Source organism: Tenrec ecaudatus, chromosome 7 (assembly GCF_050624435.1).
Source record: "Tenrec ecaudatus isolate mTenEca1 chromosome 7, mTenEca1.hap1, whole genome shotgun sequence".
Classification (NCBI taxonomy): Eukaryota; Metazoa; Chordata; class Mammalia; order Afrosoricida; family Tenrecidae; genus Tenrec; species Tenrec ecaudatus.
Genome location: NC_134536.1, coordinates 163890005 through 163960607, shown reverse-complemented (window position 1 = coordinate 163960607; position 70603 = coordinate 163890005). Strand labels below are relative to the sequence as shown.

Below are 70603 nucleotides of genomic sequence, written 5' to 3'. Positions count from 1 at the left end.
ATATGTCAGATACAATTGAACTCAGTGTGTTTTCATTTATATGTATGAAAGATGATTGATGATAAGTATAAGTGTGATTTCATCAATGTCTGAAAATTATAGGTGTATATGGCTAAAGAATTGTGTACAGGTGCCAGGTTGGCAAGGATTGAGATAGTTAGTTTGTTGTGCCAGCCTGGTCCATAAACACAAGTGGGATTAATTGAAGGGCAGAGAGATAAATGGCTCGGTGAGCCTCACCTTTCTTGTTTCTCATTCTTTGATCATCAGACCAGTGTGCGGCTGCCTCAATTTAGAGGCTACGCTACCTGTGGGACACCCAGCCGGTGGACTGTGTCGCTGTAAGTTGAGTTCCCTTTAAGCCCACATGATTGGAATGTTCATCTCTGGAACTGGGGACTGACAGTTGGTGACCTGCCTTGCTGTTTGCTGCCTGGGCATATACAGCCCAGCTCTCTCTCTAAAGAGGAGAAACTGGTGGCCCTCAAGACTTAAAGGGCTGCTAGTGTCTCACAACTCTCTCAGGGGAGCGAGTTGCACTGAACCATTTGTACTGCTCTATAATTTAACTGTTTGTTTCTTGTATTATATGTATCTATCTATCTGTATATAATTTAATAGTTCATTTCTTGGGATATATATATATATATATATATATATATATATATATATATATATATATATATATATTAGTGATCTGGTTTTGTCTCTCTACAGAACCCTGTCTAACACAGTAGGTATGAATAGTCACTGTTTCTGATACTCCTCTGTCAACAGTAAATAACTTCCATTTAGCCTCGTCCTTCTTTCTGCAGAAAAGCCATCTCTGGGAATTCCCTCGTGTGGACTTGTTGAACCAGGCCATTATGCCGTCACACTTTCTAATAGTTTTTCAGCCAAGTTCAATTCATCGAGCTTGGTGGAAAACAGATTACCTATAGCCTGGGGGATTTTGAGCAGAAGTTATAAGAAGTTATAAGAAAAGACAGATCCATCAATAGATAGATAGATAGATAGATTGATAGATGGATGAGTGGGTATGTCTGTATTTCCAGCCTTATTTTTCTGATCAAATTGGTGGTGGTAACAATAATGGAATGCCATTTCGAAGTCTCACCTTTGAATTCCTTTTCTATTTATATCCAGAAGATAACCAGAACGTTTTGCTTGAAAAATAAGAATACACAGGGGCTTAGGTGGAGAGCAAATGTTTTGAGAATGATGAGGGCAATGAATGTACACATGTGCTTTACACAACTGATGTGTGTATGGATTGTGATAAGAGTTGTACAAGCCCCTAATAAAATGATTTGAAAACTAAGAATACAAATTTTGAAATCAGCCTTATTCTGTCCCATTTACTACATGCTCTTATGCAGATCAGCTAACTTAGCTTGTTCATTTCCTCATCTCTAAAATTGGAATAATAACACATACGTGATAGTAGTGCCCTGCAGGCGAAAAGAGCCAATTATGAAGTGTGATCATTAGGAAGAGATAATTATCAAAATGCCTGGCAGGTATCACTATTCACATTAGCCAAGGTAGGAACAACCTGAAGGCACATCAGCAGGTGAATGGATAAACAAAATGTGGCATCTACTTAGAACACCTGTGGGAAACAGAAATGGGAAGAGCATGTATGCAGACCGCTTCTCACGTTCACACGTTAAGGCCTCACATGGAGAGAGACCATCATGTTTGTAGGTTGGAGATGTGATCCAGTCACATTCTTTTAAGAAAAAGTTATTCCCCTGGATGTGTCCCCATAATAACTTTAAGGTGCTCTCGCAGGCATGTGACTGCTAACATGAAGGTGGTCTGCCAGAGACAGCAATCAGAACCTACTGTCTGCCCCACCCTAAGTAGGACCCACTCCCTTCTGATAAGGATCATAGCTTGTTCCCCTGGAGAAGACATGTAAGGTCAAGCCTGCTAGCTTGACTGTAGAACCTGCCCGTGTTGTTAAGTGTGTACTTTCCTGTCACACAGATGCCTCTAGTACCCCCACCCTTCCTATTGAGTGTATGCTTCTAGCTCATCCCTCTGCTGCTCCATGTGTACCTCTAATACACCCCCTTCCTGTTATGCATGTGCTTACCATGGCTTGCATGTCCAGATGATATAAGCTCATGAGAGAATACATTATGCTCTTTCTGCTTGGACCTGGTTCCTGATGCCATGGTGGACATGAATGGCACCAAACGTTTGTCTGTCTCTTAATTCTTCTCTTCCACTGCACTACACAACTGTCCCTTAGGACACATCGTGATGGGGCTTGCTCTCATAATGAACTATAAAAAACAAAACAAAACTGCCATCAAGTCAATGCTGATTCGTAGCCACCACCTCCCCACCCCCTTCCACCCCCATGGGTTTCCAAGATTGTAACTGTTTATGGGAGTAGAAAATCCAGTCTTTTAAAAAATTTTTAATAAATCTTTTTATTGGGGCTCATACAACTCTTATCACAATCCATACATCAATTGAGTAAAGCACCCTTATACATTCGTTGCCCTCATCATTCTCAAAATTCGCCTTCCACTTGGGTTCCTGGAATCAGCTCGTTTTCCGTTTTTTCCCTCCCCTCCCCCGCTCCCCTCTTTCCCCTGAACCCTTAATAGTTTATAAATAATTATTCTATCTTATCTTACACTGCCTGGCGTCTCCCCTCACCCACCTTCCCATTGCCCATCTCCCAGCGAGCAGGTTCCCCATAGATCCCCAAGATCGGTTCTCTCTTTCTACACCCCCTTCCCTCCCGGTGTCGCCAGTCACACTGCTGGAAAACCCCGTCTTTCTCCTGAGGAGCTGCTGGTGGTTTCAAACCGGTGACCACATAGATTACTGTCCAATGCTTAGCCACGACACCGCCAGGGCTCCTACAATGGGCGAATAGTCATAAAGCGAACTAAAGTTCTAATACTGGCCCCAGCGTGGGTGATCCTTGGAAACATTATCTGAGCGACGTTGAAAGGACATTCTGTTTGGACCCACGTATATGCAATAGCTGCAACAGGGAAGTACACGGAGAGCAGCCCTTCCTGGTGACTAAAGGGCAAGGGGGGGAGGGAAGAAGAACCCCTGTTTCAGACGACACTAAGCTTCGATGACAGATGATGAAGAAAACTAGGGAACAGATAACGATGGCTGAGCGACACGGTTATGTAATTAATGTCACTGGGCTGCAGGTTCGCAAAAGAAGCCTGGCAGAGCAAGGGCTGCAGGAGCGTCAACTCCCCGTTTCTGTCTTTCTTCTTCTCCCTTAGCTTTCCTGGACTCTTAATCTTGCTCTGAAGTTCAGATTGGATGCCCTTGGTCTCTAGCTCCCAAAGTAACACCAGCTGGCCCCTGCCCCTGGAGCTGCTCTTCGAACCAGTCGCTCACCGCCCCCAGGCTTCTGAGTGGTCCCTCATTCTATAGCTTCTTTTCAGTACGCCCCAGACACCTTGTTGAAATCCTCGTGGGACTCACTCTCAGAGTCCATTTGCAAGACCAAGAGCTAGGATGGAAGAGCAATGAATGGGAATATGGAGGGCGGGCAGGTGTGAAGGGGTTCAAAAGCACCAGGTCGTCGGGTTGGAATCAGATTCTGAACAGAAGGCAGAGAGAGCTTTAAGGAAAGGTTCATGCCCAATCTCAGTACCAGAGCTGACAGAGAACCAGAGGTCCAAACGGACAGTTCCATTTTTAATTGAACACGCACAAAAGTTCATGTTGATGGAGACTTGGGCTTCCTGGTCCCTTGTAACTATAACATTGTGAGAGGTAAAAGTAGACAAGAAAACTTTGACAACTGCTTTTTTTTTTTTTGAGAGAGAGAGAGAGAGAGAGAGAGAGAGAGAGAGAGACTCTCTTTTTTGCAGCCTAGGCAAGAGCACAAGGGAAGAGCGTTCTTGAGGAAATGAATTGTCAGCATCGCTACAAGAGTCAGTTCTAACACACATGCTGCGGGGCGGGAGAAGAGAAGGAAGTTGATCAGGCAGGTAGCTAGTGCTCCATTCTTACCTTAGCAGCAGTGACAGTAGCAACGACTCTCTCAGGTCTGCCAATTGCAACTAGTAGCAGAGAACATTAATAACATTGTTTTTCTTCAGACTAACAGCTGCCAAAAATGCTGACTGCTGGAGAACAAACCGCCTTTTCTCCTCTGTGGGAAACAGAAAGATGTCTCCCAAGTCGTCTCCCCAAATATATGTTAGACTTAGGACACTGCTTGCAGCTCATGGTCAAAGTTACTTCCCTGTAGGCAGTCAGCTGGCAGACTGCTCTCTCATCCCACCACCGGTAGGCCTGCTCCCTGCTGCTAAGGACAGTGGGCTACTTCTCCCTAAAGGTTTGCAGTCATCATTTGGTTCCTGTAGGTGGAGTTCACACCGGACTGGTAATGGTCTCTATCAGTTGGGCCTCCGAACAGGTCAAACCTGCTCAGTGACATCCAAAGTTAGGCTGCCATCCTGGATCTAGGATCCGCCCATATTGCCACATGTGTACCCCTAATCCCTCCTCTTCCTATTGCGTGTATATCCCTGGATTGTCCCCCTCCCATTACTGTATTACCTACAGTACAACCCTTTCCTGTGACGTATGTCTTCACCTGTAATTAGGGGGTTGCATGTCCCCAGAGAATATAAAAGTCTTGGTTAGCATTAAATCTCTCTTTCTCCACGTGGACCATCAAGTGAGGTTGATGTGAGCATTGCTACCATGAAATGTGTCTGATTCCATTATTTCTATCTCTCATGCTGTTTATGACTTTACCATAATCTTTACTTATTATCGCTGTACAATTGTGCCTACCAGACTGGTGATGATGTGTTAGGGGCAGGGTTCCCCTCACACTCCTCCCATCTCCAATAAGATTAGCAATGTTCTCATCTGGCAAAGGCACGGGAGAAATGCTTTATTATCTGTAAATATTTATGTGTTCTACAAAGACACAAAAATACATCCTTGATCTTCACCACTTCGATGAGATCTCATTCAGCGGATTGACCTACTGCAATGCATGATCTGATCTCTTGACTGCTGCTTCCATGAGCACTGACTGTGGATCCAACAAAGACAAAAATCTGTGACAACGTCAACCTTTTCTCCATGTACCATGATGTTACCTATTGGTCCAGTTGTGGGGGATTGGGTCTGCTTGTCCTTGAATTGTAATCCATATCTGCATCGTTTCATTACCGCAAACAGGGCTGCGCCAGCTGCACAACACAGGTTGTTCATGAGCCTTCCTCCCATCCGGATGCCACGCTGTTCTTATGAGCCAGCTTCTCGGGTGGTTTTCGCAGCCTTGAAAGCCTTGCCATGAGTGCTTCAAAAACTAGCAGCATCAGCCACAGTTAGCAGGTTTCAGCAGAGGTTTCAGACTAAGAACAGGCCAGGAAGAAGGAATTGGTGATCCATTCTGAGGACAAGCCACTGAAAATCTTATGAATGGTAGGAAAATATTGTCTGATCCAGTGGCAACAGATGAGCCCCTCAGGATGGAAGACATTCAAAATATGACTGGGCAGGAGACACCTCCTCGAAGTCGAGTCAACCTCAAGCATGAGGCTAGAGAAAACGTTTCAGGATCTTCATCTGCTGAGAGGCTTGACTCAAAATAGGAAGAAGCAGCTGCAGACATCAATTAATAATCAGAACATGGGTTGTATGAAGTATGAGCCTAGGAATATTGGAGTTTGTCAAAAGTGAAACAGAACCCACAAAGATCAATATTCTGGGCCCTCGGGAGCTGAGTCAGGCGATCATGGAATGTACTCTGCCTGGAGAGACAGAGGCAAGAGGAATGGCGCAACATCCATCTTTAAAAAGAACCTTTCAAGATGGATCTTGAAGTACAATGATGTCTATGAGAAGATGGTATCTGTCCACTGTCAAGGAAGTCCAGTCAATTCAACTATTGTTCAAATTTATACACCAACTACAAAAGCTAGTGATGAAGAAACAGAAGAATTCTACCAACATCTGCAGTCAGAATTGATTAAATGTATATATAATCAAGTTGCATTGATAATTATTGGTTATTGGAATGCAGAAGCTGGAAACAAAGAGAAAGGGACAGTAGTTAGAATACATGGCATTGCTGATAGAAATGGAGCTGGGGATCCCATGAAAGAATTTTGCAAGACCAACAACCTGTTCGTAGCAAATGCCTTTTTTTCAACAGTAGATGCAATACACAGATATCAAATTAACTCTATCTGTGGGAAGAGACAATGGAGAAGCTAGGTCAATGTCAGTAGCTAAAATCAGGCTAGTGGCTGACTATGGAGCAGACCATCAATTGCTGAAGTGTAAGTTCAAGTGAAAGCTGAAGAAAATTAAATCAAGTCCACCAGAGTCCACATACGACCTTGACTATCCCACCTGAATTTCAGGAACATCTCAAGACCAGATTTGACACATTGAATCCCTAATGACAAAAGACCTGGTGAGCTGTGGGAGGATGTCAAGATGATCATGCATGAAGAAAGCAAAAGGTCATTAAAAAGTCAGGAAAGAAAGAAAGATCAAAGTGAATGTCAGAAGAGACTCTAAAACTTGCTTGTAATCTTAAGAATAGCTTAAGCAAATGGAAGAAATGATGAAGCAAAAAACAACTCAATAGACATTTTCAAAGGGCACCTTGAGAAGACACAAACATAATAAAATGTGCAAAGATCTAGAGTGAGAAAACCAAATGGAAAGAACATGCTTAGCAGATACTAAACAGAAAGAACTCAAGAGAAAGAGTCACCTTGTGAGTTGCAACATTGAAAGATTCTGTGGGCAAAATATTGAACGATGCAGAAAGCATCCAAAGATGAGAAGAATACAGTCACTGTACCCCAAAGAGCTAGTCAGCATTCCACCATTTCATATGCAAGAACCAATGGTACTGAAGGAAGTTCAAGCTGCACGGAAAGCATTAGTCAAAAACAAGGCTCCAGGAATTGGTGGAGCACCAACCGAAATGTCTCAAGCCGAGAGGCACTGGAAGCAGCTACTTGGCCAACTGACTGAAAGAGATTCATATTTGCACCCATTCCAAAGACAGGTGACCCAACTGACTACACAAATGATAGAACAATGTCATTGCTATCACATGCCAGTAACATTTTGCTTACGACCATCCAACAACGGGTTGCAGTAGGACATTGACAGAGAGGGAGAGGGTCAGGCTGCATCGAGAAGAGCATGTGGAACAAGCCGTATCATTGCTGATGTCAGATGGATCTTGTGTTTGATTGACTATGCCACGGCATTGGACTTTGTAGCTCTCGACAAACTGTGAGTAACCTTGACAGGAACGGTAAGTCCAGCACATTTCATTGTGCTCCCAGGCAAATCTGTACATGAATCAAGAGGTAGTTGTGTGAACAAATCCCGGGAATGCTACATGCTTTAAACCAGGCAAGGTGTGTCAGTCAGGGTTGTATCCTTTCACCCGACTTCTTCAGTCTGTATGCTGAGTGAATCATCAGAGAAGCTGGATGAGCTAGTTAAAGTTGATTGTGCCAACCTGGAAGATAAACCCAGGTGGGGGTTCATTGAAGGGTGGAGGGATAAATGGCTCGGTGAACCTCGCCTTTCGAGTTCTCAGGTCTCTTGCTTTGTGATGGTCCCACCAGGGTGCAGCTGCCTTAGCCAATTCTCTGCATCAGCTGGCAAGACTCACTTCCTGCAAGACATCCCCGAAGAGAAGCCGCATGGACCTACTCCAATGCAGTCCTGGGTGCTGGAGCAGCCGTGTGGAAACCCCTGCCAGCACTGAGATGCTTACACGTTCACTGACTTGGTTTTCCTCCTGCAGGCAGCATCATAGTGTGTGTTTTGTGAGAAGGAGGAGGACTTTGTGGATGGTGTTGGACATATGGGTTAATGTTGGACTTGTGGGCTTGGGCACCACTGGGTGGGGATGTTTTCTTGATGCACACTTGATCTTTATATAAAACTCTCTCTTACATGTGGGTGTCTGTGGATTTGTTTCTCTAAAGTACCCAGACCATCACACTGGATTATATGAAGAAGGCGGGATCAGAATTAGAGGAAGGCTTATTATTAACAACCTGTGATGTGCAGATGACGCAAGCTTGCTTGCTGAAAGTGAGGAGGGCTTGAAGTACTTATTGAGGAAGATGAAGGATTGCAGCCTTCAAAATGGATTAGAATTCAATATGAAGAAGACCACAAATCCTCACAATTGGACCAATAGGTTACGTCATGATAAATGGAGAAAAGTTTAAAGTTGTCCAGGATTTCACTTTACTTTAGATCCACAATCCATGCTCATGGAAGCAGCATTAGGCAAATCTGTTGCCCGAGACCTTAGAGCAGGGGTCCTCAGACTTTTTAAACAGGGGGCCAGTTTACTGTCCCTCAGACCCATTGGAGGGCCGGACTATAGTTTAAAAAACAAAACAAAAAACCATGAGTAAATTCCTATGCACACTGCACGTATCTTATTTTGAAGTAAAAGAACAAGCGGGGCAAAAACACCCGGCCGGCCTGATAAATGTCCTCGGCCATCCTCGGCCGGCCGTTGTTTGAGGACCCCTGCTAGAGCGTAGAAAATCAAGGACGTTAACTTTGCAGACTCAGGTAGACCTGCTCCAAGCCATGGTGTTGTCAGTGGCCTCATATGCATGAGACAAGAAGGAGGAGAAAAACCAGGAAGCCATTGTGAATACCTGACAGAAGGCCAAGCTATAAAGAAACAGACTGAGAAGTGACTGCCAAGTAGGGGACCAGGAGGAAGTGGTGTCAAAGAGACCAGGGTCAGCCAAATCACATGCTTCAGCAACAAAGCGAGTGACATAAGAACTTCAACAGCCTGATACCAAGGGCCCAAGTCCAAAGAAAATGTTTTGAAAATGATGATGGTAACACACGTACAAATGTGCGTGACATGTGGATTGTGTAAAGAGCTGTAAGAGCTCCCAGTAAAATGATTTAAAAAAAAACTCACACAGCTTCATTGTTATGCCACTCTGGGTCATAAAAGTGACCATGTTTCAACAATTAAAAGTATATATACAAGAAACAGTATAGAAAAAGTCAAGAAGAGGGGCGTTAAGAGTCTAGAGATGAGTGGATACAAAACGGTAAGAGTAACGCGATTCAGTAACAGTAACATCGCTACACAAACCCAGTGCCTTTCTATAGTTTTCAACTCACAGCAACCTTATACAGGGTTTCCCAGGCTGTAAGTCAGCCTCATCTGTCTCCCGACCATCGACTGGTGGTTTCCATCTGTCCATCCTGCAGGTCGCTGCCCAATGCCTCGCGTCCACCAGGTGGCGGCAAAGATCCGGTCTGCAGGAGTTTCTCAGAAAACTTCATTCCTTTTTGCAAGCTTCAAGCCTCGCTGGAATTTCAAATTTGTAGGTCTGGCTGCACTACTTGGGTCAATAAACTATCACACTTACAGTACTAGAAAGCTCGGAGCTGGGAACGCTGTAGGAACCAGAGAGATAGACAACTCTGTTCTGCCCGTACTGTGTGGAGATAAAAGAAGACTCTTTAGCGAACCAAGTCCCATCCATTCCCATCTTGGCATCACTTTCAAATCTGCATCTCTTCAGGGACATTGCTACCTCTGCTCCAAACCATTACCCTCACTTGCGATTGGATTGCTTTTGAACTTGTCACTCTGCATCCCTTCCCACCTTCCCCACCGCCCCGGACATGTTGGAGCGAAAAAGGACAAAGTAGATCTGCCCCCTGGCGAGTCCTAAGATGCAAACTTTAGGGTTGGTGAGCGGAGGGAACTGCGGGAGATGCAGATGAATCCTGACCACCCGCACTTAACCACGGAGCTACCGGGGTTCTTGTTCTCACCACAGAGCATTTTCTTGAAATCATGGTCTCCTCTACATTGAAACCCCTCAGAAAACACAGTCAAGTTGACCACAACTCATCGGGACCCTATTGGGCAGGGCCAAACTGGGTTCTTGAGACTGTTTACTCTGTCAGAATAGAAAGCCTCGCCTTTCTCCCTTGGAGTGCCTAATGGTCTCCAACTGCTGACCTTGCAGTTAGCAGCCCAGTGCACAGCTCACTATACCACCAGGGCTCCTACTGGAGTCTAGTGCAGTGTATTTGTGAACCTGAATCCTGTAGCCACATTTGCCTGGATTCAAATCCCAACTCCAGCACTCACCCACTGGTGGGCCTCATTTCTTAAATCTGTTAAATGGGGGTGAGTTAACTGGCAGTTTGGGGCAGTTACTTGGTACATAGTAAGTGCTCAATAAATGTGTATTATTAAAGGATTTACGATCACAATTAAAATTCTTAACATAATCTAAATGATGTTTAACTTGCCACAGAATTTCTAGTCAAAATGGATTCGCTGTTTGTCCCTTTGCCTGTTCCCGGCATATAAACCCTGCGACAGCAACACGCTGTCTCATTCCATGCTGGAGATGGCTAATGTGTTCTTAAAAAGCTGGGTGTAAGGAAATCAGAGTCCATGGGTGCAACTAGTTAACAGACGCAGCTATTAACCCAAATGTTGGAGGGTGGAGTCCAACCGGAAGCTTCCCAAAAGGCCTGGCAAGCTACTTAGGATGAACGAATCCCTGGGAACCCTGTGGGGCCCAGTTCTATTCTCTGACACACATATTGACCCCAGGGCAATTGTTTTGGTCTTTAGTGCTTTTTCCACCAAAAGGGCATAAGAACAAGCAAGCTCGTGTACACCGTTATGTGCCTTTCTACTACCCCTGCATCATCTTCTCTATCACTGTCACCATCTCCTTGCTTACCAAGTCTTAGCTCCAGTTATGTCAAAAGCCCAGAATGACTGGTCCTGGTCACTCAGGGAAGGCTCACTTGCTGGCATGGGTTCTGACCCCTAGCAGCTCTACACGGCAGGGCAAAGACCACCCGTGGGTTTCCAAGAGTTTAAAGTTTTACGGGATTGGTAGCCTCACCTTTGTTCCTTGGAACCTCGTGGTTGGCAGGCAGCTCATGCAACCTTCTAATCAGGGCGGTTCCCAGGGAACCCGCAAGCAGAAAGGGTGAACAGGAGGGGCTGAGGCAAACCACTAGCTGGCTACTCTGGGAGAAAACGAGGCTTTCTACTCCTATGGACTTCACGTCTTGGAAACCCCAAGGGGGCAGTTCTCTCTTAAAACATCACTGAGGCAGAATCAAATAGCTGTCAAAGGGTTATGCACCTTAAAAGGTTTAGAAGTTTAAACTCTTTCCCAAACTCTACCCGTCTGTGACCAACGTTCTCCAAACATACAAAACTTCTCAAGTGCAGCTAGCTCCAGAACTCACTGAATGCCAAATCAAGTCACTAAACTAGCCGTCCCTTCCCACCGGAGTCAAGCTTTCAACTCTGGTGGTACTCTTAATCCTAAGAAATTGCCTGGGCCTTGTCATCTAGCGGGTGTAAAAGCTCACTGCAGTGTTCCTGAAATGGTTTACACCTAGTGGTTATGGCTGCTGACCCCAAGGTCAGCATTTTCAAACCACCAGCCGGACCAGGGAAATCCCGTCTGTCTAGAAACTCGTAGGGGGAGAGCTGATGGCAGTGGGTCAGTGGCACAGTCATATGGGGGGGTTAGAAGTTGAGCACTGTAGTAAATCTTAAACCTGCTTCCAAGTCTTGGGTTCTAATAAAATTTTTAGCCAGTTTTTCTACATCTAAAATCAAATTACAGATCTCCTTTTCTCTTTAGAACTTACTTTCACTAGGGCAGGTGCATTTTTAACCACCAGTAATTACACCATTAGCTAATGGTGAGTTTAGTCTAACATTCCTCTCAAAGTGTCCAAGGATAATCATTTTTCTTTGACTTTAGAAATAAAGCACAATAGAAACAAAAGGTAAGATTGCACTAACTCAGAACTTGAATAATATTTTCTTTATTTACAAGTCAGAATTAACAGACAAGGAAAAAGTCCAAGGGGACCAAATGGGGAGATGACGGTTGAAACCCCAGGGGCCCCAAACGTAGGAGGAAGGGGAAACAAAGTAGAAAACAAAAATTAATGTAAAAAAAAAAAATAAGAGCTCCCCCTTCTCTCCCTATGGAGGCTGGGGGGGGGAAGGGGGCACACACACACACACACATATCTCCACCCCCTAGCCTTACCTAGCTTAAAATAAATTAGAACGACCAATCTCAACACAGGGCAGTGATGGCCTTGGGTAACACCGTTTTAGGGCCCTTTGCCCATTCCCACCCTGTACCCCTGGCCCCACCCATTCCAATGGGGGCTTTATGACCGTGGCGCCCAAGGTCACTCCCACTGTGGCTGGGACTGCAGAATCTTTGTCCATGTTATCTCTCCTTCAGTAACTGTCCCTGCATCCCTCCCGCCGTAGAGCCAGCTCTCCTACAGTGGAGGGTGAGATGAGGAAATGTCACAACCAAGAGGGGGGTCGGGTGGAAGAGGCGAGGCAGGTGATCTAGGGGTCCGGTCCTGCGGAGCCTCCTGCCCCATTCTAGCCTCGCCCGTTAGCCTGAGTCCGAGTCACTGGTGTCTGAAGATGATGATGATGAAGAGGAAGAGCTAGAGTCGGAGCTGGAGCTGGAAGCGCTGAGGCGTGACACAGCTACTTGCTGCGCTGCTGAAGACTCGGTCTTCTCACTCGCTGCAGGGTGAAATTGGAAGATCCTAAGTCAGGGGGCGGGCGGGCAGAGCGTAGGACACGTGCAGTAGCCTCCCGAGAGCACACTACTCACCTTTTTTAGGGGGCTTTTTGGTGGAATTGAGCTGCCCACTGACATCTTGTAACCGCTTTTCCAGCTCCCGCTTCTTCTCCAAAGCCAGCTCTTCCTTCGTCTTGCCCACAGGTCTCTTTATAGCTACAAAACACACCTCATTAAGTTTTAGGCCCTCCAAGTTAGGGTTCTTTGCTGAATACCGCAACAGGTAACCAACAAGTCTGACCATCGAGTACCCAAGCACCCCACCCTTCTCCAAGCCGGCCTGAGACTTATTCGTTGGGACTCAGAAGGGTGTCATCTCACACTTACTGTAGGGCTTCCGAGGTTTCTTTCGCAGGCAGGAGAGGACGTAGCGCTCAAGCTCTCGAAGTGTGGAGGGCTTGAGCGTTTCAAAGTCAATCTCAATCTCTTCTGGGTTTGAGTCGCGCAACGAGGGTTCCCTGGCTTGAATTATGTGCACTACCCGGCCCAGTTTCTCTCCAGGCAATTTGTTGATATCCAGGCTCAGTTGCCGCTTCTCATCGTAACTCATGGGCCTGCTTTCCTCCTCTTCCTCTGAATCAAAGCCAGGAGGTACAACCGGTGGGGCAGTCTTTGTGGCCTTTTTGGGGAGTCTATGAGCAAAAAGAATAGTCAGCTTACTTACTCCGTAAGGCACCTTCCCCCAGCCACAGAATAACTTTAAAAGGCTAGGCAAAGTATGTCCCAATGGCTTATGATGTCTTTAGAGCTTCGCTGGAAGATAGCCACAGCTCATGTGTCACCACATTGCTTGCACACTATAGTGGCAGAGCAGACAGCGCCGAAAAAGGCCCAAGAGCCTAAAAAGCTTGCTCCAACGAAGTGTAAAAAGTGTCCGTCCCGACTATGTGACTATGCAGTCAGCCATTCTCGGCTTCCTGCCCCTTAAGAACTCACTTGGTACCACTCCCGCCAGAAGGTCCAAAGCCTGGGGGTCCCAGTGTAGCGGCACCGCCACTCCCACTTGCTTTCTTGGATTTCTTAGACGGAGGGGGGCGTGGTGCCCTGGGCCCCTTGTCATCTTCATCAACCCCAGCTCGGCCCCGATGCTTATCCGACTTCCGTTTTTTCTTTTTCTCCTTTTTCTCTCTCTTCCGCTTGGGCTTGGATATCGGGCCTTGGGACAAAGCAGCCAGTTGTTCATGTACAGCACGAAGCTAGAAAAATGAAACAGGTGGGGAGAATGATTGTACAGTTAAGATGACTTAGTGAGAAAAAAGGATGGGCCATGCACCTCTTATCCTGTTAACTAAGAGAACAAAAGCTAAATATAAAATACCTGCTCCTGTAGTTCTGCCAATCGATGTGCTCTTTCTTCCTCTGAGTCAGAGCTTTCACTCTCCTCCTCCTCTTCATCCTCCTCCTCCTCCTCTTCCGAGGAAGTCTCACTGCTACTTTCATCACTGGAGGACTCAGAAGACGATCTGGCCAGGCCAGGGGTCAAAGCGGTGGAGATGGATAAAGGTCCAGGCTCCAGGGGCTCATCTGGCATCTTGGCATATCGGAACTCAAATACATCCTATAAACAGAGGCACACTCAGAACCATGTCGGCAGACAAGTGGCCCAATTACTTCCAGCCACCTAACAGCAGAGTTCCAATTCACAATGGCTCACGTTATAAATCCTCCTATGGGAAAGGTCTATACCATCCACCCAAACTCCCAATTTATTCTTCAAATCCGAACCTGGACACTCACCTGTAGCTTTCGTGCCATGGCCACGACATCGTGGTCCGGGGGATTGTACTTATAGCAGTTGGAGAACATAAGCCGCACATCAGCAGCGAACTCCTGTGCGTCCCTGTAATCGCGATTCTCCATCTTCCGCTGCAGAAGGAGGCAGCATCAGAAGCTGCACAGGTAGGGAGACTCACCTTTCCCTGCCAACCCCAGACACCACAAGAGAAGCCCCTTCTTGAGAGCACAAGTGGGATGACCTTAAGGATCTGTGCCCTGGGGTTCAAGTCTGAAGTCAAAGGAATTAGGTGGGTTGAAGAAATATCTATGTCTAGAAAAAGAAACCATTGCTAAGTGATAAAGGAGGTGGGGGTGGCCTCTATCCTCCCACCCCTAAACCCAACACTCCAGTCAGTAGCTCAGCACTGGCTCTGAGAACAAGGAAAATTCACCCCTATTGTTCCTAACCACTAGGAATGAATTCTCAAGAAGCACTTGACCTTCTTGGTCCCGTTAATTTAATAAAAAGACAGCTGATGTCCCTCCAAGGTTAACTAACTGTCTTTGGTTCCAATCACTGCCCGAGTATCCCATCTGCCCCATGCAGTGGGTACCTTGACGGTGCTGAGGTCCATGGGGTGCTTAATGATGTCATGGTAGTCATGCAGGCCAAGAGCAGAAGCGTCCACGGGTTTATAGAAAGGCCAAGCATAGGCAGCATGCTTCTTAGAGAGCAACTCTTTCAAAATGCCATTGCAATGTTTCAACTGTTCCGATAGCTTTCCTTTCTTTGAACTCTGGTGTTGTTGCTGAGAGTCAGGCAGGTCTTTCCGGGGTGGTTTGATGGGGCGGCCACTCTCTCTTCGCATAGGGGGAATCCGTGCTGCCTTAGGCTCCAGAGCCCCAGGAGGGCTGGCAGGAGAACCAGGAGCCAGGATGGCTGTAGGGGTGGGTGTGGTCGTATCTGCTTTCCTTTTCACACCTTTCTTCTGTAGAAGAAAAGGGTGGGAGTCTTTTATTGAAAGTTGTACCTCCCTCAACACTATCACCCAAAAGAAATCCAGGGAACCTTACCTTGGCAAGAGGCAGAGCTGAAGGAACTGCAGGGACAGCAAGGAGTGAAGGCCCAGCGGAGTGCAAAGACTTGAGGAGGGGAGAGGAGATCACTGACGGGTGGGGAATGTTGAGGACAGTGGTAGGTATCTCAGGGGATGGAGTATACAGGGCTGTGTGTGACACAGAAGAGACAGCAGGCACCTGATGGGCACTGGCGATGCTACCCTGCAGTGCTGTGTAAAGAAATAAAAATTAGCCGACACTTTCTCAACGTTTTGTATCCACTGGCAACCCTAACCCCCACTATTCCTACCTGCCAGCTTGGCCCCCTTCTTGTGGCTGTTCTTCGGGATGGTCACCACAAGCTCTTGCTCCTCTTGAGGCATCGATGCCACTTTCTGTAGGAAGATCTTCTCCAGCGTCTGGGCCATCAAGACAATGTCATCAGTGGGCTGTACAAAGGAACAGAAAGGACACAGCTCAGACACCACACTCGGCCACATCTTCCACTTTCCCTCTCCACTCGGTCCCTGAAAATACAACCGGGGGCTAGGGGAACGTAAAATTAGTTCCGAAGTATGGTGGTGTATATAGAAACCTAGAACAGAGGGACACTGATCTTGTTCTAAGCAGGCCTCTAAGGCGCTCTGAACAACAGCTACCATGAAATGTTCGCTTGTAAAACCAGTATTACTTTCCCTCATCTGCTAAGTGACGAGCAACCCACCTTGTTGTAGATGTAACAGTTGGTGAACATGGTATTAAAATCTTGCATACACTCCGAGGCAGCCCAGTAATAGTTGTTTTCAAGTCTCCTCTTAATGGTGCCCATATCCATAGGCTGTTTTATAATCTTGTGATAATCCTAAACAAAGAAACCAGCCAGAGCAAAGTGAATCCCTCTTCTAGGAAAACAGACCCCCACCGCCCCCATTCACTCACACACACAGACACACACCCTTATGTGTTGAAAGGGCATGAGACGCTACAAACACTGCGGCCCCAGGTGAACTACAGGGCATTCAAACCTTCAAGGCTGTTTAATAAACACCAAGCCATATGCCTTTCTCTAATCACCCCACCACCCTGCCCATCTGCTTCTGGTGGGCTTCCCATCCTGTAACATTACCTCTGGGCCTGGCTATCCATGGGCTGCATGAGAGAGAGGAAGAAGCTAAGAATTTTGGCCACCGTGGTTCTCTCCCAACCCGGGGTGGGAATCTGTAAAATGGAGCCAGGGCACAAAAGTTAAGGAGGAACAAGTGGGAGGCAGTGAACTGCCAACACAGTAAACGGATGGCAAGAATTGCAAAAGGGATTTAACAAGTCCTTTCAGATTTTTTTAAATTGCAAAAGATCAAGGACTCAAATCTAAAGGCTAGCTGCCTACATTACATGAGATGGGAACTTCCTAGGGGGCCGCAGCATCTAAACTCGGAACCCACTCCCACCCCCACCTCAACTCTCACACACTCATTTCATGTGCACAACCCTTCCCGCTCCAATGTTTCTACTCACCGGCAGACCCAGTTTGACAGCATCCACCGGCTGCCGGAACGGCCAAGCAAACTGATGCTTCCACAGTGCCTTCATTACCACCTTGTGCAGGTACTGTAGCTGGTTAGTGACCCGTCCCGGCTTCTTGGGATTGGACACCTCGGGAGGTGGTGGGTTGGCTGGGGTCAGTTGCAATGCCGGCACAGAAGCCATTGTGGGGCTCTCAAACCCCTCATACAGCAGAGAGGGCTTCCGAATCCTTTTCCCTGGAGCTGCTGCCTCTGGGCCCAGCCCCAGTAAGCCTGCATTCCCCTCCCCAGGGAGCCTGTGAGAAAAGGAAACAAAGTGAGCATGCGGTCACCCCCCAAAACCAACCAGGAAAACAGCTTGCACTACGCCCAATAAACCAGGCTTTGGACCCACTGAGAAGCGGCCATGTTTATAGTAGTCGCCAGTCAGTGCCCATGCAGGCCCTACCTTTTGAGACTCCACGAGCCCTGGCCCTCTCACCTATCATTTTACTAAACAAAAGCCCCCAAATGGCTCGACAGGACAGGTCTTCTGAGGACTACTGCTCCACAGGGATGGAGCTGAGAAATGAGCCCCGGGCTTCCTCCTCACTAAGGGCGGCTTTGGTGGTTGCCATGGTGGTTGCGCCTCAAGGGAAGGGAATGAAATGAGGAAGAAAGGAAACAAAATAGGGAGTAATTTCCAGAAACGCTGGTGAGACTCCTAATTTCTCTTGCCAGTAGAGATCAGCATCCTGCTCCAGCAAACTCCACAGCGGGAGAACGAGAAAGCGGATGGACCTCAACACAACAAATCCAGACAAGGGAGCATTTGTCAAGACTCCAGAGCTTGGAAACACCCAGCTGCCAGACCCACATCGCTCCCCCTAACTGACACCCTCTCTCCTCTCCCCAGACTGGAAGAGTAAGCGGCTGTCAAGGTCAGGCAGCCAGTCCAGAGCCACCTCCCATGGGGTTGCCACCCCGCTCTCACCCGACACGCGCACCCACAGCCCCTTAGAAACTACCAGCGCTGCAGCGCCCCGGAGGCCCGAGGCCAGTGCACCGGTGTCGGTTTCCCGTGGACACCCCCCCGCAGGTGCTCCTTCCCACCAGGTGTCCAGCATCCGGGGCGCAGAACCCTAGCTTCCAGTCCAAGCTGGAGACAGGAGCCTTCGCTCCTTCCTCGGCCTCCGGCGACCCCGAAGCGCGCACACACCACACCCGGGATCTCGGCCACGAAACAGAAACTGGGCTTGGGCTCACGAGCACCCTACACCCACCACCATGGCAACCGTCCCCTGCCCGTTCCCGTACCGTGGGAGCGAACCACCGGCACTGCCCCCATGCGCCGCACCGGGCCGCCGCCGCGGTGCCCAAACCGCCGCTCAACCCCTCCTCCCCGCGCGGCAACAGTTGCGCCGGCGCGCCCGACTCCGCTCCGGGCGCCCCGAACGCGGCGCCGTCCCCTCCCCCCGCGCGGACTTACTTGTGGGGGGTCACGTTTTGCAGCATCTTGACCGCGGGGAATCGGCGCTGACCTCAGCCGCGGGAAGTCCGGGTGGCCTCGGTTCCCCTCACCGCCGGGTCCAGCATAACCCGGGAGGCGGGGGAGGGCCGTTGCCCTTGACTCTCCAGGCGACAACCTCCCCGCCAAGCTGGCACGAACGCAGACTCCTCCGCAGAGCCTCCGGGAGCTCTCGGTGCGCTCTACAGGCGGCGGCCAGGGAGAAAATGGCGGCGGCCTCAGCTGTGGCGGGCGAGCGCCGGGGGGTACAGGCTCTTCAAAGGCAAGGACGGCCCGCGATCACAAACACCGTCGTCAATACTGCCCGCTGCGGATCTGCTGGGGTCCCCTCTTCCTGCAGGGACCCTCCAGGGAGGCCAAAGTCCCGTTTCGACCGCGGATGGAGGCGGATGAACAGGAAAAGTGGTTTAAGGAGCCGCCGCCTCCATCTTTGAAATCCTCTTGAGGGCGGAGTAGAGGGGGTGGATAGACTCCGAGGATTGGGCGGGGCCCGGAAAAGGGGAGCTTCGGGGGCTTCTATGGGGTCTGTACTGTCCGCCGGGACCGGTCATAGGCCGAGACGAAGGCCATTTCCAAGTGGATGGACGTGGATTGTAATGGCGGCCCCAGACGACTCGAAGGCTCTTGTGTATCAGGCCGAATCCTCCGGCTCGTTCTAGAGGTTGCTCCACTCCAGCGCGAAATGGCGCCGCCGAGCCCCGCGCCAGCCCTTTATATATAGGCGGGTGGGAGGAGCTTCGCCGCTCATGCGCGCCACCGTGCTGGAGAATTCCCCCACCCTCTCTGCGCGCTCCCGCTCGCTCCCGCGCGTGAAGAAACGGAGTCGAAGGGGGAGGGACGTCTCTCCGCGGGAGCCGTTTCTATTGGCTGACTATGCGATGACATCATACACTTCATTTCCGAGGCGTCAGTCACCAGGCCGAAGGCTGCCGCATAGCCCCGGAGGGCAGCGGCTGTCCGCCACATCTGTGAGCCAGCTGGCTGTGCTGCGGTCCGGCAGCTCCAGGGACAGGGCGGCTGGGAGAAAGGCCGGAGCCATCCCGGTGGAGCTTCCAGCACCCTTTCCCCCAACCCCCAGCTCCAACAATGTCTTCCCAGGCGTCCAAGCCCCAGCAGGTCTTGCCATCCGTAGCTTCTCCATTGGCTGCCGAGCAAGTGGACGGGAGGGGCCGCGTGGGCGGGCGCAGCCGGCCGAGGCCCCCAGGGGTGTGGCCGCAGGGCTCCGGCGGGTGGCGGTTCTCGGCGAGCGGCTGCTGCAGTGACGATCTGAAAATGAAGAGGACGACGCCATCTTAGACGCCGCGGCCTGCTCGCCTGACAATTGACCAAGCCGGGCAAAGTCGCGACAACGGCATCTCACGGCCCATTGTTCACAATCGGAAACACAGGCTTGTCATCAGTCCATTAAAATCCTTTCTTCCACTGACCAATCTAAGCAAAACCCCTCCTCCTACTATCTGGGGCACCCAAGGGCCTCTCAGAAATCGCTCTGAACTAGACTACGTCCCCCGAAGCGCGTGGCCTGCCTCCCCCACTCAGACCTGCACACACCTGGCAGACCTGAAACAAAAGCAAAAGTGCCAAACGCCGCCATTCACAAAGCAAAACGACACCCACCTCTCCTCTTCCAGCGTCACTCGAGAGCGTGTGGCTCAGGGCGAGCCCGGCAAACACCGCCCTCCGGGCGATCTCACACCTTTGCGCAGCTCCCTGTCTCCCCCCCCCCGCGCTGAGTTCCTCGGTCGCGGGGGTGGTGAGCCCCCCCACCGGGGTCCGGAGTCCTCCCCACGGAGCGGCCCGTCCACCGGTCAGCGCCAGGGAGGAGGGCGAGCGGAGGCGGCGGCGGCTCGGGCTAACCTCCCCCTCCCCCCTCCCCCGGGCCGTCCGCCTCCGAGGAGGGGCAGGAGCCATTTTGGGCGGTTTCGCCCCCTCCCCCAACCCCCTCCCCTCGCGCCAGCCTGTCATTTAGGTTCCCGCCCGGCCGGGGTCTGGAAAGCCCCTCTAGGAGCCTCCACGCCCACCCCGCTTCCCAACCGAGAGAAGCCTGACGTGGGCAATCGGGAATACAAATTAATTTCATATCTAGGAGATGAAATTAATGTAGGTGGACGCACAAAGGACGCCCCCTCCCCCCCGGGAAGGCCTAGGACCTCGAGCTCCAAGCAGGCCACCCTCCTTTGCAAGTAACCCCCGAGCCCTAACCTCGGCGACTGCGTCTAAAATGGCCGCCGACCTTCGCTCTTCCAGACTCGAGCCGAGTCGGGCACACCCTACGGGGAGAGTCCCTTCCCTTCCCCACCCCCGCGGCAGGTCGCGCCCTGTCCCCGAGAGGGCCCGCGGCCACGCCCGGCGGCGGCCGCCGGGAGGACAATGACACAGCAACTTTGCAGCACCGCCCCTCCCCCCCGGGCGCCCGAATCGGCTTCCCTCCCAGCCGGGGCCCAGCGGTGACGACCGACAGCCACCGGCGAGGACCACCTAGGGAGCGGTGGGGGGAACACTGGGCCTTGGGCAAGGTCCTCATGCTTCGCTCCCCACATTCCGGAAAATCACTACCGGGTCCCTCCTCTCGCATGAGTCACTGGGGAGGCTCCTGCTACAAGGCCATTTGGAAAAGTAACTCTTTCCTCCTTCCCCGCCCCTCCCCCGCCGCACACAAGGAGCGGCCTGTTCAGGAATGGGGTGGGGGGGGAGGGCGGAAGGGGGTGCGCAGAGGCCACCCTGGAAAAAGCGAGACCTTGCAAACTCTGAAACCGTTCCAAGTCCCGCAGCGTGGGCACGCTCGACTCCCCTGCCAGCACCCCCCGGGGGCCTCGCTTCCGCCCTCCCGCGGACCCCACCTCTCAGCCAGTGGGCCTCACCGCGAGGGGCAGCCACGTGCTCAGGTGAGGGCCCGGACGGGGCCCCCCCTCGGGGGGGGGCGCGGAAGGGGGATGGGCAGGAGGCCCACACATTCGATCAACGACTCGGCGTAACCTCCAAAACGCCATGTGACACGAACGCCGCGCGGACACGCTCCTCGCTGCGCCGGGGAGAAAGGGTGTGGGCGCCTGGGTCCCGGCCCGGTTAGCCGGGCCCAGTGTCCTCATGCGCCAGGACTAGTCACCACTCCCATTCCTAAGTCACCCCGCCCGCCGGCCCCCCAAAATGTCCCATCTCACCTGACTCCAGGAACTTGGAACCTCGGGACGAATGGAATGGGGAATGGGGGCCCCCCATGCCCCTTTGCCCTCCAATCGGTATGTAGGCAGGAGGTTGGCCGCCACTCCCCTCCCCCACCTGGAGGAACCCTTCCACTGACACCCCTCCACGATCCCTCCGGTTGAAGGACAACTCTTCCCACGCCGGGCATTCTCCCCTGAACCCCAAGAAGCTCCCTTTTGGACTCCCCCTCTGGCTAAGCACTTACACGGCTAACCAGCCCTTATCCCCGGTTCTCACCTGGATCCTGGGACCTCCAAGGGGGCTTCGCCGTTCCCCTCGGCAGGGTGCGGGGGGGAGGATGTGATCTGGGGCATCACCCCCCCGGAAACTGAAGCAGTGTTGGGGGAGGGGGAAGAGCCCCCAACCCCTCCCTTCACGGCCGGGCGGGGGTGGCAGGAGCCGCGGGGCCGCGCGGCCACGTCAGCAGAACGCGGATTGGCTGGCGCGGGTCACGTGCAGGCGCCCTTCCCCCATTCCGCTTCCGCCCCCCTTGGGCCACAAGGGCCAGTTTTCTTAACGTTCCAGGGGGTCGCTCGAAGGGCCGAGGGGGCCGGGGAACCCAGTCCTATCCAGCCAGGCCCCGGGCGCTCTAACGCCGCTGCTTCGGCGTATCCCCGGCTGCCCACCCCGCCGTCGTCGACTCTGTCCCCCCCACGCACCTCTCGGTACGGGTTCAGCATGGCTGCCGCAGCCCGGGACCACGTCGCGCGCAGGCGCAGAGGTGCGCCGCCGGTGGGGGAAGGGCAGGGCGCGCCGCGGGCCGCGGGGCAGCGCCGTAGTGCGCAGGCGCCGGGGCTGAACCCCTGCTCCCGGGCCGAGCGCGCGCAAAGGGTGGGGCGGAAGGGCGTGTTGCGCACCCATCTCCCGCCCGAGCGACCCTTCCCCCTCCGCGTCGCTTAGCGGCCCTTGGCGGCCTTCCTTGGATTCCTTACTCTGGCGTAAGGTGCGGCTTGGCACGTCCAGGCCGCAGTCTAAGCACAATGCGCACCCGCGGTCGGGGAAGAATGGGGCTTGGGCCTGGCCGTGCGAGGGTTTGGCAGGTGGGGCCCTTCCTCCAGCTGCGGGAGAGGGCGTTTCGCACCCACGAAGTGCTTGCACCACAGCGAGGAGAAGATGCAGATGATAAACGCGACTTTACTCGCGGTTTCTTTGTCTGAGGCAGCTTCACTACCTTTCATTTCCCTTGAACCTACCGGAGACATGAAGCTCCTTCACATGGCTCAGTCCTCGGCCCTCCTCTCCGTCCCAGAAAACTACCAGCTCCCCCATCACTTTTTCTTGCGTATTCAGCTCGTCATTAAGTATTTTTTCCCTAAGGCTTGTCCTCCTATCATAATGAAAATGCCGTGAAATTTTAGGAATTGGCCATATAAAATGACATGCTGAAGCCATTAGCCACCCAAGGCAGCGGTTCTCAACCTGTGGGTCTTGACCCCTTAGGGGGGCTCAAAGGACCCCTGTGGAAGGGTCGCCTGGTTCATAACAGTAGCAAAATGAGTTATGAAATAGCAACGAAAATAATTTGATGGTGGGGCAGTAGGACGGTTGAGAACCACTGACCTAAAGCAATCCTTTTATTTCTACTCTGCCGGCAGAGAAGGACCCCAATGTTCACTCTAGTCTCTAACTCCCCAGGTATCACCTCTCCAAACTACAAGGCTAACTTGGCGGCTGGCCGGCACCCTATCTGTCACCTATAAACCGGGCTCTGCCTAGATGCATCCTCTTGTCAGACCTAGTTAAACAACAACGAAACACCTGTGTTACTCAGACTGCCCTTCACGCTCTGCCCTTTCGTAACTTCCCTTCTAGTGGTTTCCCAACAGAAAAGAAAGGAGAGCAACCTTTTGCGTATAGACTGTATTTGTAGCCCTGGTGCTGTCATGCGCCTCCCCTCCCCGCAGCTCTGTCTGATTTCTGCCACCACTCTCACCATTGAAACCGTCTAGGCAAATGCCTCCACAGGCCTTATTGACAGGATCCACTTCTCACCTCTCACCTTATTTGACCTCTGGGAAGCATTTGACATTGGATGGTGCTCTCGGTGTCATTCTCTATGTCCTTGATTTCTGCCATCACTCTTAACTGTTTTCACTTAGGTTTTCCCACCTACCTTCTTTCCTTCCAGGAGCCCTGGTGGCGGGCTGTGAGTTGGACGGCAACTGCAAGGTTGGTGGTTCAGATCCACCAGCTGCTGTTCAGGAGAAAGATGGTGCTGTCTGTCCTTGTACTGCCCCAGGAACCCAGAGAAAGTTCTTGCCTGCCCTGTGGAGTCTCCCAGTCAGAATTAAGTCAACGGTAGTGAATTTTTCTTCCTCATCACCCTTGTGTGCTTTTCTTCCTGACACACACACACACACACACACACCCTTCCTAAGAGACACACACACACACACCCCACCCCACCCCACCCCCTGCATTCTTACCAAGTGTTGCCTCAATCTGCTACTCCATTTCACCCTTCCACCAGCCCACCCCCCAGGTACTATTACTCAGCTGCTCAGCCTTTAGTTCATACAGCTTACCCGAGGTGAGATTTGCTGCTAAATATTCCTCATCAGATAACCCTCAGACACTGCAACACATTTGAAACTGATGGCATCTGTATGAGTTTTGTTTTGTTTTTAAACACTCGGGATCTGTTTGTCCCGTATTACCCTGACTAATCAACCAATCGCACAGCCTGGAATCTAGGAGTTTATTTTTTTAAATTTGGGTTTTTTCCTCCCACAGCTTTAGGTGGACCTGACTTCATGATTTTAACTCTTAAATATCCATCGAATCACACTAGTCTAGTCTTATGACCTGAGATTTGTCAATAGCTTTCTAAAGTCAGCAGCTCAATCCCACCATCAGCTCCACAGGGGAAGATGTGGTAGTCTGCTTCCATAACGATTTATAGCCGTACAAAATGTGTACGGCCTTGGAATCCCTAGCAGTTCTGCTCTGTCCTATAAGGTTGCTATGATACAGAATCCACCTCAACAGCAGTATATTTAATCCTCAATTGTAGCCATTAGTCACATGTTGCTATTTAAGTGTATATTGATAATAACTAAAATGCTTAATTCTATTTCTCAGTTACTCTACTCACAGGGGGACACTGGAAAAAACAGAACATGTCCATTAGGGAAGAAAGTTCTTCTGGGCAGTCCGACTCTAGACTTTGCTGCCGCAGCCACATTGTTACAACTTCCCAAAACACAACTTTGGCCATCTGCTACTGTTTGAGTAAGGTATGAATTAGTTAGGTTAAAGTTCAAATTCCTCTGTCTGTCTGAAAAGTGGGCTTGTCTCTCCTGTCTCTTGTTTAGCCACTTCTTGCTAGGCTCTTATGATCTAACCATGTGGAGCTATTCTTCCCCACCCACTGCCCTGGGGTCTGTCTGACTCATAGCACAACAACTCTAGAAGACAGAGTAGAACTGCTCCTTCAGGTTTCTGAGGCTGTACATCTTTTCGGGAGCAGACAGCCTCATCTTCCTCTCACTGAGAGGCTGGTGGGTTTTGAACTGCCAGTCTTAGGGTTAGCAACCCAGTGTTTAACCCACAGAGCCACCAGGGCCCTTCAAGTTATTTCCCAGATATTGCATTTAAAAATGTGTTGTACATACACGGTTTGCCCTACTTAGGACCTCCAGTCCCAGTCCCTCTAAACTCAAATACCAATGCCTCTGAAGAGCCTCTTGCTTCCCGTAGTGCGCAGGCTGCCCTTTCTACCTCTTCCAACGACACCTCTCACGGTGAATGGCGTGCACGTGATTACATGTTTCTACGAGGGCTGGTCTGGAAAGTGGAGCCATGTTCTGTTTTTATTTTAACATCTCTAGCTCATGGCACGGCACTTGGTCAATGCAAGGTTCTCACAAGATATTTGTTGGGAGTTGGTGCTTGATTAAATATGGGGGGGGGGCTTCAAAAAGTTCACGGAAAGATGGAATTGAACGATTTTCCCCCCTGGAATTCTTGGTTTCCTCCTTGCCCCCATGTATGACTTTCATATGATTATATAGCCACAGGGGGCACGATGCATAGTAAAGGGGAAGTAATCTGAGTTAGACCAAATCACAGCTCTCAGGTATCCATCCGAGCCATTCCCACCATTGGAATGATGGGAAAAAAGACAGCAGCAGAACAACATAGGCCATTTCCAAGGGAGAGCAGTGCAGTCCAATCTAGCCCGAGGGTAGGCTACGGGGAGGAGAGAGGAGAGGCGAGGCGAGGCAGCGAAGGCTGGAAGATGAATTCAACTGCGGAGGCCAGGTCAGTGTTTCCAGTCCTACTAAGCCTGGACCTAGCAGGAGCCACAGCGAGTTTCTGAGCGCTGAGGGACTTGATCAGAGTTGTGTTATGAGATAGGAACTCCAAGCTTCGTGTCCCCATGTACCCGTTAATAAACATCACACGAAGGCACCAGGCTTTTGCGAGAGACAAAAATGGTGGTTGCTATCATTTTAAGAAATACACATAGGAGGGAGGGAAAAAAAAAAAAGAGGACCTGATGCAAAGGGCTTAAGTGGAGAGCAAATGCTTTGAGAATGATTGGGGCAGGGAATGTATGGATGTGCTTTATACAATTGATGTATGCATATGTATGGATTGTGATAAGAGTTGTATGAGCCCCTAATAAATTGTTAAAAAAAAAACAACAAAAACCATATAAAGTACATTCGGTACTATTGTTTTACATGTGTGAACTCTCCATTCTTAGAACAACTCTACAAGTTAGATCCTCAAATCCCTCCAATGATTCAAATGAAGCAACTGAAACAAGAGACTTCAAAGCATTTGCTTTATAAGTCAAGCTTGTTTTTTTTTTTGTTTTGGTAAGTGACAGCTGGAATGTGATATGAAGCTTGGCAGTCTACCTGTGGATGATATGTTATCCTGGTTGCTAGGGGTAGCAAATAGTTGAGGGGGAAGGAGATTAGGAGAGGAGACTTGGGAGTCATCTTGTGAGGTGATGTTTGAACCAGCCATGAAGGCTGATGAGATTAATAAAAGAGGAAGCATAAAATAGAATTTAGGGTCGAGGGTTGAACTTCAGGTTAAATCCTCCTACAGGAAAAAAATAATTTGGAAGAACACCAAGAGAAGTAGAGCAACTTAATGTGAAGAAAACAACAGAATCCCAGTGCGGGCTTCATGTTTTTCACATGCATGAAATCGGTCCTTCAGCTTTGTTTGCGTGGGCGCCGTGCACGGTTGTTGGCAGTTCACTGAAGCAGAGTCCGAGAGTGGTGGACTTCCCAGCCAACAGAGCCGATGAAGCTGAGTGGTTTGGGGAGAAGGCTGCTTGTAGAGTGGGGTGTCTCTGGACACTGAACGGGGGAAGCTGGGAGCTGTGCTTGCTGACCCTTGGGGGTGGTGCTGAGTGCTTTCAGATTGTGACGGACTTGAGGGGAGGGCCTCTGGCCACTTAATTCAGGGCGATTGGGTTGAATAAGCCAGTTGAGGTTAATAAATGGACATTTATTAGCAACGTCTAAAATAACTGTAACATATCCTGACCAAACAACTGTATCCGGAGCATTTCCCAACTGAATTGTAACCTGTTATCCTCCTTAATAAATCTTTGAATCATGAATATTGTTTTGTGAGTGCCGTGTGGCCAGTGCAATGAATTCCAGAACTCAAGAGTGGAATAAGTAGAAAGTGTTGTATATGACAGAACACAGGTCTAATCATCCCCAGTATTTTAAAGTAGAGCAATGTTGAGATGTCTATGGTAACTATGTGATTAGAAACGATTACATTGATGGTGGTTTCTACTGATAACATTATCACAAAATACTGCTAATGCTACGAAGATTTATTCCTTACATTCTTGACGGAAGGGAAAGCTAAATTTCAGTTAGAGGCTGTTTACAAGAAAGGTTGCTGTACTGTTATTCCATTGGTGATAGCTAGATTTTATGTCAACTTGAGTGGGGCAGGGTTCTCCCATGATATGACCTAACACAGTGTGGCCAACTGCACGCGGGCAGCTTTCTGTGAAGCAGCCAAGCAGTTCAGGTCACAAGCTTAACCTCTCACGAGGGAGGTCTCATTCCGGGTGTGACCTGCGCTTCGTTCAGACTGACAGTGTGCAGACACAGTGCATTCTGCTGGGGTCTGGTCCTGCAGCTCGCTTCCCAACACCAAAGGCCTCCCACAGATCTGTTCTTTGCCTTCACAGGACCTTTTACAGCTCGTTTTTTATAGATTTGTCTATTTATTTGTTTAATGACTCTTTAGTTTCATTGGGCCCTACAAGGGGACTTCAAAAAGTTCATTGGAAAAAAAAAAGGAACTGAAACATAATGGAATTTTCCACAAACTTTTGAACTCCTCTCGAAAGTCTTGTGATTAGAAGTGTCACGTACCCAGCAGACTGCCAGGCACAAAGAGAGTAGTCAATAAATATTTGCTGAATAAATGAACGTATTTGAGTTGGAATTTTCATATTTGGATATTGGGGATAATACATCTCAACCCTGTTGAGTGGATGTGAGGATTACTATGTCACCATAATGTAGTCAAAGCAAAGGATGAAGATGCATATGAAGAGAGACAAATGGGAATGAGGGCCGATGTGGGAGCTTGGTGGTTACACTTGTTCTCTGCAGTAGGAGGCAGCAGGAAGTAGAAAGTGACAGTTGCCAAGGTGTGTGGGAAGTACCTCAAGTAGAGTGGGAAAAGTAGGTACGAAAGGAACCCATTGGGATCCAACCAAAGAATCAGTTGCCCTTGAGTTAATTCTTACTCATGGTAACTAACTCTATGTATAGTTTCGGGATAGAACAATATTCCATATAGTTTTCAGTGGCTGATTGTTTTTAGATTGAAGTGCTGAGCTTTTCTTTCAAGGTTCCTAAGTTAGACTTGAACTTCCAACCTTTTGTTTAGCAGTTGGACACATCAACCATTTGCACCACCCAGGGACTCCGCTGGGTGAAAAGTCTTTACAGAGATACCTTCAGTAGCCCATGGATTCAAGGCGGAGTCACTGCTCGTGAGTCTGAATGGATTCCGGGGATGTGCAAAGCACATTAGTACTCCTTTCCCACGCGACCAGAAGACATGGATGGTACCAGATGATCATCACTGAACTTCTTCAAAGTTAAGTATCTAAAAGGGGGAACCTATCGAATGGAACTTCAAGTTCTTATTGGAACCAGACTGCAGGGTTCAGATGCCACTTTTAGTCCTGGAACCAAAACTACCTACAGAAGTCAGCCTTAAACTTAACAACGATTTAGCTCCTTTAATAGGTAGGTTCACCTCGAGCTTTTCACTCTGAAAGAACGACCTAGATGAGCTGAGCTGGCCAGCAGTAGCTCTAAAATACATAGGAGACTCGTCAGGGCTAGAGAATCTCACCGTGGTGAAACTAGGCGGGTGGAGATGGGGAGAATGGTGACACAAGGTGAAGTGTGTAACCATTGTCAATGACCTGCGCATAAAAATGGTGCAAGGTTTATGCTTTACTGTGTATATTTTTGCCAGAAAGAAAAGAATTGGACACAATCTCTGTGGACCTTGAAGTATGAATGAAGGAACAGCAAAACAGACATATAAACAGAATAGAATAATTCAATAAAATGATAGTAATTGCTTTCTGAGAAATGTGAGATTGCTTGTCAAAGGATAGATAGAAATAGGTAAGTAAATTTAAGTAAGGCCTAGGCCATGAAAGACTATGTTAAAGAAACGAGTTGACAGAGTATCATGCAGAGATTAGATGCAAATGTGTAGGATTAAATACAGATAATAACATATCTCTTTGGCAGCATTGTAGAAGATAAGTTCAGAGATAAGTCAATGATAAGAGAATGGCAGTCACTCAAGAAGAAATGACCAAACCATTGAAGGACTAGGCTAGTGGAAATGGAAAGAAAAGGAGAGAGATTTGAAAGAGAGAATTGGTAGGACTCGGTAAACCATTACATATTAAGGTTTGAGGAATTCAGAGCTGTCTAAATTTACTCATAGTTGTAGCTCAGGTGAGTGAGTAGACAGGCTAGTTATCGGTATTGAATATAGTAGTTGGAACATGCTGGGGAGGGAAAATGATGCGTTTACTTTTTAAACCCTTTAAATCTTTAAATGGGGATGAATTCTAGATAGGGGTTCCTAAATGTATTTGCCTACAGACCGTTGAGTTATAATTAATTATTGAACCATTAACAGTGATTTATAAGATACAAGGTATAAAACACCTATTGTTTTTTAAAAAAATGAAGGCTTAACTTAAAAACTATAGCACACTGCTTCTCATTTAAAACTCCCTTCTCAGACAATTTTTTGAGATGAAGAGAAATGAAAACAGATTAGGTTAAATGAAACGAAGCCATTGTTTTTAATTTTGTGGTTTGTGACCATGGCACTATGATTATGTAAAAGGAAATGTATTGCACTGTGCTCTTTGAGAGAGCTCCTCATGGGAGATCAATTGACAGCAGTGCTTCTAAAGCACAGTTGAGAAACGTGGGACTTGTAGTTAAGTCCCACTAAGAAGGAGCGTTCTGGTCATTCTTCAAAGACATGGCAGTTCAGAGTATATTTCATTAGGGCTATACTTCAAAGGCATCAATTCTTCAATCTTCCTTCTGGATTGTCCAGCTTTTGCAAGCATCTGAGCCAATTGGAAATACCATGGCTTCAGTCAGATGCACCTTAGTCCTTTTCAAGGTGAAATCGTTGCTTTTTCATGCTTCTAATATGTCTTTGCCCAATGAAATGTCATTTGATTTCTTGGCCACCGCTTCTGTGGGCATGATTCGGATCCAAGAAACATGAACTCCTTGACGACGTCAGTCTTTTCTGTTTGTCGTGCTAATTACTGGTTCAGTTGTTTACGTGGAGATGTGATCTGTACTGGAGGTTGCAGCCGTTGATTTTCATTAATAAATGCTTCAAGGGAAGCTGATGGTTCCTGGCTATCAAAAGATATAGCGTCTGGGGTCTTAAAGGCAAACAAGCAGCGTAGAAGCAACAAATCCCACATGGAAGAACACACCAGCCTGTGCGATCATGAGGTGTCGAAGGGATCAGGTATCAGGCATCAGAACAAAAAATCTTACCATAGTGAATGGGGGGGGGGGTACGGAGTGGAGACCCAAAGCCCCTTTGTAGGCCACTGGACATCCCCTTAAAGAAGGGTTTCAGGGAGGAGATGAGCCAGTCAAGATGCGATGTAGCAGCGATGAAAAATACAACTTTCCTCTAGTTCCTAAATGCTTCCTCGCCCCCACCACTATCATGATCCCAATTCTACCTTGCAAGTTTGGCTAGACCAGAGGATGTACACTGGTACAGGGAGGAACTGGAAACACAGGGGATCCAGGACAGATGATCCCTTCAGGACCAGTGGTGTGAGTGGCGATACTGGGGGGGTTGAGGGAGGTGGGTTGGAAAGGGGGTACCTACCGATTACAGGGATTTACATGTGACCTCTCTCTGGGGGACGGACAACAGAGAAGTAGGTGAAGGGAGATGTCGGACAGGTCAAGTTATGACAAAATAATAATTTATAAATTATCAAGGGTTCATGAGGGAGGGGGGAGTGAGGAGGGAGGGGGAAAAGTGAGGAGCTGATGCCAGGGGCTTAAGTGGAGAGCAGATGTTTTGAGAATGATGAGGGCAATGAATGTGCAAATGTGCTTTACGCAATTGATGGATGTATGGATTGTGATAAAGAGTTGTATGAGCCCCTAATAAAATGATTTAAGAAATAAATGCTTCAAGTCCTTTTCACTTTTAGCATGTGAGTTATGTCATCTATATACCACAGGTTGTTAATGAGTCTGCCTCCAATCTTTTAAAAAATCATTTTTGGGGGGCTCTTGCAGCTCTTATAATATTTCATACATCAATTGAATCCAGTATACTTGTACATATGTTGCTATTACCATTTTCTACACATTTGCTTCCTATTTGAGCCCTTGATATCAGCTCCTCTGTTTCCCCTCCCTCCCTCTCTTCATCTGTTCATCCTACAGATTGAATAAATATGGTAAAAGAATAACACCCTGATTTAAAACTATACCACCATCACCCCTTGTTCTGTTCAAATGACTGTCTCTTGGTCTATATACAACTTTCACGTTAGTACAATGAGGTGTTTTAGAGTTTCCATTTTAAAAAATATTCTCCATAATATTTTATGATCCATACAGTTAAATGCCTTTACATAGACAACGAGAGGCAAGTAAGCATCTTTCTGGTTGTGTTAGTCCGGGTAGACTAGAGAAGCAAATCCAGGAAGACTTGCGTGGGTATAAGAAATTGCTTTATATCAAAGAGTAATTGTATATAAAGAAGACATCCCAGCCCAGTCCAGATCAAGTCCATAAGTCCAATATTAGCCCATATGTCCAATACCAGTCTATAAATTCCTCTTCAGACTGATGCAACACATGCAATGATGCTGAATGCAGTAAGATCACAGGCCAGTGGGTAGAAGGTCTTGTGGATCCAGTGGCAGTGGAAGAATCTCAGCACTGGCATGGGTCTCTACGAGGCTCCTGGCATCTGGCTCCATCAGCATAGTTCCATGTGACTTGTCAGCAGGAAGAGGAAACAGAGTGTGTGTTTTCCAGCATCCAGGGAGGAAGACAGGAGTTCCCGGAATCCTCAGGAGAAGACCATGCCTACCCAGAGGCCTCAGTGGCTATGATCTGATTGATAGACTAGACTCCACCCCTTTATTCAAGTTGGCAGGGGATTATGTAACTGCCACACTGGTATTTTCTGCTTTTCACCAAGACCCATCTGGCGTCAGTAATGATATGTCCCCTTCCACAGCCTTTGCTGATTCTGCTTTGAGTTTTTGGCCATCACTTCTTGATGTACTACTGCAATTGTTTTCTAATTAACTTCAGCAAGGTTTTATGTGTGTGATATTAAGGATATGTTTGATAATCTCCACATTCTGTGGTATTACCTTTATTTGGAATAGGCAAAAATATGAATCTTTTCCAGTCAGATAACCAATTATCCTCTAAATTTCTTGGCATACATGAGTGAGCACGTCTAGTGTTATAGTCGTTGATTGAAAATTTTCAACTGGTATTTTGCTAATGCCTGGAGCCTTGTTTTGTACCAATACTTCAGGGAAGCTTGGACTTCTTTCTTCAAGACCACTGGTTCTTGATCATATGTTACCTCATGAAATGGTTGAACAATTCTTTTTGGTACAGTGACTCTATTCTTTCCATCTTCTTTTGATGTTTCCTGCATTGTGTAATATTTTAATCCACAGAATCCTTCAATATTACAGCTCAAGGCTTGAATTTTTTCCTTCAATTCTTTCAGCCTGAGAAATGCCAGGTATGTGGCGCCCGCTTTGTTTTTTAGCTCTAGGCTTTTGTACATTTTGTTATAATACTTTGTTCTCCTCAGGCACCCTTTGAAATATTCCGTTCAGTTCTTTGACTTCACCATCTCTTCCATTCACTTTCACTACTCTACTTTCAAAAGCAACTTCCAGAGTCTCTTCTGGCATCCATTTTGGTTTTTCCTTCCTTCCTTCCTTCCTTCCTTCCTTCCTTCCTTCCTTCCTTCCTTCCTCCCTCCCTCCCTCCCTCCCTCCCTTCCTTCCTTCCTTCCTTCCTTCCTTCCTTCCTTCCTTCTTTTCTGTCTTTCCAATGACCTTTTGCTTTGCTCTTGTATGATGTCTTTGATGTCATCCTGGTCAAGGGTCAAGGGTCTTCTGGTCAAGGGTCATTAGTGTTCAATGTGTCAAATATAACCTTGAGATGGCTTCAAAATTCATGTGGGATTTATTCAAGGCTGTACTTTGGCTCACTTGGGCTGCTTAATTTTCTTTAGCTTCAATTTGAGTTTTCAGATGAGCAATTAATGAGCTGTTCCTCTTGGACCCCTGGTCTTGTTCTGACTGATGATATTGAGCTTCTCTATCTTCTTTTTCTACTCCATCTGGTGAAGTCCATGTGTATAAACTCAAAAAAAGTCATACTCACTGCCATGAAGCTGAATCTGGCTCACAGTGACCCCCATCGGTCAGAGTGGCTGGTGAGTTCCAATTGCTGGCTTTTTGGTCAGAAACCCAGCAAGTAAACCTCCACCAGAGATCCTCATGTGTCCCATTGAATTACTGCCATTGAGTCAAGGCTAACTTAGAGTGATCCTATAGGGCAGGGTAGAAATGCCTCTGTGAGTTTCCAAGACTGTAACTCTTTATGGGGGTAGAAAACCCCTTGTTTCTCCCAAGGAGTGACTGTGGTTTCAAACTCCTGACCTTGTTGTTAGCAGCCCATCCCCTAACTACTATGCCACCAAAGCTCTCCTCCTATATAGTCAGTCAGTGATTACTACTATTATTTTTAATCATTTTAGTGGGGGCTCATATAGCTCATCACAATTCATACATCTATCCATTGTGTCAAGCACATTTGTACATATGTTGCCATCATCATTTAAAATAATCGTTTTATTAGGGGCTCATACAACTCTTATCACAGTCCATACATACGTCAATTGTGTAAAGCATCTTTGTACATTCATTGCCCTCATCATTCTCAAAACATTTGCTCTCCACTTAGCCCCTGGCATCAGCTCCTCACTTTTCCTCCTTGCTCCCTGCTCTCCTCTCCCTCATGAGCCCTTGATAATTTATAAATTATTATTTTGTCATGTCTTACACTGTCCGACATCTCCCTTCACCCATTTTTCTATTGTCTGCCCCCAGGGAGGAGGTTATATATAGATCCTTGTAATTTGTTCCCCCCTTTCTACCCCACTCTCCCTGTACCCTCCCGGTATTGCCACTCTCACCACTGGTCCTTAAGGGATCATCTGTCCTGGATTCCCTGTGTTTCCAGTTCCTATCTGTACCAGTGTACATCCTCTGGTCTAGCCAGATTTATAAGGTAGAATTGGGATCATGATAGTGGTGGGGAGGAAGCATTTAGGAACTAGAAGAAAGTTGTATGTTTCATTGTTGCTACTCTGCACCATGACTGTCTTGTCTCCTCCCCCTGACCATTCTGTAAGGGCATGTCCAGTTGCCCACAGATATATCTTGGGGCCCCCACGCTGCACTATCCCTCATTTATAATGATAGGATTTTTTGTTCTGATGCCTGATACCTGATCCCTTTGACACCTCATGATTACACAGGCTGGTGTGCTTCTTCCATGTGGGCTTTGTTGCTTATGAGCTAAGATGGCCGCTTGTTTACCTTCAAGCTTTTAAGACCCCAGGTACTATATCGTTTGATAGCTGGGCACCATCAGCTTTCTTCATTTTCTTTCTACTTGAGCCCTTGGTATCAGTTCATTTCCCCCTCCCCTGCCCTCCCTCCCTCATAAACCCTTGATAATTTTAAATTTTTTCCCATTGACTTACATTGACTGATGTCTCACTTCACCCACTTTTCTATTGTCTGACCCCCGGGGAAGGGGTTAAATGTAGATCATTGTGATTGGTTTCCCCTTTCTCCTCCCACCTTCCCCTTACCCTCCTGGTATCCTGAGGGGTTTATCTGTCCTGGATTCCACGTGTGTCCAGCTCTTATCTGTACCAGTGTACATGTTCTGGACTAGTCAGAATCGGAAGGTAGAACTGAGGCCATGATATTGGGGGTTGAGGAAGCATTAAAGAAGTAGAGGTATGTTGTATGTTTCATCAGTGCTATACTGTACCCTGACTGGCTCATGTCTTCCTTGTGACCCTTTTGTGAGGGGATGTCCAATTGTCTACAGATGGGCTTTGGGTCTCCACTCTGCCCACCCACCCCCTCATTCACATTGATATGTTTTTTTGTTCCGGGTCTTTGATATCTGATATCTGATCCCATTGACACCTCATGATCACACAGGCTGGTATGCTTCTTCCATGTGGGCTGTGTTGCTTCTCAGCTAGATGGCAGCTTGTTTATCATCAAGCCTTTAAGACCCCAGACGCTATACCTTTTGATAGGTGGGCACCATCAGCTTTCTTCATTACATTTGCATATGCACCTATTTTGTGTTCAGCGATCATGTCAGGAAGCTGAACATCACAGAATGCCGAATTATTAGAACAAATTGTTCTTGCGCTGAGGGAGTGCTTGAATAGAGACCCAAATGTCTGTCTTAATACTTAACATATAAATATATGTACATAGATTCATTTCCCTATCGTTATATATTTACATATGTACATGCCTATATTTAGAACTCTATAAATGTCCTCTGTCTCCTAATTCTTTCCTCTGTTTTCTTTTACTAACCTCTTGTCCCACTATCATGTTCAATGTTCATTCGGGTTTCAGTAATTCCTCTCGGCTGCATTGCCCTCGATCAAGGCCCACCAGGCATCCTATACCCTCCTCGCCATCAATTTTAGATCACTTGTTCCCTTGTCCCTGGGTTGGTAGTCAGTGATTATTTGTTGAAAATGATGTTTCCAATTAATAAATCTCGGGTCTTGCAAAATCCTATTATGCATTCTATGATGTCATTTCTCTTCACGAGGCCAGATTTCGCAACAACCGATCCTTTTTTGTTTCTAACTTTCGCATTCCAATCACTGTCATTATCAATATGTCTTGACCGCATGTTTGAACAATTTCAAACTGTGGAGGTTGGATCAGATCTTTAACATCTTCATCTTTGACATGAGTGGATTGGTGTGGACATTTAAATAAGATTTGTACTAAATGATCTTCTCTGCGAGCGTTTGACAATTATCCTATCATCGAGAGCATTACAATTCAGAGTAGATTTTTAAATGATGACCTGTTTTTTTAAAAAGCCTTTTTATTGTGATTTGAGTGAAAGTTTTCAGAGCAAATTGGTTTTCCATTAAATACTTAATGCACTTTTTGTTTGTAGTCCCCATAATGTAACAGCCGTCTCCCCACTTCCTTCCTGTGTTTACATTTTCCTTTGTCTTTTCCTACGCTTTCCTGCCTTCTGAGCATTATCCCTGGGCAAAGCTACCCTTTGATCTTGTGTGGTTGATTGTTCTAAAGCGTGTGCTCCTTCCTGGTATTATATCATTCACATTTTAAGTTTGACTATTGTTTGGCTGAAAGCTGAGGAACAGGAGCGAGTTTAGTTCCAGACTCGCAGGGTGATCAAGGACCGCAGCCTTGGAGTTCAGGAGAGATCTTGAAATATTCTTTTTGATGATGATGTTAGATATACCTCATTCCTTGGCTCCACGCGAGAAAGAATTCACACTCAAGTCTGGTTTGTGATCCAAGTGAGTTTATAGAGAATAGTAGCAGTTTCAGGTTGTACAGTAAATAGAACACAAGCCAGTCAGAGTCCTGCAGCCTGACTGTGCTACATTGTATCACAGCACAGCCACTGGGAGAGAGCTAGCCCAGAGCAAAATTTCTGGCCTTTTCAGGGGCCCTGTTAAGAGGCATGGTCGACCCCATTGGCTGAATCAAATTCCCCTGGCTTGGATGGGCCAACCCAGGTATAATGCCCACCTAGGTGTACCATCCCTTCCTGGCCGGAAGCTCGAACCTGTGAGCATGCGTAATGGACGTCCCAGTCCCTATGCTAGCTACCTAACATTCCCCCCCTGAAGAGATATGGACCCAAATCTTTGGAGGTACTGGTAGATGACATTTCTAGCTATTTCCTGCTGACAAAAGGGTCCCCGGAGTGGGGCTTTGGGTCCATGCCCTTCCTACTCTGTTGGAAGGGGTTGTCCATTCAAGGCCCAGGATGGATAAGGTCGAGGTGGTCCAGGAGTTGGTGGCCCTGGTGCTGGAACACTTGGTTCAGAGGCCATGGTAACCTGAGAATTTTTGGGAAAACAAACAAACAAACAAACAGACAAACAGGTTAACAGTTTAAGTGAGACAAGGGTAAGATTGTGAGGTGGCAGTGCCCTTGAAGTTAGGTTAGTGTCACAGGAAATAAATTAAAAAATCCTAGAATTAACATGAGTGTTTGTTCACTGTAAACACAGGAACGGGGGTAAAGGCATTCACAATTTCCCCTAGGAGGCTATAGTGTGGCCCTACTGGGTGCAGTGGGATCACTGCTTCATTTATTATCCTGAGGTCTTGGACCAGCCGATAAGACCCATCTTTCTTTTTAACTGGTAATATTGGAGGAGTATACTGAGATACTGTGGCCAATTACAAAGGGAGCTAACAGGGACCAAAAGTCCATGTTGGAGGAACCTACTAATAAGGGATTGTAGCCCTTTGGTGGCTTCAGATTTCAAAGGATACTGTCGCTGATGGGGAGACTGGGTAGGATCTTTTAGGAAAATCTTTACAGGGGTAGCATACTTAGCTTTGCTGGGGACTCTTGTGTCCCAAACTTCAGGAGTTATGGCTTGTTCCCACAGTTCCTGTGGAGGGATCTGTGGCTCCTCCACTGTGAGGGACATTTGGAAAGCTGCAGAGGGATGGGGATGAGGCCTGATGACTATGCAGGTGTGTAACTTGGACAGTCTTTCTCGGCCTAGGAGAGGAGCTGGACATTCAGGGATTCCTAGGAAGCTATGAGAAGAATGTAAGTTATCCCACAGGCACCTGAGAGGCTCAGTAAAATGTTTAACTACAGGTTTTCCTGACACTCCCGGGATGGAGCAGGTGGGGGGGGGGGGCGGTACCGGGAGTCCAGGGAAGGAAATAAGGACAGAAAAGGTGACCCCAGTATCTGAAAGGAAATTCACTGACTTTCCTGCGACTTCGATGCTCACCCTAGGCTCCAGACCAGTAACAGCTCTCTCTTGCTGCTGGGCTGTCTGGACCGGGCGCCTTCAATCCTCCTCCTCTGTTACCAGCTGCACGTTGGCCCGTGGGTGCCTCTCCTCCAGGTTTTTGGCCTTAGGACCGAGGCCAGCCCAGTGCAATGGAAACATGTGGCGTCTGAGAAGGCTTATTCTCATTAGGGCAGTTCTTAGCCCAGTGACCCAGTTGCTGTCAAATGTAGGACTTGGTACCTGGTTCAAAGGTCAGAGAAACCTGGGAAGTTTCGACAGAGATCAGTTATTAAGTGCAGCCAATAACTGGGCATGCCTAATAGTCTTCCTTCTCTCCTTCTCCCAGGCTCGAGCCTTCCCTTCCTGCTCCCCATTGTAAAAGGCCGTAGTAGCACAAGCACCCACCTCCTCTAGGGTAGCTCCTTCAGGTTTCTGCACTAGTTTTTGGAGCTTTTGTGAATGTGCAGTAGAGCCTGTGTGAGAAACTTGTCCCTGATTAAGACTTGCCCCTCAAATGATTCTATATCTATGGCAGTACGATTCTTCAGGGCCTCCTTTAGCCACTCTAGAAAGCTTACAGGAGACTCCGTAGGTCCCTGGTGAATTGTTGTCACCTTGGCATAATTAATGGTCTTTTGCCTGCCTGACCAGTCCATTTGTGATGCACACCAGGAAATGTTCCCGTGCCCACTTGTCCTGAGGCTCACTGTGATTCCAAGCAGGGTCTATTAAAGGTACAGCAGTCTCCCCTATGGGGTAATTACCGTTCATCACATGTAACTCCTCTGCGAACTTCCTAGCACCTTTGAGCACTCGCTCTTTCTCAAAGTCTGTCCTAGCCTGTCCCAGTATGACCTTCCAGGTTAGCTCACAGGCTAGGGTGCGGTGCTGGACGTGTTCTATGTACTGTTCGGGTTTGTTAGAATAACTTCCGAAGTCATTTTTAATTTGCTTGAGTTCAATTAGAGTAAAAGGCTTGTAAATTGCCTGGGGACCAAATCCCCTGCTGCCTCTACTACAGGTAGAATACTCAGGGCTGTTTCAGGGTTGGCGCAATAGTTGCCCCTAAGTCCAGGGTCCCTCAGGGGGTCCTGGGTGCACTGGGAATAAAGATCTTTGTTTTTCCTCAAAAGGAAGAATGCTCTAACATATGGGATCTCCACCCACTTCCCCAGTGTTCCACAGAAATGTTCAGGGTTGGAAGAGAAAGTGCACCATTCTCTGGCCATGATTCTCCGTTCTCTAAAAGATATTGTGGTTAAATAGAGTTACAAAATAAAATCATTTTGTCCAGCCTCTCCGGATCAAATCTATCCCAATTGGACAGGATATGTCCGAGGGGGAAATTCCTGGGTATGGAGCTGGTAAGTCCCACCTAGAAAACACACAACGCGGTTATTGAGAGTTTGATGCCTCAAGGTCAGTAACCGCAGTTTCCGCGCACGCCTCTAGGGTACTATGAATCTGGGGCTCAGGCAGATGCTCCCGCCCGAGGGAGCGGCTCAAAGACCAGTCTGACGTTAGGTCCGACGGTTTTCTAGACCACAAGCTAGGAGGGCCACTGCTTGGTGTGGCCCCATGGACTTCAAAGACACCTGCCGGCAGGAGCAGACCCTCAGATCTCTGAAGGGAAGGGACGTCTATCCAGAAGCTGGAGGAACCTTTAGGGAAATTGGAATTTCTAGCTAGAACATGGTGGTGGTGGAGCTGTGTATTAAGAGCTGTCCCAAAAAGTGCCGGAAGCGGCATCACTGGAAGGTGAAAGTTTACAGTCACTCGGGCTCGGCTTCCAAACGCCTTTGGCCTAGGCCTGGGCAACAGAAAACCAGCTGGTAGCAAGGAACAAACCCACACTGGTAGAACACTAAAGCAGCTGGTTTGTAAAACCTGGAGAAAGCCAAAGGGAATGGAGGGGACAAGGGAAACATTTGGCTCCTGGGACTAGGCAGGGCTAACTCCTGGACCTAAGCAATCAGCTACCTGGGCACCACCCCTCCACGTGGTTGGAGCGGTGAGCGCCATCGTGGCCAGGGTCATGTGCTCTGTTGCCCTGCAGCCCAAATGACGAACACCCGCACCATCCTGCCAGGGAACAGAGAGTCACGTGGTTGGGAAAGTGGCAGCCACAGCTTGCAGCCTAGCCGAAAGCCAGCACGGGGCCAGCCACCAGAGCCAGAACCCTGCAGAACACAACAGGGTTTAGACGGGCACATCCAGCCTTCCAGCTGGCCAGAGCACAAAGCAGACCACTGAGAATGGGAAAGGCTTTGGGAATCGAAATCCTCCCATCCCGCAGGCAACAGCATCCCAGAAATCCAGACTGGGGAAGGCATGCAAGTTCCCGGGAAGGCAGGCACAGAGAGGCAGACGTAGATACCCGAACACCAGCAAGAATTGGTGAAAAGACAGCCACAAAAGGATGGGGCTGTGGCAATACATTATGAGTGTCCCCATGAATCGGTTCGGGGAGCTATCTGCCTCCATGGTGTTTTGCGGGAGTAGTTCAGCCTGGCTTCCTTTCCAGCTACTCACTGTCTTACATATATCCGAGTCACATGGCACCAAATTATGTTAGATCTCTCAGGGGAGAGATATACCTCAGTCCTTGGCTCCACCCACGAAAGAATTCACACTCAAGTCTGGTTTGTGATCCAAGTGAGTTCATAGAGAATAGTAGCAGTTTCAGGTGGTACAGTAAACGGAACACAAGCCAGTCAGAGTCCTGCAGCCTGACTGTGCTACATTGTATCACAGCACAGATACTGGGAAAGAGCTAGCCCAGAGCAAAAATCTCTGGCCTTTTCAGGGGCCCCGTTGGGAGGCGTGGTTGACAATACTGGTCGACCCCATTGGCTGAATCAAATTCTCCTGGCTTAGATGGGCCAAACCAGGTGTAACGCCCACCTAGGTGTACCATCCCTTCCTGGCCAGAAGTTCGAACCTGTGAGCATGCGTAACGGACGCCCCAGTCCTTATGCTAGGTACCCAACAATGACTGCACCTCCACTTCTTTATGATTTGTCATTCCCAGCACAGATGATGGTCCAGTTCAAAACCGCCAACACTTTGATTCTAATCCCTGGAATCTTTATGAATTCCATTGCATTTTTAAAAGTTTTATGACATATAATCCACATATCATACAATTCAGTAGTTCAAGCATATCAAGAAGAATTGTACAATCATTAGCACAACTTTAGAACATTTTCTTTTTATGGTTAAATCGCCTTTAAAAGGACCTGTGTAATCACAATCAGCTCTAGTGCTTCCTCCCCACTCCTGCATTTATTGTTTCCTCCAGAAATCCCTTCACCCTCACGAGGTAGTACCGATGAAGAGCACAGCTTCCCCCAGATCCTGGATGCTTCCTCCCCCCAACTACCATGATCCGAATTCTACCTTGCAGGACTGGATGGGGCAGAGGCTGTACACTGGTACATATGAGGGCTGGAGGCACAGGGAATCCAGGGTGGATGATAACTTCAGGACCAAGGGTGTGAGGGGCGATGCTGGGAGAGTGTAGGGTGAGTGGGTTGGAAAGGGGGAACTGATTACAAGGATCCACATGTGACCTCCTCCCTGGGAGAGGGACGGCAGAGAAGGGGGGGAAGGGAGACTCCAGATAGAGCAAGATATGACAAAATAACGATGTATAAATTACAAAGGGCACATGAGGGAGGGGGGAGCGGGGAAGGAGGGGGAAAAAAAAGAGGACCTGATGCAAAGGGCTTAAGTGGAGAGCAAATGCTTTGAGAATGATTGGGGCAGGGAATGTATGGATGTGCTTTATACAATTGATGTATGTATATGTATGGACTGTGATAAGAGTTGTATGAGTCCCTAATAAAACGTTTAAAACAAACAAACAAAAAAAATCCCTTCACCCTCGTTCTCTTCCACCCTCCACCCCTACATCCCCTATAAACCCTGCCAGGAGTTATGATCTCTGTGCATCTGCTGCTTCACACACTGGAAAGAAAACCCAACAGAAACAATAAAAAACAAAAATGAAATGGTAAGGATAAAATAATAAAAACATAAAGATGAAAATAACGAGTAAGACCACCATCAATATTTAAAGAAGCAGGCGTGACATTTTTGCCATGGAACAAGCAAGAGATACTTGCACCTAGAACAAATTCAGGTTGGGTCAAGGGGGAGGTCAACTGACCAAGTATCAAGTTCCATCCAGCATAATCAAAATTACAGTGATCTCTGTTTGATAGTACGGCTTGCCTATGGCTAGAGGGGATCGGCCAGCAGCTCAGTCTGACTAGATATGTTACGTTTCTCTCTTCGGCCTAAATCTCATCCTCGGTCCTTGGCTCCACGCGAGAAAGATTTCACGCCGAAGCCGGGCTCGTGATCCAAGTGAATTTAATGAAAGTTCAAAGAAGCATCAGGTTTTACGCAGCACCCATAGGATTCCTTTGACCATGCGGCCTGGCAGAGACTGCTCCGGGACACGCAAGGATCTCTCTCCTCCCACGAAGACCACCAGACCGCCCAAGCAAGACAAGACAGAAGACCAAGAGCCCAAGAGCCCCTCTCCCTTCAGGTTCCTGCCTTTTAAGGGTTTCCAGGGGATGTGTGGCGAACGACCCCAGGTCGATCCCATTGGCTGAATTGCAATCACCCGGCCCAGGTGGGCTGCTCCAGGTGTAACGCCCATCTGGGCCCACCCATGAGAAAATCCAGCTTTTGTCCTTTGTTGGCTCTCCTGGGCATGCGTAAATGGACTTCCCAATTCCCTAGGCTAAGCTACCTAACAGATACTCTTCAGATGAGTTTTGAACTCCCACTGTCCTCCAAAGCCTTCTACAAATTGGGTGTTCATAATTTTTTTTTCCTCCCCCACCCCCCAAAGGTGTTCATAATTTTACCTCTGCTACTTTCCCCTTCATCATATTTGAATTTTGTTATTGTTATCTTTGGATCACATAAGCTGATATGCTTCTTCTATGCGGACTTACTTGACTCCTCACTTAGATGGCTTCTTGTTTGAATATAAGCCTTTAAGACCCCAGACACTATTCTGCTTGATAGCCGGGCACCATCTGCTTTCTGCACTTGATCTTAGCCAAAAGGCCGAGAAGCGATCCCATCTGCTGTTTTCACCACACTTTGTATCCTTATCTTCACTGATCATTTCATGCAGGTGAGTATTGAGGCCGGCCATGTGATCAGAACGAACTGTTCTTGATTGGAGCCGGAGTTAAGTAGAAGCCCAGAATCCATCCGCTTGTCCCTGGGATATGCACGACTCAGGTTTACTTTGGCGTTTGCATTGTGAACAAAATCAAAACCCCATAAGACCACTTACCCCAACAAGAGCAACAAACCAACCAGCAAACAGACAAATAAACAAAAATAAACAAGCTAAAGGCAGGAAAAGAAAAACCCATCGAAACAAAAAGTACAACACTGTCAATCATCCCACTGGGCTATCAGGCGATTGCACTGGTGACATGATCCATTTCCCAGTGACACAGTACGCAGGACTCTGTCCATATGAGGAGTCTGTGAAAATACAGTTCATCCATGTGCCGCAACCCTTCGTTGTTTGCCTACAGAGTTCTCTCTCCCATTCTGTTGAGCTCCGTTTACCCTCGTATGGGGAATGGTGCCACGGGGGAACATCCTGGATCCATTCTTCCAAGTGCAGATTCCTCCCCGACAGATCAAAACCTGTCATGTCACCCAGGTACTAAATAGATGGCGATCCTGGGTCCCTTTCCTTTGAACCCCCCTGAGCTGAGGATTCCCCCTAAAGCCAGTGACTGCCACTTCCACAGTCCTGGTGAAGCCACTCTCTTCCATCCGAGTACCCCAGTCCTCAGTTCACAGGTGCAGGCAACTGCAAGGCAGGGCTCCGTTCATTCTGCGTGGCCTCTATGTGAAGTCCGCCTGGTGTAGCCGCTGAGTTATGCCATGCTGCCTGTAAGGTGAGCATCCAAAGTCATCATGGTGCTTAGTCCATGCCATGGTCACATAGAAGCATATCTGTAGTGTCCCATTTCATTTTTTACTACTTCAAATTCTCCTAGATTCACACTAGGAGGATGCATTCCACATTCTCATTACTTACAGATGTCTACAGCTCTGTCTTCTTTTTTTGATTCATGCCACCTGGGCAAATGAAACCCCCCAAAGTCCTAATCTAGGGACACCAATGGGGTCAACTCTGCTTTGAGGATGCCACTTTCCCCAGTTGTACTTTGAGTGCCTGCCTTCCTGAGGGCTCATTGCCTGTCACTATGTCCGACAATGTTCTGCTGCCATTTATAAGGCCTTCACCGGCCAATTTCACTTTAGAAATGGGTGGCCAGATCACCTTTTCTAGTCTGTCTTAGTCTGTAAGCTCCCTTGGAACCTATCCACCACGGGAGACCTTTGTAGTATTTGACGTATGATTGGCATAACTTCTAGCATTACAGCAACATGCAAGCCACCACAGTAGATCAAGCTAACGGAAGCATGGTGGAGATGAGAAGTTAGGGGGTAACACACGGAACACAATGGTGGTGGAAACACGGTGGGTCAAGATAGTGCGAATGGACGTACACTGTGCTGTCTACATTGTCACCAAGAATAAAATAGATGTTAGAAAAGGATAGGTTATTTTCTGTTATAAATGCATTTAAAAAATCATTTTATTGGGGGCTCTTACAGTTCACAATCCATCCATTCATTGTGTCAAGCACATTTGTACATATGTTGCCATCATCCTTTTCAAAACATTTTCTTTCTACCTGAGCCTTTGGTATCAACTCTTCATTGTTTCATCCCTCTCCCACCCTCCCACCCTCATGAACCCTTGACAAAGTATAAATTGTTATTTTCATATCTTACACCATCCGCTGTCTCCCTTCACCCATTTTTGTTGTTGTTTGTCACCCTGGGGGTGGAGGGGCAGGTATATGTTGATCATTGGAGTTGGTTCCCCCTTTCTCCCCCTACCTTTCCCCTACCCCTATGGTATCTCTACTCCCATTATTGTTCCCAGGGGCGTTTATCGGTCCTGATTCCGTGAGTCAAGTGCTCTTATCTGTATCAGTGTACATGCTCTAGTCTAGCCAAATTTGTAAGGTAGAACTAGGGTAATGGTAATGGGGGAGGGGGAGAAGCATTAAAGAACAAGAGGTGTCTATATTTCATTGGTACTCTACTGCATCCTGCTGACTCGTCTATTCCTTGTGACCTTTCTGTGAGGGGGGATGTCCATTGTCTACAGATGGGCTTTGTGTCTTCACTTCACCACTGCCCTTGTTCACATCAATACGATAGTTTCTTTTGGGTCTTCTGATGCCTGGTACCTGTTCCTGTTGATACCTTTTGATCACATGGGTTGGTGTGCTACTTCCATGTGTGCTTTATTGTTTCCCAGCTAGACGGCTGCTTGTTTATCTTCAAGCCTTTATGACCCCAGGCGCTATATCTTTTAATAGTTGGGCACCATCAGCTTTCTTCACCACATTTGCTTAGGCACCCGTTTTGTCTTTAGCGATCTTGTCAGGAAGGTGAGCATCACAGAATGCCGGGTTATTAGAACAAAGTGTTCTTGTGTTGAGGGAGGACTTGAGTCAAGGTCCAATGTTCATCTGCTACCTTGATACTTAACATATAAATATATGTACATAGATCTATGTCCCTATTGTTATGTGTAAATATATTGACATATGTATGTCCCCGTCTTTAGACTTCTGTAAATGTCCTTTGCCTCCTAGTTCTTTCCTCTGTTTCCTTTTACTTTCCTCTTGTTCCGCTATCATGTTCAGCCTTCATTCGGCTTTTATAAATGCATTTAAATGTGCTTATCGGTGTGATGAAATGGCAGAATTTGCCTTAAAGTCCCCATTGAGGGAAGTTGGTATAGAATAGATAGAGCAAGAATGGAAGAGGGTTAGGAGGTTGAAAATGCTCGAAACTCACGAGGATACATGCGCTTTGTCACATTCTTTCCCGGCTTTGTTGACGTTCAAAACTTTTCACAGAAAAAATCAAAACAAAACAAATAACTTCCTTCTTTTAGTCTTAGATCCAAAGGAAACGAGTTGGTAACATATAGTATTTTAAAAATTAATTCATATCACAAATATATGTTGAGCTATGACAAGACATGCGATATAGGAGAAAGTACCAAATAGATGACACGTATATCATGTCAGCAATCAATTAGACAATGCTGACTATGCATCAACACAGAGTTATCCTCATGTTTATGCCATATGTTGAAAATAGTTGATTCGATGTGGCTGCTTGATTTCTAATTATTCTTTCTTCTCTGTGAATAACTCTTTCTCACAAACTCACTGTCATGGAATTGATTTCAACTCATAACAACCCTATAGGACAGGGTAGGACTGTCCTTGGGGCTTCTGTCCTTTATGGGAGCAGAAAGCCCTGTCTTTTTCCTATGGAGTGGCTGGTCATGTTGAACAACCGACCTTGTGGTTAGCAGCCCCACATGTAACCACTACACCATAAAGGTTCCTACGGGAATAGCTCTCATTGGGTAATATTGCATCTTGTCACAGCTAACTAGGAAACACACTCAGTACAAGGGGAGCCAGACAGATGATTGCTCTCAAATGTGAGACTTACAAAGGTGATAGAGGACGGTGGTCTTTGTAGATGAGACCTTAAGTGACAACTCAATCCTTGTTTACGCCAGGATAGCCACCTTCCTGAAGCTGGCTTACTTAATTCTTTTTATTCCATGAGCTAACGTAGTGTCTTTCCAATAAATTCCTGAGTTTTTAAGTTAGGCTGACTTGCTTTCTATTGCTGGCATTCAATATAGCTTGCAACCAAAATTAGTCAGTGTGGTAGTTACATAAGCTGTTGTCAATTTGAGGCTTACCAGTGAAGGGGTGGAGTTTAACCTGTCAGTCAGGTCACAGTTGGATGACCTCATTTGGAGGCACTCAGGAGATAAGTAGCTTGTTGGAGGTGGGACACATGCTGACTCTCTGGGAGACATTCCAGCTAAGAAGACACATGGAGCTACGCTAGTGCCCTGAGCTGGAGGAGCCACGTAGAGATCCCTGCCAGTGCTGAGATGCTTACACCGCCACTGGATACAAAAGACTTTCCACCCCTGGCCTCTGATCTTCCTGCATTTGGTACTATTTTGTGAGTCTATAGAGGACTTTATAGATTGGTATCGGGCATATGGGCTAATATCGGGCTTATGGACTTGATCTGGACTGGGCTGGGACATTTTCTCACTATTCATTTGCTCTTGCATATCAAGCTCTTTCTTGTACGCATATGAGTGTCTCTGAATTGGTTTCTCTGGTCTACCTGGATTAACACAGTCAGTATAACAAACTGGTGTATAAAATTTACTATGTATATATTGTATGTATACGTTTAAGTGTTTTATTCTTGGGGAGAGAAATTTCAAGATACAAACGTACAACTGTCAAAATGTACATGTTGTTTTGCTTTGTTTTGAAGAACATTACTGTCTTGTGGAAGGAGCCCTGGTGGAGCAGTGGTTGCAGGTTGGGCTGCGATCTGCATGGTTGGCAGCCTCAAACCAGTAGAAGCTCCTCGGGAGAACGAGTGGGCTTTCTACTCCTGTAAACAGTTATGGTCTAGGATAATCCATAAGGGGTGACTGTGAGTCAGCATTGACTCGATGGCCGTGAGTTTTGGGATTTGCTTCTATCTTGTGGAGAACACAGTTCAGAACCGGTGTTGTAGGACATCCCAGGGGAAGTGTGTCTAAGCAGTTGGGCAGATGGCTAATGTTACCAGGTGAGTTTGGAAGACATTAGCAAATGGGTGACAACTGAAGGCATGTTGGAGTAAATGAGACCATCTAGGGCAGCTCTGTTGTTTAAGAGGACTAAAGACTGAGGACAACCATCGAGGGAAAACCAGCTCTTAAAGGGTAGCCGAAAGAAAGTGACGTGACCTGAGGAGGAGATGTCTCACTAGTAGGAGGGAAGGCAAGGAAGCTGTTGTCATGGTTACCAAAACAGAACCGTCTAGTGAGGAAGGCGAGCATGGTCAACAGTGTTAACCCGTGTAGAGGCTGTAAAAGGTCCATTTGGTTTAGCAACACAAAGCTATTGGTAAAAATTTCCATGGCTGAAGGTTAAAGATTCAATGACAAGTAGATGTAGAGACATGGCTACCCATGACTTGTTCAAGAAATTTGGTTCTGAAGCGGGAGTGGAAAGAGGGCAGCAGATTTACAGACACTAGGCTATTATTGTCGGAGGCATTCACCTACCCACCAGAGTAGTCCGGGAGTTACCAGGCAGCAGAACTGCCTGCCTTGCTCCTCTGTTGCTCAGGATCATTCCATCATTCCTGGTGGAGCAGTGGGTTAAGCGTTGGGCTGCTAATAACTGTAAGGTCAGCAGTTCAAGACCATCAGCCATTTTCTGCTCCTGTAAAGATTTGCAATCTCAGAAGCCCGCAAGGGCAATTTTACCCTGGCCTATTGGGCCACTATGAGTCAGGCTCGATTCGATGAAAATGAGTCTGGTTTGGTGTGTGTGTGTGTGTGTGAAAATTGTTACGAGGATATTTCTGAAATATCCTTTATGAAGGTTGGGGTTTCCTGGCTGGAAGAGGGATTGCATAGAGGGAAGGATAGTTACACATTTTAAAATTTCTCATTTATGCTGAGATCACAAAAGGGAGATCAAAGAGGTAACCACACCTTACTATAGTGGCAGATGGTTCTATTTCTCCCGACTTTGGCCCTGTCCACATCCCGCTCCCTCTCTGCAGAAATCGGACCCTGTGTTAGACTGGGTAGACGAAGGAAACAAATTTAGAGATGCTCATACATGTGTAAGAGAGAGCTTTCTATCAAAGAGCAATTGTATATTGAGAAAACATTCCAGCCCATTCCAAATCAAGTCCGTAAGTCCAATATTAGCCCATATGACCAGTACTAGTCCATACATTCCTCTTCAGACTCCCACTGCCACTCACAATGATGCCGGATGCAGGAAGTTCACAGGCCGGTGGGTGAAAACCATTGTGGATCCAATGGCAGTGGAAGCGCCACAGGGCTGTCTCCGCAGGTCTTCACTGCATGGCTTGCTCAGGTCTCGGCAAAGCTCCGCATGGTTTACCCACAGGAAGACAAGACAGAAAGAGAGTGTGACTCTCCTCCACGGAGAAAGAGAGAATGATTAGGCCACACCCACCAGGAGGCATCATCCGGCTGTGACCTGATTGACAGGCTAAACTCCACCCCTTCGTTCTTTCATCAAGTGGACATTGTAGATGCACAACCCTTTCTTCTCTCCAAAGTTAGTGTCTGCTCTAGCCGTTCCTAAGCCTACTACTGAGTTCTTTTACCAAGTTCTCTACCAAGTGCTGCTAAGTTGTGACTGGGGCACAGTATGCTCCTCAGCCAATTGCCATCCCTATATATTAATGAAGGACTCGTCTTTAAAGTGTGGGCTTGCTGTCACCATCCTGACCACGTGCACAGAACAGGAGTAAGGGCGCGCTAACCTGGGAGCAACATCCAGCCCCACCAAACTGTCTTCATATTACTTCAGAGAAAAGAGTGATTTCCATCTTTTTAAATGGCTACAAGAAGAAAGAGAAGAATATATTGCAAGACACAGGAAGATGATGTGAAATTCAGGTTTCAGGATTCACAAATGAGAAGGGAATGAGGACAAAACTCCAGGGAACACCAACATTTTAAGGGTAACTAAAAGAAAGACATTCACAAGGGACGCCGAGGATACACGTGCTGGGGAAGGGAGAGGAAAGACGAGGTGGAAACGAGAAACACCAAACTCTCTCTTTTTAAAAATCGTTTATTAGGGGCTCATACAACTCTTATCACCATCCATACATACATCAATTGTGTAAAACACATTTGCCCTCATCATTCTCAAAACATTTGCTCTCCACCTAAGCCCCTGGCATCGGCTCCTCACTTTTTCCTCTCCCTCCCTGCTCCCCCCCACCAAGCTCTTTCATCTACGTGCTGCCAATGACCTTTCTGGGGCTGCCATTGAATACTCATGACAGAAACAGGGTTTCTGCCAAATCTATTTTTTTTAATCTGCCAAATCTTAAATGCTTATTATTTGGCTCTTTATAGACAAAGTTTGCTGACCTTTGGCATAGCACTCTATGTTTTGAGTGTCGTATACCTCCCCCTACAGTCCTGTTGATGCCATGCATTTTCTTTCTGCTTTCCTGAGTGGCCTGAATTTTCCCACTTTCAGAAATACTGAGTCAATTTTATTCACAAAGTTTGGAACACTGGGAAAGTGTTCTGATATTTGGAGTATAGCACAATATTTCCCAAACCCTGGTATCCCACCCTCCTCTCTCTCTCTCTCTCTCTCTCTCTCTCTCTCTCTCTCTCTCTCTCTCACACACCTCTTTTTTGAATATTCAGACCATACAGTTCTTGCTATTTATTTCTTTGTTTTGGGCCGGTTGCTTTTGGTCTTCTTGTTTCTGTGTAAAATCAACGTATAGCATTTTGGAAGGCTCAGAAGCATGCTGGACCATAGTCACATAGATTAATTTCTTAGTTTACTTAATTGCCACGTTAGGGCTTTCTCACTGCCTCTTCCCCCACGCCTTCTGCCTCTCCCTTCTCTATCAAAGTTGAAGCATGTAAACTGACAGTTTCTTCTTACCTCCCACACCCTTCTCAGCCCACTACAATCTGGAGCCGACTCCCACCTCAGCGCTGAAAACGGTTCTCAGTAAACTTGCCAACCATTTCATCACCATTACCAAGTCCGAGGACACTTTGCAGCCTGACCTTGAATTCCTGGAGCTTTGGCTCATGCTGACCTCGCCCTCCTCCATGGAACACTGCTCTGTCCACATCCGGATCTGCTTCCTGCTGGTTCTTCTCTTAGCTTTTTGGATGCCGATTCTCACACTGGGGGGTATTGCAGTGCGCTGGTTCTTCTCTGTTGTCCATCGGGGTCTCCCCTAGCATCCTACGCTGGGTTCAGCAGGGTCGGCCTAGGAATCTGCAAGGTGCGTATCTCCTGGAAATCAGAAGGCAGGAGAAACAGGAAGCCTCAGGCTTTGTGTGAGTCTGGGTAGACTAGAGAAACAAATCCATGGACACACATATGTGGATAAGAAAGAGATTTATGTACAAGAGCAACTGAACATGGAGAAAACATCCCAGCCCGGTCCAGATCAAGTCCAGAAGTCCGATATTAGCCCATATGTCCGATACCAATCTATAAAGTCCTCTTCAGACTCACACAACACGTGCAATGACACCGAATGTAGAAGGTCACAGGCCAGTGGGTAGAAAGTCCTGGGATCCAGTGGTGTTGGAAACATCTCAGCGCTGGCAGGGGTCTCTGCATCAGGGTGGGTCCATGTGTCTTGTCAGCTGCCATCTCTCCCAGGGTGTGAGCAGAGAGTCTCCCACTGCCAAAGAGGAAGTACCTGATTTCCAGCATTCTCAGGAGAAGGCCATGCCCACATAGAGGCCTCATTGGCTATGATCTGATTGACAGGCTAGACTCCACCCCTTCACTCTTAATCCTCAACTTGACAAATGATTATATAGCGACCACCGGCTTTCGCAGCATGGTGGTTGCTGACAGTTCTTAGTGCAAATATACCACACCTAAGAAACACTGTGGGTTCCAGACCACGGCCATAAAGTGAGTCACACAATTTAAAAATACATTTCTAGTGCATATAACAGCCATGGTTTTTTCAAGTCATCTTTACACTGGACAGTATCCTTGTAACTATGTTTCCGTGTGCAACAGCATTAGGACAAGTTCAAAAGTTCGGAATTACCAACAGGTGGCCCAGAGACATGAAGGGAGCACCTGTGGGAAACAGGGCTCCAAGAGCCTGCTGCGGTGCAGAGTTGCCACCCACCTTCAATTTGTTTAAAACGGCAAGCAAGCGACATCCGTGGCGCTCAGACAAGTGAAGCTCAAGAGGTGTGTCTGGAGACGTCACCGCAGCAAGTGCTCGGGACTCCAGCCTCCCGGCAGAGAGTCTGGTCTCAATTATTCCAGTCTTCTTAGAAGTCAGTCTTTTCAAAAAGTCTGGAATCGACCGTGACATTGTCTCCTACAGGGCAGCGGCAGGTACAGACTTGCGGCTCTACTCCAGAGGTATCTTCTGATTGCCAGGCTTCATTCCGATTTCTCCCTCTAGCTACCCTCCTTCTTTCTCTCGTTTGCACTGCTTCTTCTTTTTCTTAAATTAAATACTTTTATTGGGGGCTCTCACATCTCTTGTCACAACCCATACATTCATCCATTGTGTCAAGCACATTTGCACATAGGTTGCCATCATCCTTTTCAAAGCATTTTCTTTCTACTTGAGCCCTTGGTATCAGCTCCTCATTTCCCCCCTCCTTCCCCCTGCTTCTCCCCTCCCTCATGAACCCTTGATAAGTTATATAGATTATTATTTTCATATCTTAAATCATCCGCTGTCTCCCTTCACCCACTTTTCTGTTGTTCATCCCCCTGGGAGGGGGTTATATGCGGATCCTTGTGATCGATCCCCATTTCTCCCCCACATTCCCCTTATCCTCCCGGTGTCTCTATTCTCACTGTTGGCCCTGAGGGGTTCTCATTCTTCTCATGCCTTTGTACCCAGGTCTCGATCTTAAATTCTCAGTTTTGAAATACCGACAGTGGATGTGGGTTCCGGAAGGGAGGCTGGAAGATAGGTGGCATGAAGCTGGAGATTTGAGCCCAGGCGGACTTGCCCCGGTCTCTGTGTCAACGGTTGTGATCCCGCCCACATCTGTGCTGATGACTCCCAAACTGGATTCTCCAGCTCATACCTTCCCCTGTACACTTCATTGCCCCCATCCTCCGTCTGGTGTTTCCAGTGGTGTCTTAAATGCAATGCGCACAAACGGAACTCATTCCTTCCTTTCCAAACCCAGCCCGCTCGCGCTCTCGTGCATTTTAATGCAGCCCACCCTTGGCCACCATCCATCCACTCGAGTTAGAGACTTAGGCGCATCTTGACTGCACCACTTCCTCGCCCTCCCTCATCCAGCCAAGAGTAACACTCCCTTGACTCGACTTTCTAAATAGCTCCGGCGATCCACTTGGCTCTGATTAGAACGCTTGGCTACCACAAGAAAGGTTAGTGGTTCAAACCTGCTGTCTGTTCTACAAGAGAAAGACATGGCAGCCTGTTCTGTAAATACTCCCAGCCCTGGAGACCTTCTGGAGACAAGAGTTCTCCACCCTGTAGCACCACTAGAAGTCAGTATACTCAATGGCAAGGCGTTTATTTGTTTGTTTGCAATAATCAAGATATTTGTCCCCTCGAGCTCTTCTGTCTATGACTTAATTCAGGCCTTGATAAGTTCTCATGTAAACCATTGTTATGTTGCTGCAAGGCAGAGTGGTCAATGTGTACAACTTTTAATTTCGATGGAATAGCTTATTCACAGGTCCCCAAACTTATTTGGCCTGTTTCCCCCTTAAAAAAAATGCTCACTGTCTCCCTCCCTGGCAGTTAAAAACTTTTGTCCTATAGCTGAAAATCTAGGAGAAGGTGTCGGTATCTATTTTGTAGCCCCGCTGGATCTTTTCAGTTCCTGGTGTCCCCCCGCCCCCCCTCCCCAAACAGGGCCAATATTATCCCCTTGGGAAATGGCTAACCAGCCATTTTGCTTGAGTTCTTTGTGAGTTCCAGTCCATTGCCTGAAACATCAGGACATTTCCCCAACTAAAATTATTATGGTAGGGTGGGGACGTGACATTACTTGCTTATGACTCTTCTATCCATGTCTTTGTAACTCCAACCCAATGATTGGGTGGGACCATGTAAACAGGGCTTATTAGACATTAGGTGAAGGGATTGGCCAGTGTTGTCATTCCACTGGGTAAAGCCATCTCAGAAGCCAGGAGGAAGACTCCTGTGACCACCGAGAAAGAAAACCCACCAGTGGAGTGTGTCCACAATTCTCGTCTGAAGGGACAAGGCAGCAAAGGCTGCAGCCACTGCGGCCCTCAGGCGGAGCAGAGGACCCACGCTGAGCCAAGGAGGCAGAGCAGAGGAAGAGCTCCATTATTTCAAGGCAGAGCAGTGGCCTTCCCACAGAACAAGGCTGGGGCCAAAGGACCGTGTGCCGGCCAGAATGGTCGAGAAGAGGTGCTCCTGTGAGGAAAGCAAACACAAGACTTACCACCGTGGTTTCTGCTCTGGACTCCAGGGGTCCTGTTAACTTCCCCGAGAAAGCCCATAACTGTGAGGAGTGTTTGTGAGTTCTGTGTCGCCATCGCACTGAACTATTGAACCTAGCTGAGTTGGAATGAGCTTTATGGCAGTGAGGGACCAGCTGCTGAGGGAATGTCAGACTGTCCTGGTGGTGTTCAAGGGCCCCATGCAATCTGGCTCCGGCCTGAATTTCTAGCTCATTTCGGTCCTGTGTCCACATCGGACAGACACATGTCCACATCGGACAGACACATGAGCAGTACACATAACATTCACATCTGTGATGCAGGGAATTATTTCCTTTGGCTCTTCAAGCCATAGCTTTGATAACTCCCTCCAAATAACGGTTTCCCGATGATTGGTCTGGGTAAGAGAAGGTGGGGGAAGATGCTGATAGAATTATATGATTCATTTGTGAGCGATTGTTAACAGAGATAATTATAATGGTGAAAAACTTGGGTTTCTAATGTGGGGATAAGTTGAGGCATTTCAGCAGCAGAAGGGGGGCTCTCACTGCTCTCAAGCAAGAAGAGGCAGAAATGGAGCACGGCCTTTGGACCCTGAGATCCCAATGTATTCAACCTCTTCGATCCGGGAACAGAGAACGCTGACTCTTAAGTGGCAGCAGTGGAACCAAGAGCCAGAGCAGTGGACTTCTTGGCTCACTGAGTGAGCAACGCTGAGTGCATTTGCAATAAGGTGCCTTTGGCATGCCCTGTTTGCTGAACCCCAGAGCTTGAGCTGAGTGTCTTCAGATGGAAGATTATGGCAAAGTAGCATGTCCTTTGGGCCTGCATCAGCAGTGCTAAAAGAGCTCTCTCTGTAGCATTGCCCAGGAAGGAAAGAGGCCAAAAGGCCACGTGGTTGAGAGAACAAGGAACCGAGAGAGGCTTGCCAGCAGGCATGGCTAATAAAGAGCTGTCTAGACCAAATAACTGGGCCTTGGGTGCTTTTTATCCTGAATTGTAACCTGTTAACTCCCCTCTAGTAAGTCCCACAATGGTCTTTGAGTTAGGCGTGGTCATGAATTAATTGTGGCACCCAACTGTGAAGTAGAGTGCTGTGCTAGAACTGGTGTCCGAACTGGTAAGGCAGGTAGGAGGTGAAGTCTTACCTGACCCTGGCTTCATCGGAATCAGCCTTGGGGGGATGTGGGGCTTGATTCTCTTACCACCTTATGAAGTCAGAGGTCAGATACCAGCTCCCTGTCACTTTTGACAGCATCTAACTCTGTCGTCACCGAGGGAGTTTGGGATCCTTTGACATTTATACATCTGACTACCCCTTGCTATGGCTTTTTTTCCCTCTTCCCTCACTGCTCTGCTAGTGAAATTGCTTTTCTCATGAGACTCTTGGGAGTCAGCCCGATTATGCCCTACCTATGTGTTGGGCCGCTAATTTCAAGGCCAGCAGTTTGAAACTACCCGCCACTGTATGAGAGAAAGATGGGACTTTCCACTGCTGTGAAGAGTTAGTCTTGGAAACTCACCGGGGTAGTTCTACCCTATCCAAGAGGGTCGCCATGATTTGAAATCGACTTGTTAGCAATGAGTTTTGGGGTTTTTTGCTGTCTCATTCTCTTAAAAAATTTTCCAAAACATTTGTCACCTTGCTTTTTGGATATTTTACATTATTATGTAATTAAGTGTCACTAGACTGAACCTTTGAAGGCAGGCATGTGTGTTTTTCTTAGTATTTTTTCACGCTAGCCATATTTTCCTATTTATTTCTACAGCGAGAAGAAGCGCTCCCGCTGGAAGGAGAGGACACTTTCTGAAAAAGAGCGTAGGGGAGTTCTCCAAGGGAGAAGAAAGGAGGGAAGGGAGAGTCCAGAGAGTCCGGAGGGGGTGCCAGGGGAAAAGAAACCTCCACCACTGCAGAACCCTGCCACTTGGCGGCACTGGTACGGAGAGCCTGTCTCAGTCACAGTCTGGTACAGAAGAGGGAACCCCACCAGGAGGCAGACATTCCTTCACTGGCCTATCAAGCCCAGTAACACAACACACCCTGGCCTGGTACGAGAGCCAAGTCTTAGGGAGGTTGCTGTCAGCAGGTGTTTCCCCAGAAACTGATGATGTCCAACTGTATTTGCCTGTGATTGGTTTAATCAAAAGGAGAAGGGCAGCTATTGGAAGTGAGCTGACCCAGTGTGCACTGAGCCTACCATCGGGGGAGGGAGTTTCAGGGCGGAGGTCTGCTGGGCTGGTAGCTCCAAACCCACCTGGTGGTAAAAAGATATGGATCATGACCAGAATCGGGTAGCTGCGCCGCTCCGGCTGCTGCACCTCCTGTGGCTGCTGCCCAACGCCTGGGCCATCCCTGATGGTATGACAAGATCTTTCCTTTGACTTCAGTGCTGATGGGGTTAGACTAGAGCCCAGGGAGCCAGTCCCATGGGGGCAGTTGTACCCTGTCCCAGAGGGTCTCTGCGATGGCAGTGAGTTTGGTTTCAGTGTTTATATCAAGCAGTTTGGGATATTGATGATGGAAATCGCTGCATAAAATTGCAGATGTAATTGATGTCACATTAAAAATGGTGAAATGACACATTTTATTTTATATATGTTTTGCAATGGAATTGTTTACAATACCAAAAAAGGGGGGGGGGAGAAAATGATAAGCAAAGATTTTACGTCGCATGTCCCAGGTCACCCAGTTGGAAGGTGGTAGCGTAACACTTGAACAAAGGCACTGTTATTGCCACGAGTCTACTTGGGGTCTGCCTCCGCACTCTGCTGTCAGTTCCCTCCGTGAGGCGTCTGAACTTTATTGCTCGGCATTTCTTTCTCTGTAAAGGAATGGAAGAATAATTTCAAAGCTCCATCATACTTCAAATGTCTATTATTCTGAGTAATGGGAAGAGGCAGTCTGCTGGTTGGGCAGATTCATGCAGGAGCTTCAAATAAGAAGGATTATTTCCTCTAGCTGGGGAGCCACTTCCCCTAATCCTCAGGGCTTGAGATTCGGGAAGACATTTTCAGTGAGATTTGCTGCCAGTGGGAACAGCTCAAGAGGACTGGAAACTAGTGTTTCAGTGTGCTGTGGTGCCTGGAAGCACCTCTGGTCACATTGCCTGGGAAGTATTGGACAGTTACCCACAAGGTTGGCCGTTCAAACCCACCAACCACTGTGGGAGAAAGATGTAGTTATCTGCTACGGTAAAGATTTATATCCGCAGAAACCCTATAACCAACTTCAGGATGGACTTGATAGCAGTGGAGAATTGGTGTCACTTATGACTCGATAGCAGTGTGTGTGTGTGGGCTGTGTGTCACCAATGGCTTGGGGATGCCACGACTGGACCTTCCTCTGCCCTTCTAAGATTAGCGAATCTTCCCAGAGGCTTCATAAGCCCACAGGGTGGCTTTATGTGAAGTGGACACAGGGACCCTTCGTGAGGAGGGTAATGGTTCCGCGGCAGAATCCCCGCCTCATGCAGGAGATCCAGTCCTCAAGCGTAGTCACCGTGCCCATCTGTCACTGATGCCTTGGGTGTGGCTGTAATGCTGAACACTTCAGCAGAGCGTCCAGCCTGAGACTGGCCTGGCGCTGGGCTTTTGACAATCAGCCAATGAGGACCCTGTGGATGGCAGCCGCTCACTCACTGCCAGCGAGTCAATTCGGACTCAGAGCAACCCCCTGGGGGTTTCTGAGACTGCAACTGTGGACGGGAGTAGAAAGGCCAGTGTTTCCCCTGAAGAGCTGCTGGTGGTTTCGAACTGCCCACCATGAGGATCGTAGCCCAATGCGTAACCACAACAGCACTGGGGCTCCCAGTGCAGGTGTTGGGGCCGAGTCCCTGGAAGTTAATGATGACATTGTACTGGGGGAGGATGCAGCCCTGTGCCAGCACGCATGGCATGGTGAGCAGAGCGCAGGCTAGAGATCAGCCTCCACCTGCTTCCTCCACTCACCGCGACCAAACCACACAGCCAGCACGATGGCTCTGCCTCTGTTGCCTTAGTCGAAGAATTGGCTTTTTTTTTTTTTTAATGGGCAGGGGAAGTTGAGGAGATCCTGTACGCTCTTCTCCTAATATCCTCTTGCTTCCCCTCAGGAGGAGGATTCTAAATAACAAACGCAGGAGGGATTTACCCACCCAGCTCTGCCTCCGTTGTTCCTGGGGCAGATCTTTTTTGTCTTCGAAGCTCGAACACAGGGATGCGGTTCCCACTTCCATGAGCCATCCCTCCTCCCCCATCTTCTCTGCAGCTCCGACTCCAGTGTGGCGCAACGACCTGCAAAACCACACCTTCCTGCACACGGTGTACTGCCAGGATGGCAGCCCCGGCCTGGGCCTCTCGGAGGCCTACGACGGAGACCAGCTTTTCTCCTACGACTTCGAACACAACACCCGCGTGCCTCGCTTACCCGAGTTTGCCGACTGGGCGAAGGATCAGACCGATGTGCCCACCATTTCTTTTGATGCAGACCTATGCCAGGAATTCATACAGCACATCGGCCCAAAACTTGAGGGGACAATCCCAGTGGCCAGAGGTTAGGCCAATGGTGGGGGTGGTGGGTATGTAGACCTTCATACACATCCCCATTGTTAGGTTTCCTGGGGTCCCGCACTTCTGCCAGTCATGGTCTGCACCCCGTGCTTTGGGTTGTAGGGTGCTTAGCACAGAGTAGGCATTGCAAACCATTTATCGGGCTTGATGAATTTAAGAGGGACCACGTAGTGCCTGCTCATTGACAAGATTGGCACGGAAGTTACTGTGCTCAGCAAGGTGGGAGGGGGAGAAGTCACCGATGGCGAGCCTGCACTTTCAGGGAAGGTAGTGGGAGACTGGGTGCTAAGGTGGGGGCTTAGGCACGGAGGGTGGCGGTGTTCAGAGCACCCCAGATCTGCCTTTGCCTTTCAGACCAGCATTCATTCAAGCCCCCGAGGCACCCCAACCCCCACAGAACCAAAGATACCTTCTTTCTCTCCCGGCTCCACCCCCACCAGGGTTTCCTGTCGCTGAAGTGTTCACGCTGAGGCCCCTGGAGTATGGCCAACCCAACACGCTGGTCTGCTTTGTCAGTAACCTCTTCCCGCCCTTGCTGTCCGTGAGCTGGCAGCATCATACGATCTCCGTGGAAGGAGCCACTGGACCCACTTTTGTCTCCGCGATGGATGGACTCAGTTTCCAGGCCTTTTCTTACTTAAACGTCACCCCGGAACCCTCTGACCTTTACTCCTGCATTGTGACTCAGGAGATCGACGGCTACACCGCAATTGCCTTTTGGGGTGAGCCCATCGTCCCTGGGAGGGCTCTTTCTCTAACTGCAAATTCGTGGGGCCGGGGCTGGGGTGGGGATGCGCGCCAGCGAGGTCTCCCAGCTAACTTACTCCCCGCTTCCTTTCCAGTGCCCCAAAATGCTCTTCCCTCAGATCTTCTGGAGAATGTGCTGTGTGCTGTGGCCTTTGGCCTGGGCTTACTGGGTATAATTGTGGGCACCGTCCTTCTCATCTACTTCCGGAAGCCGTGCTCGGGCGGTATGCCAGGTGGGGGGGGGTGAGGGTGGGGGCCAGACGCAGTGCTTGAATGGTCGGAGGACTAGGGTTCTGCTGCGGCATGGGGAGGGCCGACAGCGCCCCTCGGGCCGGAGGCTGTGGATCCTACATCAGGCGTTGTGGGACAGCCCTTCCTCCGATGGGGCCTTGGTTTATAGGCACACTGCATAGGCAGGTCACAGGGGTGGCAGGGAGTAGGATCTTGGAGGGAGGGAGGAGCGGGGTGGGCAGCTGTAGCAAGGGGCCTTGCAGATGACTCCAGAACAGAAGGAGACAGACTTCCATAGGGTGGGGCTGCCTGCTCCCCACCCCGACCCCCATGACTCTCCTCCTTCCCTCTTTTCTCCTCAGATTGATTCTTCCTGACAGAGCCTGACTGCTAACAACTTGGATCATCCAAGCAGGGGAAGCTCAGGTTCCCTGGACCCCTCTTTCCCAGAGCAGAAGTTTCCGGCACGCCCCTGGGGAGGAGGAGCAGGGTGGGAAGATTTCTAAGCTGGGAAACTCTGCTGATCCCGCGTCCAGGGAGAGGAGCCCAGAGCGGCCCATCGATCAGGACCACATTCCTTCCTTCACCGCAATAAATCCCCTTTCTGAATCCCAGTGTGGCTTCTTTTTTAGCTCGTGTTGTTTTTGGGTAGTTCAACAGAAAGGAGCTGTCCTTTCAACTTCAACCTGCTGGAACTGGAACCTAAGTCCTCCTTCTGAGGGGAGCCCATGGAGAGAGCCCTTCATTCAGCAGAGGAGCGCCTGCTGCATGGCATCATCATGACCAGATGGCTTTTACTCCTAGTCGTTGTGAATATATATATATATATATATATATATATATATATATATATATATATATATATATATATATATATATGGTTTGGGTCCTAATAATCTCACAACATGATTGCCACACACCCCCTTTCTCCCACTTTACTAAAGCTATTTGTGACTATGTTTTGACTAGCACAAGCTTGCCTTGCCTTGAGCAAAGTATTTCACCATGTTCAGCTTTCACCATAGCTGGGAAATCGGAGCCTCGTCGCTCAGTCATGTCACGCCTGCTAAAACAGTACAACCAAGCTCCGGGAGTGCAGCCGGAGGATCTGGATGGCCGGAGTTCAGCAAATGCTAGCATGAACAACGTTTGTAAGGGAAACGAGAACCGTCTTGCTAGGTGCTGAGACTGTGAGTGGCTTATGATCTGTGAATGAGAGAAAGTCCAATGTAGTTGGGACAAAATAATTAACATATGAAATATGACCGTATATCCTTGCGAAGAGAATCTGGGTCGAGTTTGATAAAGATCAATTGGGGCGAGAGGTTTCGGGGCAGGTTCATGGAAGAGGGTGCCCTGGGGTTAGACCTACGGACCTGGTTAGAACCAGAAGAGGCTGAGCGAAGGAAGCTTCCGATGACAGAACAAGCCTGGGCAAATGACAGCAGATGCAGTACTGTCCAGGAAGAGCGAGGACAGCAGATGCATTGGTGACAGGCCTCCTGCTGGGAAAGCAGAACCTACTTGTGATTAGAAGGGAACCCCAGATCACAGGGCCTTGAGTGGCTCAGTGTTTCAATGATGAGAACGTGGACTGCTCGATTGGAAAGCATGCTGTCTAAGCCTGCACTTTCACTGAGGAGGAATGTGAGACCCAAGGAGCGGAAGCGGTTTGTTTACCAGGACTGAGACCTCACCCCAGGCACAAACACAAACTCAAGATGGATTAGAGACTTAGCTGTAACCAACCTCAGAGCTGTGAGGGTCATCAATGAGAATAGAAAGAAGCTGGAACCAACCTATGTGACCATGAGTAGAACAGACACAGAAAGGGTGGCACAGATGCGTACACACAATGGGATACCACGCCTCCCTGAAAAACAGTGATGAAACCATGAAACACCTCATGACACGGACGGACCTGGAAATAATTCTGCTGAATGAAGTCCGTCAATCACAAAAGGCCAACTACTGCATGAGTCCACCTCTACAAGGATAGACATCAAGGTAAACATCAAGGCAGGCTCTGTTCTCAGGTCCTGTAATCTTTTCTGTTGTCCTTTCATCTTCTAATCCAATCTCCCAAGCAACAAGGTAGAGAGCCTGTCTAGCGCTCATGAACCACATTTCACTCCCATCATATGAACATCCCCTCAGCTGGGCTCAGTTTCCCGAGATGGGAGGAGAGGGAGGAGGGTCATCCCAAATCAATGGACACTCCCACAAGATAAGTGAAAAGTCCTGGGAATCCAGGTCAAGATGGGCGGGGTGAGTGGGAGGCAGGGGAGCACATATGTCTCCGAGAAGCGCTTCTGTTGGTGGGTAAACAGTGTTTTACCCACCCAAAAGCAGTGTCATTAGATAAATTAATGACACCATCAAAACTTTTTTTAAGGAAGCAACTTGTTTAATGTCATACAACAAAGGCGCCCTGAGGGCACAGCGGTGATGTGTTGGGTTGCTAAAGTCATACGACATAGTAAAGGCAGCTTTTAAGATTTGACTCTCAGCATGTTTTTTTAAAAAGTTTTATTGGCATGTAATCCACATAGCATACAATCAATAGTTCAATCATATCAAGAAGAATTGTACTACCACAATCAATTTGAGAACATTTTCTTTCATTTTTTTCATGGTTAAATTGCCTTTAAAATGAGTGTGTAATCACAGTCAGTCAATCAGTTCTAGTGGTCCCTCCCTGCATCCCACATTCATTGTTTACTCCCCAAATCCCCTCACGGTCCCTGTCTTCCAACCTCCACCCACACATGCCCTATAAACGCGTACATCAGCTATTATCTCTATGCATCCACTCCTTCTGTGCTTCCAAACTGGAAAACGACAATAAAAAACAAAAATGAAGTAAAGTGCTAAGGATAAAATAATAATAATATAAAGATAAAAATAAAAATGATTAAGAAAGAAAAGACCAATACCACTATTTTTAAAGCCAGGGATGAAATTTGTCATGGACCAAGCAAGAGATACTTGCACCTAGAACAAATTCAGGTTGGGTCAAAAGGGAGGTCAATTGATTGAGAATCAAGGTCTAGCTAGCAGAACCAAGATTACAATGATCTCTGTTTGATAGTAAGGCTATTGGAGACCCTTACCTGTGGCTAGAGGGGATCTTCCAGGGGCTTAATCTGACCAGATACTCTGCAGTTGGGTTTGGGCCTCTCACTAGCTTCCACAGCTTTCTACAAATTGGGGGTTCATAATTTTAGCTCTGATGCTTTCCCCTTCACCATATTTGAATGTTTAAATCGTCATCTTTGGATGACACACAAGCTGGTGTGCTTCCTCCGGGTGGACTTAGTTGACGGCTCGCTTAGATGGCTGCTTGTTTGAATACAAGCCTTCACGACCCCAGACACTATTCCGAAAGTTAGTCACTCACAAAAGGCCAGACATTGTCTAAGGATAAACACCAAGATGAAGGCAGGCTTCTGCTCTTGGGTCATGCAATCTAACTTAATCTCCCAAAGAAACAAGCTAGAGAGCCTATCCAGCGCCCACACCCCACATATCACTCACACCTTTATATGTGCATCTTCAACACCACTTTGAAAGAGGAGATCTCACCTAAGCCGGGGTCAGTTTCTCAAGATAGGGGGAGAGGGAGAAGACCATTCAGTTACTGCTGTACAGCATTGGGCTAAGGTCACCCCAAATCAGACATGCCTACAAAAGTGATACGCGAAACTTACTGGAAAATCAAGTCAAGATGGAGGAAAGCAGGGACCCGTGTGTCTCAGAGAAGGCGATTTCACTTCCGTTGGTGGGTAAACTGGAAGGAACAACCTCCCTTCAGGAAAACCTGCTTAATGATATTTATATCGAACCCAAGGGGAGAATACACCCAGTCTTATGTTCCTAATTGGTTACTTTTGACCTAGTTTTGATCCAGCCCTTGAGTGACCCCAGCTGTGTGCTATAGACGGCTGTGACTTGAGACTGTTTTAGGAACGTATGTAGCATCCTTCATAGGCCACACCAGAAAGATTGTATGTGGAAACCCCACTAAGTGAACTGGGCTCAAACGCAAACTCACTTGTAGATTTAAAGAACTGACATGCTCCCTTGGACTTGAGCTGAAATGCCTTACTGTGAGAAGAGCAGATGACTGCTGTCCCAAGGTAATGGAATTGGTGGTCACTGGACTTTGGTTCGAATCTCTTGCTTTGAGGTGGCCTAGGACTCCATATACTTCCTGTGTCAATGTCATCTTTACTTTCTTAGGGCATGCATTCATGTGGTTCTACCTTTGTGAATGAGTATTACTGAAAGTTTTGCCGTATCACCAGTCCCCATTGTTTATGTAAACAGTATCCAGTAGCTTGCGAGTTTAATTTGTACAAGTCAACAACTCATGTATTGTGGCTTGAAAAGCCAGCCTATACTTATTTGTAGAATTTCATTTTTTTAAAAAAAAATCATTTTCCTGGGGGCTTGTACAATTCTTGTCACAATCCATACGTCCATGCATTGTGTCAAACACATGTGTACATTTGTTGCCATCATCATTCTCAAAAAAAATTTCTTTTCTTGACAGTATTTTAAATTCTATACCATTGACTAAGTGTATGACACTATGCTCTGATGATTGATAATGTTCTCTATGATAAAATTATACTAGTGTCTCTAAAATGAACCAGAGACATCTATAAGCCATAGTTAAATAAATGGAATTGGGGCTCACACTTAATTCTAGCCCCAGTCTAAGAAAAATTAGTTCTTATGACATGGCCCAATTTGATATTTGCCTTGAGAAGAGATCACTGATAATATAAGGGGTAAATAAAAGTATGGTGAAGAAACCATATGGGGACCAGCTATCAGGAAAAAAATATAGAATCTGAGTTCTGAAAGGCTTTCCTTAAAACAAATAGCAAACCAGATCCAAAACAGACCCAAAACCAGACCAAAAAACAAACAAATAGCCTAAATGAGGAGTCAACTAAGTCCACATGGAAGGAGCACACCATCCTGTGTGAACCAGAGTGTAACTAATGAAATCCATATTTGAAGGAGGGGTGATATCAGAGCTTACAGTCTGAACGCCCAGACTGCCGAAGGGAATCTCCAACAGCAGAAGCACACAATCAATTTACAGGGTCCCCACTTGGATCAGCCTCCAGGGAATCCCCTCCAACCATATTCTCGGCGTGTGAATAGCGATTAGGTTAAAACACGGCCCCTTATTTGTTCTTCCTTTGGACCCGGTCAAAAGTTGTTTCAGTTTGTAACATTTTTTTTTTCCTTTTTCTGAATTGAGGTTTTTCTCTGCTTCGTCAGTTGTTAGTTTGTTGTGTGTTCGTGTTTAGTATGATTTTCTGTATGAAAAATCCAGGAGAGGTAAGTCTATAGAAACAGTAACTGGATTAATAATTAGCTAAAGGCATGGCAGGGAGATTGGGGTTAATAGGGAGCTAATAACAATGAAGACAAGAAGAAAATGCTCTGAAATTGATTGTGGCAATGTTTGCACAAGTCTTCTTCACATAATTAAATGATCAAACTGTATCACATGTGAATTATATGCCAATACAACTATTTATTCTTATTATTTTTTAACAACTATTGTTAAAAGGTCTTTTGATTAGACCCCGACATAAAACAAAGAAGAGAGACTCTCTCACCAACGCCAAAATAATTCCAGTATGTCCCCTTTCATGCCACCACTTCGCCCCCAGCCCCTGCCAGCCATGAAGGAAAATGAGAAATAAAGCACATGTAAAGCAATTCATCAGAGCACCATGGGTTAAGCATTGGACTATTGGACTGCCCACCGCAGGTTGGTGGTGCAAGCCCACCAGCTGTTCCTCGTTGGAGACTCTACGTCCACAAAGACTCCCAGCTTTCGAAACCCCAGGGTGTAGTTCCACTTAGCCCCATGGGGTCTCTATGAATTGGAATCAGTCAGCTGGCACGAGGCGTGGTTTGGAACCCTGGTGGCGTAGTGGTTATGCACTGGGCGGTGAGCCACATTGGTTGCCAATTCCAAACTGCCAGCAGAACCTCACACCCCCCCTCCCCCCAGTAATAGTCATGGGTCACCATGAGTCAGCATTGACTCGATGGCCGTGGATTTAGTTTGGAGGCATGGTTTGGTGTTTTCATCATGCTCTACCTGCTACCCTGTCTGTCCAGGACAGCACAGTCACAGAGCACCTTGGACGGGTCGTTCAGGCCAGAGAACACTGATTGCCACGGGCCGCCAGTCAAATCTTAAGGCTGCTTTTACTGTGTTGTGTGACCCTAAAAGGGTCACTTCCGCTCTTGGTTCTCACACTCCTCCTCGGTGAAAGCACAGGCTTAGACTTTCCCATCAAGCAGTCCACGTGATCATCATTTAATCCCTTCTGGTCACAAGTAGGGTCCGCTTTCCCAGCAGGGAGCCTGTCACCAATGCATCTGCTGTCCTCGCTCTTCCTGGACAGTACTGCATCTGCTGTCACTTGCCCAGGCTTGTCCTGTCATCGGAAGCTTCCTTCGCTCAGCCTCTTCTGGTTCTAACCAAGTCCGTAGGTCTAACCCCAGGGCACCCTCTTCCATGAACCTGCCCCGAAACCTCTAACCCGGTGGTTCTCCACCGTCCTCATGCCACGACCCTTTCATACACTTCCTCATGTTGTGGTGACCCCCCAACCATAAAATTATTTTCTCTGCTACTTCATCACTGTAATTTTTCTACTGTTATGAACCATCATGTAAATATCTGATATGCAGGATATGTTTTCATTGTTACCAATTGAACATAATGAAAGCATAGTGATTAATCACAAAACAATATGCAATTATATTTTGTGAAATATTGATGTGCTTTCCGATGGTCTTAAGTGACCCCTGGGAAGGGTCATTTGACCCCAAAGGGGTCACAACCCACAGGTTGAGAACTGCTGCTCTCACCCTAATTGATCTTTATCAAACTCAATCCAGATTCTACTCACAAGGATATGCTGTCATATTTCATATGTTAATTATTTCGTCCTAACTACTCCGGACTTTCTCTCATTCACACATCATAAACCACTCCCAGTCTCACCACGTCTCACCATCTAACAAGCTGCTTCTCGTTTCCCTTACTGGTCACAATCTGATGAGTGTGAAATTATTTTAATTTGTCTTTCTCTGGTGAAACGGGGTATATGTTCATCGGTTTCTCCCTTTGTGAATTGACTGATCCATGTCGTTTGGCTATTTAAAAATGGCATTGTCTGGTTTTTCTGGTGAATCTGTGGGGCTTTCTCTACGCATGTTGGCATGGCTACTGCAGATACCTCTTCCACTCTCCTGCCCATCAGTTAAATGTGTATGCACATCTTTCCTTCAATACGATTATTTAATTTGCCCAGTCAAAACCCTTCTGGCTTGTGCTTTTTGATGATCTTTAAAATATATATATATTTATTAATTTGCTTTTTGATGATCTTAAGGAAACTTCCAAGCCCAGGACTCTCAAACCATAAGTTTTGTTGCAGCATGCAGTAGGAGGGTGGAGCTTCCTTCTCTCAATGAGATGTGAAATGCGTGTTGACCAACTTCAGTGCATAAAGCTTTCAAAAGGAAGTTATCGACGAATAGCCAAATGTCTAACAAATTTTATTTAGCTAGTTACCCACTAATCGACAAGCATATATTTTATGCCTTTATATTATATGTAGTTATATAATACATAATATATCCATTATATTCATACATATAAACAATCAGATTTATGTATTTTATGTACTATATTAATGTAGATACATTTCTGTACCGGCTCCTACCTTTCATAAAATAATTTTATTCTTATTCCCCTTAGGTTTTGAAGAGCTGAGATCATTTGAGGAGAATGTGTCTTTCCCAAACAGGTTTTGAGAGCTTACTCACAATTTGAAAAAACAAAAAGGACTGTTATATAATTCCTTTCCTGATGAATCATTTTGGATCAGGAAAAAAGCATTGCTTTCTCTGTACTTGGCCATATATATAGTCTCCCATTATGCTTTCTTCTGTTGGTGTTATTTCTTCCCCTTCAAGTTCAGGTCTTTACTGATGTGGGGTGCTTGCACACAGCCTCTCTCTGACCAGTAAGCCTGACCTCTTTCATTCTCTCCCGTTGTATCCAGGGTCTTCTAATGTGTTCTTTGTGGAGCAGTTGCTAGTGGCAGTCAGGCAGTATCTGGCTCATCCGGTCTCAGGTTTGCAGAGGCTGATTTTATGTGGTTCCTTAGACTTTTGAACTAATTGCTTCCATGTGTCCTTTTATTCCCATTACTCGTCTTTCCTCTAGATGTGGAGAGACCCACAGTTGGATCTTTGAGGGCTGCTTACCGGCGTTTAAGATTCCAGTCACTACTTATCAAAGTAGGACGCAGAACATTGTTTTGTGGATTATGTTATGCCAATTGACCTTGAGACGATGGTCCTAATCCGCCACCTGCAGTGACCCCCTCGCTCAAGGTGTTTGGTTATGCCTAAGATGGTCTCATAACTTGTTTCCGGTTTGCTCTTCCACATGCACGGATGTGGCGACAGCTCAGGTTAAGTAGACACCTACAAATAGCTGCTGTCAAATCTCCACAGGGTTGTGGGTCTTCTCCCACTCTCCTGCTCAGCCTGAGCCTCGTCCAAGCGTCTCCTCAGAGACCACTATTGTAGGATTAGGTATAGAACAGTATCGGCCTCTATTGCCTTTAACACTTGCCAATTTCCTAAGGTCTTCCCCTGATCCTATCACTTTTTCCTGGCCCCCCTCTTTCAGTTCTCTACACTTAATTTTTGTACCGTTATAAAGTATACTTTTATTTTTATTTTTTTTCTTGTTAACCTTTTATTTTTTAAAATTTTAAACATTTTATTAGGGGCTCATACAACTCTTATCACAGTACTTTTATTTTTTAATAAATCTCACTTTTGCGCTAATATCTAGATAAATTAGTTTTATTGTACTATAAAGCACATTCTAATCAATCGCTAGGAGACCGGGATTTAGAGCGAGTAACCCTGAGTTTAATTCATGGTTCTATTATGGACACTCATGTAGCACCTTGTATTCATTTCCGAGGTCCGTGTAATGAAGTACTACAAACGGATGACCTGTAACAGCAGAAATGTATTGTTTCAAAACTCTGGAGGCTCAAAACTCACCATCGCCGAGTTGATTCTGACTCATCACGGCCCTAACGGGCAGGGTGGAATGGGCCCCGTGCGTTTCTCAGACTAATGATTTACAGGAGCAGAAACCTCAATGTTCTCGTGCAGGGTGACTGTGCTTTCGAACACCTGGCCCTGGGGTCCATGATGCAGTGAGTTACCTCTGTGCCACCGGGGCTCCAGATCGTGGGGACGGCACGGCTGTGCTCCTCTGAAGAATCTGGGGACGGAAGCTGTCCTTGCTCTCTCCCAACTTCTGTTGGTTTTCCGTAATCCTTGTCGTGTGGGAAAATAATGTGGTGGTGTCAAACCTCGTCATCGAACTTCATGGGGATGGAGGGAGGGCCATCAAGTGCCCGGAGCCTCCGCCATACCACCGGCAAGTCTCTTGCCCCAAGATACTCAGCTGTCTTACTCTGAGGTAAGCATGCTCACTGGAGTCACCTCCCTCCACTTGGTGCCAGTCTCCTGGTCCTGCTGCTGCTGTTTTTCTGCATCTGGACTCTGTCAGACTTGCCACTGCTCACTGCTACCCCCTGTCCCTTCCCGTTTTCCGTGTACGGTTCTGTCTCCTGGGTCTGTGAGGCTCTCAGGCCAGGGACCTTGGACTCAAAGAATGTGTTCTCTGATTGGCTCCACTCCCCTTGGTGGGTCACGACCTCTTAGGGACATAGTACCACTCACTCATTTGGTGGGAGTCACAAGGCCATTGCTGGAAGTTCTGTCTCAACTCATTCTCTACTGCCTCTATCTCACATAATCCCTTCCCAAATAATTCTGTTCCCAAATAAGGCCACTTTCACTGTGAGTTAGAACTTGAACATATGATTTTTTTCTTAATTAAAAAAAAAACACAATTCAACCCATTATATCCTCTCTGTCCATTTTCTCATGAGTAGGATGGAGAGAGTAACACTCTTCAAGAGTTGTGGCAGTTTTACAGTGATGGTGGAAAGTGATATGGGCTCACCTCCATCCACTGGGAATAGAAATTCCAGAAGATCAAGCAAATCTCTGCCGGGTGTATACCCTAAGGAACTAAGAGCCATAACACAGATGTATACACTTCCATGTCCATCGAAGTTGGAAACAGCTCAAACGCCCCTCAGTAGAAGAATAGATAAAGACACTTTGGTAGTTCTCTCATACATTCTCACTTCCAAAATGACAAAGCAAAGGCACAACAATGGATGTGCTAAGGAAGGCCACCGCCATGCTCAGCCGTATTCGCTGCGCCAACTGCGCCTGCTGCTTGCCCAAAGACAAGGCCACTAAGAAGTTCATAATAAAAAACCATGGAGGCTACGACGAGACACGACATCCCTCACTGACCCATAGCCCTACAGCGGACAACACTGGAGACACAGTGTGGGGATTGTGCCCAATATGACCCCACCACACCGAAGCGAAACACTAAGGGCGTGCAACAGAACAGCAAGGGGAGCAGAG

At 47.6% G+C, this 70603-nt stretch overlaps 2 protein-coding genes and 2 long non-coding RNA genes across 9 annotated transcripts; 1 reads left to right on the top strand and 3 right to left on the bottom strand.

Annotated features, from left to right (window-relative positions):
- Window positions 1-11852: 11852 nt before the first annotated feature.
- On the bottom strand, window positions 11853-22050 carry BRD2 (bromodomain containing 2). Of its 3 annotated transcripts, none has more exons than XM_075555439.1 (13): window positions 21906-22050; window positions 18426-19730; window positions 16950-17253; window positions 16159-16296; window positions 15745-15883; window positions 15450-15664; window positions 14990-15364; window positions 14397-14525; window positions 13978-14217; window positions 13596-13855; window positions 12987-13291; window positions 12693-12815; window positions 11853-12601 (listed from the first exon to the last, which is right to left on the bottom strand). In XM_075555439.1, the coding sequence occupies exons 2-13, from the start codon at window positions 18449-18451 to the stop codon at window positions 12465-12467; spliced, it is 2391 nt and encodes a 796-aa protein (XP_075411554.1). In that variant the 5' UTR covers window positions 18452-19730; window positions 21906-22050; the 3' UTR covers window positions 11853-12464. The 3 variants fall into 3 exon arrangements, with proteins under 3 accessions (XP_075411554.1, XP_075411555.1, XP_075411556.1); XM_075555440.1 differs by lacking the exon at window positions 21906-22050 and adding an exon at window positions 20082-20248; XM_075555441.1 differs by lacking the exons at window positions 18426-19730; window positions 21906-22050 and adding an exon at window positions 16561-16652 and having other exon boundaries at window positions 16950-17088.
- Window positions 22051-36867: 14817 nt separating this feature from the next.
- LOC142453786 (uncharacterized) lies at window positions 36868-43160 on the bottom strand. The gene is made up of 3 exons (XR_012785415.1): window positions 38331-43160; window positions 37915-38127; window positions 36868-37412 (listed from the first exon to the last, which is right to left on the bottom strand). It is a non-coding gene; the product is annotated as an uncharacterized LOC142453786 (long non-coding RNA).
- A 45-nt stretch (window positions 43161-43205) lies between these two features.
- LOC142453785 (uncharacterized) lies at window positions 43206-51758 on the bottom strand. 4 transcript variants are annotated; one of them, XR_012785412.1, is made up of 4 exons: window positions 49293-51758; window positions 49015-49105; window positions 48580-48739; window positions 43206-44271 (listed from the first exon to the last, which is right to left on the bottom strand). It is a non-coding gene; the product is annotated as an uncharacterized LOC142453785 (long non-coding RNA). The 4 variants fall into 4 exon arrangements; XR_012785413.1 differs by having other exon boundaries at window positions 48584-48739; XR_012785414.1 differs by lacking the exon at window positions 43206-44271 and having other exon boundaries at window positions 45156-48739; window positions 49293-51340; window positions 51566-51758.
- Window positions 51759-56656: 4898 nt separating this feature from the next.
- Window positions 56657-60622, top strand: LOC142453053 (HLA class II histocompatibility antigen, DM alpha chain). Its single transcript, XM_075554180.1, has 5 exons — window positions 56657-56846; window positions 58734-59018; window positions 59476-59757; window positions 59878-60006; window positions 60376-60622. Exons 1-5 carry the CDS (start codon window positions 56759-56761, stop codon window positions 60378-60380), a joined length of 789 nt encoding a protein of 262 aa, XP_075410295.1. The 5' UTR covers window positions 56657-56758; the 3' UTR covers window positions 60381-60622.
- Window positions 60623-70603: the final 9981 nt, after the last annotated feature.

Bases quoted from the DNA above. Each gene is read 5' to 3' on its own strand.
- BRD2 (XM_075555439.1), bottom strand. From the start codon at position 18,451: ATGCTGCAAAACGTGACCCCCCACAA. The intron at 16,297-16,949 runs GTGAGTAGAAAC...TTCTTTGTTTAG, and splicing joins CTGTCAAACTGGGTCTGCCG to GATTATCACAAGATTATAAA. The intron at 12,816-12,986 runs GTAAGTGTGAGA...TGTGTTTTGTAG, and splicing joins GAAACCTCGGAAGCCCTACA to CTATAAAGAGACCTGTGGGC.
- LOC142453053 (XM_075554180.1), top strand. From the start codon at position 56,759: ATGGATCATGACCAGAATCGGGTAGCTGCGCCGCTCCGGCTGCTGCAC. The intron at 56,847-58,733 runs GTATGACAAGAT...TCTTCTCTGCAG, and splicing joins CGCCTGGGCCATCCCTGATG to CTCCGACTCCAGTGTGGCGC. The intron at 59,758-59,877 runs GTGAGCCCATCG...CTTCCTTTCCAG, and splicing joins CACCGCAATTGCCTTTTGGG to TGCCCCAAAATGCTCTTCCC.